Consider the following 67,126-nt stretch of genomic DNA (forward strand, 5'->3'; position numbering starts at 1 on the left):
ACATATATTGTAAAGAAACGATTGCTTTTATCATATACTATCGTCAATGTGCAAAATCATTTACTAATAACAGTAATGCTAGTAGTAGCGATGAGGTGGCGTAATTAGGTAATATTAAAGATTCTGCGTCTACCGGTGAATTTGAGCGTGTATAAATTGGCTACACTCGACGGTTAAATTCAGGTCGAGATTCAACGTAGGTTTGCTGCCAAACCCTATTGATTCGAGCCATTGTAATAGGTAAACCTTCAGATGGCACTGTCTAACCTAGGTCTACGTGCTTTAATTGACTACATTGCGTATTTCTTGTGAGCCCGTCCTCTCCACACGTACGTATTTCATTAAAGTTCAGTTCTTCAAAGAACCTCAGTTCAGTTATCAATGTCACCGACAACCTAGGCGAAAGTCGAAACTGATTAACGGTCGTATTAACCCCACATAACGGGCTCGATTCTCGCCACACGTCGCCTAGATACATTATGCGACTTGCGTAAGCATCAAGGATACATACATTTTAAGAGACGTAAAGTCCTACTTATGCTCCACTTACGTTTTCATAAATCTGTCGTGCCTGCCAAATTGATGCATCTACCTAAACAGAAGTTTATCTTTCATTTGATTACTACTACTGTCATTTTATTTGGCCTGACGCCAGTTCCATAATATCGATTCGACGTTCTCTCGGCCGCAATTCTACCTTTAGGAACGAAATGTTTTGACCTATTGCTTCGTACCCGGCCGACACAGCACAAGGGTAATACCCAAACATATGCGACGTACATTTACATTGAGACCGAATAATTATGCAGCTTTGTGATATCTTTAGATGGATTCTTCAGGGTGCCGGGAAAGAATGAAAGCGTTATCAGTCTATTTTTATGTTTACTTTTAGTGATATATCTAGTCTATGGGACTACTTTCTTGCCTAAATATGTTCGTGCAATATTAGGCAGAATTAGGCCATAACGCGTACTCCGATTCTACATGGTATTTAATGCTAGGAAGGCCGGGCTATAGGGAACGTTGGGATTTTAGCTTTTCTGAATCGTTAAAATCATTACTCTACTGCCCATCAAATGTGGTCAGTCTTTATAACATTATTCGGTCTGTCTGGATAACAGTTAAATAGGATGGCTTTCCCGATAATTGCCACACATACTGCGCACATATAGTAAATATATATTTGACTTAAAGCTGGAAGGCCTGATATGCACGTGGTAAATAAATAAAATACAAAACAGGGAAGGAAGTTCGAACATTGAACAAAGCTGAATGGTTTTCAGCAGAAATTTCGCATGGATATTTTGTCCTATTTCTACCATAGTTCAGAATCCAGGGAGGAATAAGTCCTAACTGTAAAATATGTTTTACTTATTTACAAGGTTCTTAATGGGGGCGATTCAAATGAGTTTTGCTTTATCAGTTCAAAGATGCGTTCGACCAAAATTCAAATGAGAACCAAGAATAATTAATGATAACTCTGGCTACTTGAAAGTAGCTCAACGATTGTTTTTGCATATGCTGCCGTCATTACATCGAAATATATTTCCGGTTGTTTTTGGCGTTGCGTCCTTGCACCTATTACAGACGAACAGCAATGCTTGAATGGCGTTAACTCAAGTTACCTGACCGTACTCAAGTTGTACTTAGTGGGAGGCATGGTTAGCCGTAATGGCGTGACCAGAGTGAGTGCTGCAATAGTACTGAACTAAATTTTCTAACATCTCTTCGGTACACCATGTGTAAGTTTTGGCCGTATAATTGTAGTTTTTGGATCCCATTATTGGAATTAAAACTAACCCATTAAGGAGGTTCTGCAGACAGCGGAACAGATGATAGTCTGATAGTACAAGATCCGGGCTATACAGCCGGTACTTCAGAATTTTCTATGCAAATTCCCTTAATTATCGGATGGCATGTTTTTTTCTGTTTACTAGCTTCACTTGATTTGTTTTCAATAGCTTGTTGTGATTTTGTTAGTCGTTGATAGCAGAGATCCAAACCAATCGTCGCATTAGGCCACCAAAAACAGCATCACCCATCACTTCTATCAGGATCACCGGCGTCAGTCCAAGCTTTGCCAGAGGCCCTGGAGCACACATTTTTTTGCACATATGTGATCTACTTTCCATCATCTGTGATCAATACCTTTAGACACTGGTCAGCTTGGTTGGCTTTTGTAGGCTATCGGAGGCAGAAGTACGAGCAGGTAAATACTCTTGCATCAATTAATGTGCTTCTTTTTGTAGCCATTTTTTTTTAAATGGTCTAAAAGCTGTAAAAAGGTGGTGGATATTTAGTCAAACGATAGTGTTTAGTCAACTTTTTCCGCAACTTGCCAACCACTACAAGAGACATCTTTCACATGAAAACTCCCAGAAAGAAAGCGACAGAGACATCTTTAGACTGTTTATTTTTTCGGTGACGCAACTTGGCCATAACGTCCCAAATTTTTTTTCCAAAAATTTTTTATACTGATCTAAGTAGCATTTTGCCTTTGTCATAGTAAACTCTAAAGCGTAACAAGTTTTTGTAGAAACCTGACTTGTCTGCGAGGCGTTTTACTTAGTCTGAATATTCTTTTTAGTATTCTAATACGCTAGCTCGTCTAGTACTATCAGATCTCAGCTTTAAACGACATTGATGTCGATCCGGGGATATTAACCTGGGACACGTTACTTCAATCTAACTAGCAAAATCTTTCCTACAACCCAATAGATTGAGTCATCAAACGGTTATTTGCGCTGGTACATGGTTGACTGGGTTTATTTTCCTACATAAAAAGCTTATTTAGCGGCTTGCGAATGCACACACGCCATCTGCGGAAGAAAATTATGCTTTGCATGAAGGACTACGAACACATACGTGCAATTGTGGCCATAGATGTACCGTCTCACGGATAAGCAATGATTCATGCTTAAGAAAAAAGGAACCAATAAAACTAGTATGTATTTTGTTTTCCCAGGCGGGACCGCGGCTAATCGTTACACGGTGCTGCAGTCAGCCTCTAGAATAAATACAATGAATGTTTTATGTAATAAGGCGTGCTCTTACACAAAAACTTTTGCGATAGCTGCCGCACAGTCTACACTGTCCGATGATCTTCTTGTTTCAGTACCTCAGACTAGGCCTCAAACAGTTCTATGTGTCCTTGAATAATCTTGCTATGAACTACGTTGCCTATTCATCTCGTATGCGTGATTTTACTCGTTTTTAAACATATACAAAAAAAAAATAGTTCAGCGTGGAAGGTCAACTTCAATGCCTAAATATTTAGCGTCGGTAGTTAGGTCTTATTCCATAATCAAATATCATGATTTTAATTAGGAAATAAGTTATTACCAATTCATCAGCCAATGATATTTCCTCAAGTGGTTTAAACGATGCTGTTTCAATGCTACAGACAATGAGACCAGCTATTACGCCTAAGTCGGGCACAATTTCATGGTTATAATTTATCTACGTTGTCTTGGCAGTGACTGCAACAGGTGTTTTCTCTACGGTAGAGGGACCAGTGTTCGTACTATTATTGTTATTGTTTCCTGTAGTTTTTGCCACAACGAACGTGACCTGCCATTTTCGGTCCTGCGTAATCCTAGACGCCGGTAGCCAAAAGATATTCTTTTCTCGGCCGTGTCGAACAATAAATTCGACCATCTCTTCATCCGAGCCTGAGGATCCTACCGGCGTCGTGGAGGACGGCGGAGTGGGGACATTAGAAGCTCGCAGTTCTGCCTGTCGGATAACCTACAAGTAATATACATATATATGTATATATATATATATAGTATCGGTTTTCTCCAAAAATTGTTACTTATAACAGTATGTTATTCCTTGTTGTATTCGTATGTTAGTCCTTAGTGTTTTCAGCCACTGTAACTGGATAGGCTGAATTCAGGATTACGACCGACTGTTGCAAACGTCATATTTCTTGTAAGAACAAAAAAGCAACATAAACGTATTAGTGCTTATGGACGTTAGCAAGAAAGGCCAACGTGTTCTTGATACTAGCTGGAAACGAATGATCACCGTGCTGGATTATAAAACCGCCTAAGAAGGATTATAACGTGCTGTGACCGATACGGATCGCATCTTATGTTGGCGGCACCGCTAAGAGCGAGCGGGCCATATTTCCGTTATCGGACGATGGACTATTTTTAAGACAGATGCATTTGTGGATAGACTAAGTGAACGAAATGTGAATTATCACAAATGGCTATATAATGTTTCTATTGATAGATATAATGCATCCTGCCGACAGCTTCGGATAGCTCGTAAACACTACGAGAATTTGCCATGTTATGATTTGATAATAACTGCTCAAGTTCTGCCACAAACGTGCCAACTTTCAGTGTTGACAAAAACGAACTTTAAGATACGGAAAGAAATGTCGGTAGCTCGACTAGTTGATATCTTACGAGGTCTTCGTTGTCGGCGGCTTCAAGAATGTCCCTGACTTTAATGGTTCGAACGAGAGATTTATGCCTTTGACTGGCAGCGCCACTCTGAGACGCTCCGCTTTCACTATTGCTGGGGACCATCTCAAGCGTTACTAAATCATCGGGATTGACGTCATCGCCTGGAAGCACATAGTAAGCCAAAACAAGTTTTGTAGCATAGGAACCATATTATGTGTGGAGCATTATATAATACGGTTAGTAAATAGATTTTTGCGAGAAGTCCGCTGAAATTTTAAACAGGAGACGTTTGACACAGAAGAATAATAGATGCATTCTTAAGCATCATATGCATCTTGTTGTGCAGCAAATTTGACACAATCTAAATTGCTTTTATTGGATAAAAGGATTGACATTAAATCGACCATTGGCGGTCATGTTTAAAAGAACTTTGAGCATTTCTACGCTTAGTTCTAGAAACAAAATCTTTTCTCAGGATCAGTCATTATGATTGGGCACGGTTGAAGTACGTGTTTGAAAGCTGTCCGTAGATTGAATGTAAATAATAAATATTTAACTTAATCGTCCACCAAGACACCACGCGTACGTGCTAACTTTATATCGGCTGTGCTAAATGTAAGTTACTAACGTGGCCACTATCGAATCCACATTGTTTTATTGATCTCAGTGAAACCTATTTATACATGGCGCTAAAAGCAAGCAGTTTGAAAATCAGAGATTTCGCTCTGCGAAAAATTACGAAGTTCTACGAGCGTCGTACTTATGGAAGCCTTTTCATAGCGAATGGCCACACTCACCAAGGATACCACGAACGATCTTTGCTGAGGAGCGACTCTCAGATGATCGTATCTTGCAAGATTGTTTGGATTTCGTGTCGCTGTTACGTTCACCTACTGCTGCTTCTCCAATTGATTTCGCCGCATCGAGCGTTTCCGCGGGGCCGCCACTGAGTCCAGCAGCCGCACCATCGACGGCTTCCTGGTGCTCCAGACTTTCAAGTTCGTCGGAACCCTAATACATGCAAATATTAATAGTTTTGTTTGCTAATTAAAAGGCTATATGCGTTTTTTCCGTTGATAATACTCTTTGACTTGATTTTATAACACGTTAGATGAAAGAGTACAAACTAAGTATAGCATTGTAACCGGTACGTACCATCGGCATGATAGTAATTTCTCCACTTTTGTTCCACTGAGCTCGTTTCCGACGGGCTGAACTGGTTATTGTTGGACCAAGGCCTGGAGAGGTAGCTGTCGAACCGGGCGACCTACTCAACTGATCGCGCTCCTTCGAGATATCGACTTTTTGAGGATGAGTTACATCGTCACCTATGGCACAGGACGTGCTTTCAACCTTGGCTGCCGTCCGACGCAGCTGCACCTTTAAGTTTGATTCGAGATTCTAGCAGTACGTATAAATGTGGGTTAAAGAATAAAAATTTTGCGAAATAATTGTAAAGCCTTGATTTTTGAAAGATTAACCCTTCAAGTTGGATTTGTAATAGGTGTTTTGAATTTTAGAAATCCAGCTGCTGAGATTTGGAGCTCGATACCAGATATAACCGGGATAATTTCCAAATGACAGGACTGGATTGAGTAGGCCACCGAATGTTTGAAATATTCATGTTTTTTTATCTTACAAATCCTTATCTGAGGGTTTCTTGACTCTATCTCTGTCAGCACCAACCCGGTCTAATGGCGATAACTATAAAGATAACTTAGTAAAATATGTTACTCTATATTTTTTTTTCAATTTCCTTATCGAATTCGTGAGACATTCGTGCTCACATTATGCTGACCTGTGCAAAACATTTCGAACCCAACTACAGCTAACTCAAATACAAAACCCATGACTACCTGAGGTTTGTGTTTATCGGAGTCCTTTAGAGTACCACATATTTTTTTCGAAAAAAGTTATACTGATGCATTTGTTCGCAAAATGACAAATGTCACGGCAGCAACGTCATAGGGTGTAGCAGTACCGCCCCTTGAATTAACCTCATCGATACAAATGTACCATGATATAATGTGCCCATCCTTAATTTGAATATATATGCTTTATATTGAGTGCCAATGATTTGTCACCCGAAATCGTCAGCTCACGCATGTCTTTTAGCTAGATAGGTTGTAACATTGAAGGTGAGTGCTGATGGTGCAAATTCTAGCCCCGTTGAATACGACGATAAAAACCGGTCTTGCATCCCATGCGGTTCGTAACAGCCGTATGTGAGTATGGGCATTATCGCAGTTTGGGTGTAAAAGGCAGAGGTGGATTTCTAGGGGCCCCGAACAAACACTGCTAAGGTTTGTGTCTAAAGACTAAAGGCAAAATTCATTCCACACATATACTGCAGCAGGCTTGTACAGCATTGTTAACTTAAACAAGTAAATACGAAAACTGGTAGAATAGTTTTCATTCTGTTTAACCAATAACACGCAGCTGAGTGCAACAATTCAGATACGCTGACGGGAATTACTGTAGGATCCCTTGTCATTACGCAATAATTTTTTTTTATTCTAAAAAAAAACTTAGATGGAATACACCATCCGGCTCAAGTTCTTCGTGTGACGCAAAAGTTTAGGATAAGAAGCACAGAATTTCATTCACGCAGTTCCTCCTTGCTGCATACCAGTTCGCACTGGTAGCGTGCCACCAGGCTGCACACGTCGTCACAGGGGACAGACCTAAAGCAGATGAGGCTGTAGCACTCATTTAATTCGCGCGACGTTGAAAATTAGTTTGCCGCTCGCTCTGATAGAATTTAGATGTATTTCGCTCTAGCAAATTTTTATTTGTCGGCTGGACGCAAATTTCGAATTGGATTTTCCTAATAATAGAATTTCCAGAATAAGCAATCATAAGTTACCACTGAAAACAAGTACGTGCGAGTATTTCGGAAAAGTCGAAAAAAATTAAAACGATTCCCAAATCCTTTGCTTTGCTTTGCTTCAACCCCCGTATCAATTATTCTAATAACAATGGTTTGCAAGCTTAGATGAATCCACAGACGCGCAGACTTAGCATAGTTCCTAACCAATCGCCATGCCATACAGGACAAATGGATAAGAAGTGAATGGCACTCTAGATTTATATTAGACCAACTACGTTTGCCCTAAGTACAGCTTCAGGCATTAAATGAAATTACATATTGCTTCAGAGCGTTCCTGCAAACCCCTCCTGATCCCTTGAACGAAACGATCGAACTTAATTTCGACGACTTAACGACCTTATTTGTTGGCTATATATAATCCCATATAATATCTACATAATCGTTGTACTTAACCGAGACGTTGTTAGCCTAATATAAGTCTTGAGTAGCCTGCAACGGACCACTGCAAGCGACTCGAGATGAAAACACCTTACGCTAGGTAAGCTGTTGGATAATATGCGATGGCGAAGACCAACGAAAGGGTATTCGTCACCAATCTCTCGTCTCTTTCGTCTCTATCTACAGCAACTTCCGTTGGACCACGTAGCAAAAAGGCGGAAGAGATCATCTGAGTGACGGATCATTATATTATGCGAACGAGAAAGACGATAGGCTCGCAACGGTCGAGGCCGTAGCTAGCAGAGTGTCATGTACATATGAAGTGTGTGGAAACATTTATTCTAACTAAAGTAAAGGTCTTACATGAGGTTCGTGTTCAGTACTTGATGTTTTTTCATTATTTCCCTGTTCCCTGTTAACAGTCCGTTCGATGTCGGCTGGAATCGCGACAAAAATCGACAACAATAACAACACGTATAAAATTAGGTGGGATATTTTGTCAAAAAAGTCACTCTTCTTCAACCAGCCGTTGTACTCATAGTTCTATCTGTTACGCTCAGTGCTTCGCCTTTTCAACTGGTTAATATTGGACAGTCCTAACTTACATCTATGCCACTGAAGTTGCAACGGTAAGTTAAATCTTCATTCAAATATTTTCATACGAAATAAAATTGTTATGTGCTTTCCGAATTTCTAGCCCCAACGGTCAAAACAGCAATTGTCCAAGAAAGAGTGAATACATTAATACGACTGTGAGAATTAGACGGTGAAGGTGGTGCGAGAGCCCACAGCTGCTAGATCGGTATTGCACTTCTGCATGAATTGAACGCCAGTTGTTCTATGACCTTGCTCAATAACGCTAAGAAATTGTCTTAAAAGGTTTCTATATCTTGGTCCAGTTGCGGACAGTATATGCGAGTTCATTGGGTATATTCCTTTTGCTACGTATTCGTCTACAATAGAGATAGAATAGATCTAAATAATTTCGTAAAGCTGCCGTTTAAGTACTTTTTTTTCGGGTTTAAACTGACTCAGCGTCCGATTGCTTCACCGTATGGGTCCAAGGGCTACAGTTGTATCGAATCTGTAGACTCAGAGGTAGTCTAGAGTGACGCCTGTGCAGATCCGAGTTTTTTTGCGACATTTTTGGAAAAGATAAAAAGGCCAAAGCATCGTTACCTTAAAGGATGTTCTGATCAAGCTAGACTGTACACGGCAGTTTGTTCGTATCGCACCACCTTTTGCCACCTTGAAACAAAGGCCAATTGGGATTTTCATTTACGATAGCGAACAGAAAAACAACAGGTAAATCTCATACTAAATGGATTTGCAGAGAAGTTACAGAACTGCTAAAGGTCCGTTACAACTATGGTGAAACTATAAAGAAGTACAATGTTTATTTACTTGCATACGTTTCTAATTCTTGAAGGTTATGTACATTTAGCTGTGTTAAATAATATTCCAAACAAATTTTAGCCCTGGCTAGCACGTCTGCTTACTATTCTAGATATCGTACAGATACGGTAACTAATTTAAGAATGGAACTTATGGTCAGTTACTTACATGGTTTCGAGCGACCGAGCCCCTGAGGCTTCCACTCTACAGTGACAATTTCTTCGCGGGTCTGTTCATGGGTCTTTACACTGCTGAAGGTTTCTACTTCTTTAACGTGAACTTCTGTAATTCGTTCTTTGCACTCTTCTGTTTGAGTTGACGTAACAATCTTAGCTTTGGACATCGTCGGGCTTTGCCGAGAGTCCCTCGCCGCTTTAGCAGAGCTGACGCCTTTTACTGTCCCAGAGACAGCTGTTTCGGTGACCATTTTGCCATTAAGCACCGACACAGTTTTATCATCAACAATATGTTTTTCGTCCGCGGAGGCACGGCAGGTTTTACTATCGCTTTCTTGATCTGCCTTGCTTCGTTCTTCTGGATCAACGTTCTTGTCCCCAGACACCATATACGGAAACATGGCTGATGACCTCGGCGATTCACGGGATGATCTGGTTATAACCTGACGACGGCGCGGGGACTTTGATGATCTAGGTGGCGATTTACCTGCTGTGACACCATGTGCTAATCTCACTGTAGAAGTTTTGGGTGTGGCATAAGCATCAAACAACAGTACAGCGGGTGCATCAGGTCTAAAGCGTGCCAGGTTTTGACGGAAAAAGGTGGGTCGCACTCGTGGGTACCGAGGCAGTAAAAAGACAGCGATATCTATAAGGAAACCGCGAGTTTTTCGTCGGCCATGGAAGTCGAACATGGATTTCAAACTTAGTATGCAGCAGAACGTTTGTATGATTCTTGGTCAATTTATTATTGGATAGTGACGCGACATCCGTACAACAGGCCACGCAACATACAGTTTCAAGATAACTCAACCCATGTCATCATCTTAATTACTAGAATCATTCCAACCAGATGCAGATCATATGTATATAATCCATGATATTCGATCCGGAAAGGTAACGATTTCACGTTATCTCCGTCAGATCCTCAGATGAAATCGACTAATGTTCAACATAGCGTATTCGTTGATGTTTTACATCTAATCTCTATGTGAATATTAATAAATCAACAGCCTACATCGAGTTATTGTAGTTTTTATTATATAAACTTCCTGTGTAATGTTTGTTGTTACATAGTGAAAACATCCGGAGTCAGTGAGAATAATAATTGTTATTCTGTATTACTTTTTTATATAGTATAGTTTTTAGTTAGATCCTGAGCCAATAGGATATGCCACGCACAGCGGAAGATCATGCAGTTAGTTGGCTTCACGTTATCACTTTATTTTTATATGAGTACATATACAGCCTGTTCTAATATGGGCAGATTTGATTCGTGTAATAAATGTAACATTCGGCTTTCTGCTTATTTCACACCGAAACGCCCACTTTAGGCACGAAGACATGTATTCCAATTTTACCCAGTTCGCTGGCTACTTATCAGTTGGTGACCGAAAGATTCCCGCCGTTCCCCGTACGTGAAGCATCATTTACTTCGAACGACGTTTGTTTACAACTGATATATACGTATAGCAACGTGTATAGATAGCTCTTTGACCGAGCCCGGCAAGGGCCTTAGGTACTACGAAAAACAATCCCCCTACAAGGACCTCTACGTAAACAGCCAGCTTATTAGGAGAACACTCTTTTGCCCAAAATCCCACTTAAATATAATCTACCACAGACCATACAAGTTCCAAATCTAACATCTATAAAGGATTTTATCAATAATTTTGCAGATTAATCAATTGGCATTACGCGACTTTGTGGGGGAAAAAACTGCCCATCCCAGAAAAGTGGAGGCACATCTGAAAAATAAATCGAAATATTTCATATTTCATCAATTGCGAATGATAAAAAATAATTGATTTAGCACTAAATTACAAAAAAAAAAAGTAAAAAGTCACATATTTTTTCAAAAACTATGCAATGATCAAATTTTTGGCCCATTTGGTACAACTTTGATACACAATTTTTCAATACAAGTCTTTCACAGATTCTTAACGGTTTTCAATCGTAATCGTAAAAAGCGACCAGTATTTTCAAATTGATAGCATGATCTATAAGGAAAAAGAAACTGAACTCTTCAGAAGAACGTATTCATGCAACTGGCTATATCTTGCGGGCAGCTCTTCTCAAAAAAAAATCAATCTCTGGCGATTTGCTTCAAATCAAAATTAAATCTAATCACTCCAAGAGATCGATTTGGGTTCGCCAAATAAACCCACAAACAGATACATAGACTTTGTAATGTAGCCCAGAAGCCCGATGGGCTTCGTTCCGCACCGTGAAATAAATTTCATGTGGGCTAAGCTGGACTGGCCGTTCTGCTGGAGATTCAGCGAAATTGAATCGTTGATAGAACAGCCAGCCTAATGCAAACTGTTCTAATATAAATGGATTTTGGTTTGTGGGACATTTGCCATAACAAAACCTGTTGCAGACCGACATCATTCATTTCCAAATCTGCTGAAATCCTGTAGTACCCTTTGCGTTCTCCCATTACATTAAATCTTTCCCCCTAGCAATAGTTACCCCCGCAGTGACTTTTCTCTACGTATCCCGCTCTTACGTTGCGATGTTTTAACAGCCCCATTGCCACCGTGCAGTTACGTTATTAGTCTGCTTTAATTTTAGACACGGGTTATATTCAACGTAGTAGAAAGCAGTACCCGACAATTTACCTACACTTTTACAGTTATTCTGTTTGAGTTCTCGTGAGGCTGTGTTGGATGACCTCTCTGTACCCGTTGCAGGTTTCCAGTTAGAACATCATGTTCTATCATCCTATTGCGGCAGTAATTAGTTAGTCTGCTGTAGTGATAGATGCCGCCTTCCTATTGGAATATTCCAAAAACCTCGCTAGTCTATAATTTAAAAGATCGATTCAAATCCGCTAACACACTCCACGTATCCTGCTACCTGAAGAAATATTTTATGATCTGCTTTTGACAATAATAAATAGAAAAACGCACAAATCTTACACTCAACTTATGCGCATTACGGTTCACGAGCTTAATATGAGACTTTATATAAGGTAAACCCCCCTAATCCCCTAATAACAGTTATATCCTTTTTCCCATAGGAGTCATAACTTTCATCTTGTGCGCCGCCTGCGTGTTATATATTGTTCGCATTCACCTTGTGGTCGTTGGCTAGGATCAATAATGATGCGAGCGTGTCGTACATCTTTAATGCTATTCTGTGGTACAGAATCTATGGATAGTCCAAGAAGTATACCCTGTAAGAATTTAGCATAGCTAGAACAGTCCGGATGACTTTTTTAAGCGGCTTGGAATGGTGTTTTGTAGATCTACCAACCCAAATGAACAGTACACACTTCATGGGTTGGTCACCGATCAACCTTCAGGAAACTTTAGGACGGAGCGCAGCTGTAGCACAGTTTCCTTGCACGTATTCAATTGAAGCACAAAGTGGACACAGCCACCTGTGTAGCGTAGCAGCCTTACCAGTATTGCGTCTCGTTCACGATCGCCCGGAACATGTAGATAATGTTCCGGGCTATCGTGAACTACACGTCTAACCCTAGCGTATGTCGTATTTAGTGGAACCTCATAGCATAATAGGTGTCTAAGAAAGTGACTCGTGCAGAAAGGTAAGAATGTGTCGGCTTCGGCCCATATTAAGGCTAGCTCATCCCAGTGCAAAACAACACTAACCCTAAAAATATTAGCCTAATCCATCTACGTTGAGCGGCCTTTTTGAATCGTACAAATCCGCTACCCCAGAGTATTAGTTGTTAGCAGAAGTAAACAAACGGATTCCATTATAATCAAAGAGGGAAATACGCAAGTTTTATATAAACTTGTTATCTCTCTCTTTATCTGGGAAACTCTACATTGTACTACACAAAACCAAGAATTGCCAAGTTAGTAGTTTGTCAAATCTTCAAGCTAAAAAAAAAACTTACTCGCGGGTGGTTAAATAAATAATGCCAGTTCGACACCTTGAAGTTTTCAAGCCTTGCTGCAGAATTAGATCGAAGGGCAGCTTGTAGTCCAGCGTACTCAAAAGTTAACCAAATCAACTTTGATACAGGACGGTTGTTTGTGGCCGTAATATCGAACTGTATCCGACAGATTTAGAGATTAAGTAATATTTTAGCTACGCGCCGCTAGGAAGCGCAACTGGCTGGTAAATACCCCTGTCTAGAAATTTGTTGGTGAAAATTGATCAAAGTAAAGTCCAGAGGAAATGAGTTCAAAAGAAAAAACACCTTGTAGTTTCAAACATTACCACTCAGCAAACAAGTTTGTTCCTCCAAAGGCCACAGCGGTGCGGAAGTATATTGAAGATTGGTGAAGACATCAGACAAAAAGGCGCGAAAACAAAAGCGCAGTAAAAGAGCAGGTGTAAACATTTCAACAATGGAGCCTGGAGTATTGAAGACCAGTGAGGAGGTAAACATACACATAGGAACTCAACAGATAAGAATGCATTGCAGTAATCGAAAAGGCTTTTCACAAAAGCAGAACTTGAAATCTAAGGGCTCTATCGGCCAAAAGTGGAATTTCACATATAACATGTTACGGAGGCGTAACCCGAATATTAAAATTACGGAGACTGGGTAGAAAATGGGTTCTCTGTATATTGACTGCAGGCCAGTTGAAAATTGATGAGGTGTATTCCACGTGCAATTTAGGAAGCTTCACTCAACAAAAACCTACGCGGACCACACGGTTGCCCGGTTGCACGGACGAGGTATGATTAAATAGCTATTGCCAGACAGAGAAGAACCAGATAAATGCATGGTGTCGTTCTGTAGAAAAATTGTGTTCGGTGACAGTGTCGGGTAGGCTCAAGCATAACGTAATAGTAGTATATGCAACGGACGTAATGACGTAACGTCTACTAATATGAGACACTAGTCAAAAATAAATCGAGTCCGTTATATCGAGTTCTTCAAGGGACTCATGAATATTTAGGTAGGACAATTAAAAGCGGGCAATCTGATTACTTGGTGATAATGGTATGACTTTATCGCGACCTTTTGAATTTAACAGACCGGTTCACGTGCACAAAACCTGCTTAGAGTCACAATGCGCTTCTGGCATTTCAAAACCCCTTCTCTGTCGAGAAGCCACTAAGAGGACTTCAAAAAGGCAACTTTCACAACCTACCGATAATAGAGCCCTTTCCGTGATTGTTTGAAACTGCATTCTCTCCTATTACAGCTAATAGGACATCGTCTAATAGGTGAAGCTTGTATTTGACTCTTCGCAAGGAACCATCGGCCTAACCAAACATGATCCGTTCGATTGGCCAGGTCCGAAGCTTCTTGTCTTATCAATGGGGCCAGTTGATTCTGCTTGCCCATGTGACGGAATTATAGTATCAGGCTAACCCAAATATCAGCTTGCATGTACATAAAACACTATGTTTCTGTGTCGTCAATATATGTTTTAGTCGATATAACTAAAGTTTCGACGAGTACGCGCTATCGCAGGTAATTGAAGCGTAGAGCGTTATAGCTTATCTTATTTCTAAGCTTGAACGAATTACGTCCAACGTTTTCTTACCTTTCGAGTTATAAAGTTGCCTATGTAAAATTTTACTGATGGCTTACGATAGCCAAAGAGACAAATTATACAGACAAAATAATTAGACATACCATTAGAATCAGCTCCGGCAGGGTCGGACTCATTTGAAGATGAAACTTCCTGTTTGGGCGCTTTCAACGCAGCACTGTAAGCAATTGTAGGTAAATTGCAGTAAGAACTTTTGTAAGAACCGACCCAACTAACTATTTAGTGCCGGGCTAAAGGGTAAACACTGTTCAATCAAACCGCGTGGCAGTGGGAGATAGTTTTGAATCATTCCATCCAAAAGGCATAGAAGTGTTTTCGATTAGTAAGTAACAAGAGGCCGACTGTGACGATACCGTTTTATCTCATAATAACTCACATAACAATTACTGTTTACTGGATATCGTCAGTTCTTCACACTGATACAAAACTATCCACTAGTCAAACAGATGCGTCGTCACCCTAGCTACATATTAAAATCGAACAAGAAGACGAGCGTCGCGCAAATGGCATTTGTTAGTGGTTACTCTTTCGTAAATATTTCAATGTTAACAACGCGACACGGGAATGGATACAAAAAAAAAAAAAAAAAAAAAAAAAGTGTTGTTCGTTAGAGATGTAAACATGATTGAATGAACTGGAACACAAGTCTGTCTTCTACCAAGAGAATCTGAACAAATGTACATTGATTAGTTTCGGGTGTTTGTTCTAATGCTAATAGTCGAGACAGTGTCGATCAAGCGGAGCTGAGATTATAAAGGGTCTCGTACCCCGAAGGTGGAAGATTTTTACCCCCGGCGACATTTTCCATTCCACTTGGAAAGGACGTTGCTCCAATTGAGTCTTTGACGTGTTGTCCTTTAAAGAAAAAGATTACATACATGTTCAAGGGTTAATACCGCATAGACAGAATTTGAAAGGAGATGTGTTTTTATACCAGTTTCGATTCTATACAAGATATGCAAGCTTTGGTTCTAACCTGGTGCTGCAGACAATGTCTTACTTCGGAGCGGCTGTATCGTGGGTTGTTTATGTTCATCTGCAATCTTTTTGCTGCTATAGCTTTGCTTTCCTCCGTTCTTTTTTAGGTACGAAAACGGTCGCCGGTCCCGTTCCTCGCTTCGCGCTTTCGGTGTGTCGCTACCTCGATTTGGTCCGGTAGCAGTGGCAAACTGGGGTTCACCTTCACCCGGACTTCGTTTCCGACTAAGGCTTCGGGCTTTACGTGAGGGCAACTCTGCTCGACGTTTTCGTGTACTTTTATCCTTGCTAACTTCTTTGCCGTCCTTGACAGCGGTGTCAAAAGTCTCCGTTTCCCCGCCTAATAGTCAAAGCAAATAAGTTGGTATTTGTGGTGTGATAACCTGAACATCACACTGCCAACTACTAGTCATTCTTGCACTGTATATTACAATATAACAAACTAATTGGCAAGAAAGACCCCTATAAGGTTTGCCCTTAGCACAGTCGTTTTTCAGAGTGGCATGTAAATTTAAATGCACCTTTTTCCGACAGCTTAGTTGTAGTCGAAGTCTGCTGCAGCCTTCCTGACATTTTGTCGACGAGCGTGATCTTTTGTGATCTTACTGGTTGATCTGCTAAGCCGAAAGTTACCCCTCTGTCACTTAGAGGGACAGCACTTTCCTATTTCAGAAGAAAAAAATACATCAGAATATCGTTCACCGGTAGTTTCCAGTTACCTTGCTACCAAAGCTGTATAGGACGTACAACTCGAAATATTTATTTAGTTAGCTATCTTGCCATATTTGTGTATTGGATAGCAAGTTACCTACAGTAAGAGCCTCACAATCGTCTGAAGGCCTCAGTTTTAAGGGCGTGTTGACATTTTATCAATGTAAATCTCGTGATTTTTTTTAGGAACACTAGGGTAAATATTTGAACTAAATGGAAACCAAATACTCGTATCTGAGAACTTATCAGGTTCGAAGGAAGTTTTTTTTACAAAAATGGTTTTTAAAGATCTACCATTCAAACATTAAGCATAAGAAATATTTATACAAACAAGTAAACAATGAAGTAGAAGCAGCCAAGGCGCTGTCGATTCATTAAGAAACAGCGTGGTAACTCACTTTAGTTACAACATCTTTTTTGGGAGTCGAGACGTCTTTAAAGGAGCTCGACACCCCTGTCTGGTGTTCACTGTTGCTAATATCACGCTCTTGTTCGCGCATACTTTGCTGAACTCGGTCTTTGTCTTCGGCACCTTCGATACTAGATTCGGCAGTACCGTGTTTCCCCACCGATGGCGATCGATGCCTTTAATTATTATATGCTCAATTACTATATGTATTTTGTATTGTATAAGAATTCCCGCGCAATGTCTCACGTTGTTAGAGTAAGCCAGGCTTGTTCTGTGATAATGCATGCAAAAGTGAAGTTAGCACAGCAAGCCTGCGCTAAGCCTTTCTCTCAACTCGATATATATATATTGAGCTTTTTCAACAAATTTCCGACATGTCAAATGTGGTTTGAAATGTGTCACCTTGGAAGTGTCGGCTTCGTGGGCGGCCGCAGGCCTATAGCACGTCTCGTACGCGAAGGCATAGGTCCTTCTTCAAAAAGTCGTTCCTCTCCACCTCCACCGAGTTGTATCCCCGCTTGACCCTCTTCCCGGTTTCCAATTCTGGGTAACACTCGTTTTTGAGCGCCAGTGGTACTGAGCCCCTTAGCACCACTCACGGCCTCACGTTCGCCCGGCAATTTTACAGGAGTGTCGTCCAATATGCGTCTTTCGGCTGGTTTCATACTGTTAACGTTCGCCTTTCGGCCGATTGCCTGCTTGCTTGGGGATGGAGTCCTTTGACTCGCCACACCCACTGGTCGTGACAGCGCCGTTGACGTCGACGGCGGCGGCGGCGGCGGTGGAAGCGTAACTGTTTGAAAGGATGAAGGGCCACTTGAGCCTGCGGTTGTTACGTGACCAAATGACGGGTCAAGTGGAGAGGCGGTTGAAGAGGGAGCCGATGACCCGCCAGCCGTCTCCGGATCAGCCGCTGTTGCTACATCTCGCAGTTGTCCATAGAGGTAACGTTCGAACTCTCGGAAGGTGTAAGAGCCAGCATAGTCACGCATACCGGGCGCCAGAACCTCCAAGCGAAAATGATCAACCATTCGCTTTACCAGAACGTTTTCATTTGTCTGCTTGGAACGGATCTGGTGCCGTTTCAATTCTTGGAGTTCGCTGAACAGCTTATGCTCGAGTCGGTACCTTTGCGAGAAAACAATCGTGGCACGCTTCTGTTGAAAGTAGTTGACTGCTGACGGCAGGTTGTCATTTGCCTGTGGGTTTTTTCGATTTTTGATAGGATTTCACTCAAAAATAAAAGTTAACAGATTTAAAACGCGCTTACCTGCGAATGCTATCGCCAACCGTCTTGACGATATCTTCGTTGACATTTTGGGTATGCCCTCGAAATCCTGCTCCGGCGAGGGAGTCGAGGTGGTGTTCGAGATGATGTGGTTGTTTTCGCTGCACCTTTCGAGGCCGGGTGAGGTCAGAATCATCGGCCATTGTACCTGGCCTAACATGCAAGCCGAAGCAGAAAGCGAAGCACTGGAGGAAATCTGTGTATATGTTATTTCGAGGTAGATGACTGCTGTAGCAATGTACGCCTCATAAGCTTATATTACTGTAGAATACAGCCATCGAAAAAATCTGCGAAGTCTAATATTATAGGAAAAAAAACGGGTTCTCATCGATAATATAATAAATAATTTTAATAAGGTAAGAAAACGTATATGGTCTGCTCACGATAACAGTTTTAGTAGTGTATGCTATAATTCATGAATAATTAATATTTCACTACATTATAATGAAAAATCATACCTGTGATATTGGGGTAACTGTTCACCTACGGCGGCCATAGCGTTCGCATATTTTCGTTGTATTTCCGAGCTTTGATTGCTTTCGGGCATAGCACTATGTGGACTTCCAAGATTCGTTTCGGTCCGCTGAAATTGATAGAAATTAATGTTTGTAATACAATGTAATTATTAATTGTATTAGTGTAAGAAAATTTGGTAGTCCCATACATTTCAGGTAACTGAATTCGAGGAAACGTAAATTGTTTTTAATACGACGTACTTTCTCGTAGATTTCATTAAACGTATGATATGGTGTTAGAAGTTGCAAGAATAATATAGAAGTATGTATTATTAGTAGAATGAAGTAATAACGGAATATTGCTTCAACTACGCTTTTTCGTCCAAACAGTCTGCGCTAGCACTCACAATCAGCTGTCTCTCGATGTCGGCTACCATGTCGCTGGTAATATCACCTCTGGTGATGTCAGGCATTGGTTGCTCTCCTAATGAAACAGGTGTACCCGCGTCCAGCTCGACGCCCAGATCAACTGAACTTGAACTGCGACTTTCAGCATCTGCGTCTCCTGTCGCAGCAGCGGCATCATCCGAAGGACGACTATTTTCCTGTAGATTTCGGTCGGACCTTGATCGGGGATCAGATTCTTCCCGTTCGTTAGCGTGTTCACTTGGAGGAGTGCTATAGGCTGCTATCTTAATCGGACTAGTGGATCGATCAAACTTTATGGTCTTTCTCGATACTGGACGCGAGCTGCCGACGTGGGCATCAACACATTCTACCGGCGTGCCCACGGCCGTTGACGTACTGCAGAATCATAGTAATAATCAATGAAGCACACTGTACAAGTTTGCATCGATGGGTTGCGACAAACTGTACCATATAATAACTGTATCTTCCCATTAATTTTTGATGTGTGCTGCAAAACGGCTCACCCAATAGACGCCCGAATCCGCATCGAAACTCCGATGGACTATAGACGATTGATGAACGATGCCGATAGTTTGGAATATTTTAAGTTGTGTGTATCGGGCAATGAATGTTGGCAGCACTAAGTGTAGCGCGTGCTATCTGCTTTAAGTGCACGTCACATAATATATGCATATAACAAAATTTCTTAACTATACCAATATGGTCGGCGGAAGATTGCTAGCGGAAGAATGATGATTTCGACAATTTGTATATATTCACTGCGTACCTTTTTAAAGCCAAAAATTGAACCTGATACGAACAAAGTCGATGTTTGTTATAACTAACCTGATTGGTTTCGGCCTGTCGGAGGTAGAAGCACCACTCACGGTATCATTAATAGCATCCATAGTTAGGTCGGTCATTGCTTCTCCGTCAGTCATGTCCGCATGTCTCTCAAGGGGTGAGATAACAATGGGACTACAAGGCGTGTCCTCAGTTGGGGGTGGTGGTATTGTTTGGACGCCCTGTGATTCGTGTGCGAGAGTGGCCATGGGGGAGGAGGCCGTATCCTCGGTGTCAAGGACGGCAGCATCATCCGCGCCGCCGACAGCTACGTCCTATGAAACGGAAACGCAGAACAAAATATTCAATACACATCATACCCATGTATTACACCTGTTTTGACGACATTTTTGGTGTAAGAAGTCATTTAGGAGCCTATAGGTCAAGGTGTAATAACATCCATAATAATGACTACGGACATAATTATCAAAAGTGTCATGGTGGAAGATGAGCCTGATTCGCTTACTCGAGCCTTCGCCTTTCGCTCTAGTACGTCACCTTTTCAAATGGAGCGTCCAACCAAGCTACCTAAACTCGATTTTTGTATCGTTGCGTAACCTAACATTAGGTTCCACCAGCACAAATTTGTGTATGGATCAGCATAATGTATGAACATTACACTGCAATAAACCCGTACATTTATCAAATCTATTTCTAAATCACGGAACATTTCTAAAGAAGTAAAAGAAAGACTATTTCGAAACCTATAAGGAAAATTCCGGCTTTCTACGCCATGTTACTTCTTATAATATACGTATGTAACATTTCTGCGACGGAATGCGGTAGCTCAGAAAAAATACTGATATGGGTAGATACGATTACAATTCAAAGAAGTTTACCATTCGCGCGTTTTTCATTTAACATGTTTTCCTCACTAGGTTAATTGATTTCCGTTTGATATCCATTAACGTAGCAGAAAATATACGGAAATAATTGTACTAACGAGCGGTAAAACTTACGAAAACAATAAAGGCTTAACATAGTTTGTGCGCGGTAGGTTGTTGCATATATTGTATTGTTGTAGCTTTACTAAGTTTTACACATGGCTACCGTTCGAACGATATAGCTAGGATTACTAAGTAGGCACTTGAGAAAGTGCTATGACGCCTTTTCTACCCGTAAAATTTCCTAACAAAAACAAAAGTCTGACCTCATACTCTATCACTATTCGATAATCTCTTACCGACGTCGCGATAGTTTCAATTTGCGTATTGAGCCATGCAATAGGGCTTGTACTTGAATCTCTCAATTCTACGAAGGGCATCGCCGAAACAGCAGTGTCAGAAACTGTTTCGCCGATGAGGAAATAATCAACGCCGGGCAGCAACTCAGCATCCATGACTTTTCGAGCAAAGGCAGGCTCCTGCAAAGGGAACAAGGCCGAAGTAACGAACCACGCTCATAAAGACTGTACCTACATGAGTAATTTGGAAGATCTGTATTTGTCTTCGATCGATCTGAGCGCTTTCCGTTAAAAATCATCTTCTAACTGTTAGGATGTAATATAGTAATAAATATTTCTATGTTGAAATATTTGTAATGAATGTCTATGAAAATATACTGAATAACGTATTGTCTATAAAGTCTCGTTTAGTCTCTAGTTTAGGCTTTTCCTGCACCCAGTGAATTGTATCTCATATAGGTGTAGAGATTGAATTGTTCCTTGTGCCAATGCCGAAAGAGCCGTAGCTCAGATAGACGATTTTGGTGTGTAAACTGTGCCACTTACTGAGTAAATATTGATTCGGCATTAAAACTTACTTATTCATTTTATTATATAATATACATTGAAAATAATCAATTAAATGAAGTAACTACGGCGAGAAGCGAGTACGACGGGTTGTGGTTACATAATCCTGCAGAGAACAAACTTAAATTGTCTAGTTTTATAGGTAACCCCCGTTCAATTATGCGTATGTACATAATAGTATGTATCTGAAAATAAAAGGTTAAGAAAACATTTCTATAAATATTTATCTTAAAAACGTCGAACTTGAGCTAAAACGTTGGAGCGCTATTGAAATTACAAGCAAAGTCTGCTGTCCCCTAAGGAAACTTTTCCGGACCTAAATTTTTGCCTCACAATATATACATGCTATTGTTTAGACCTATATAGATATATATATATATATATATATATATATATATATAAACAAGAGGACGTTACGCGCAGGCGGCTTTCGGAACCGCTAAGCTTTGCTTAATATCTGATAGGGTCCTTTTTTCGGGTGTCTCAGCTGGCAGATGTTTCCGTGATAGCGTAGTGGGTGACGCATTTGCGTGGTAGTATTAGGGGTGCGTTGTGGTATAGGTCCGAATACGATATAGACACACTTTTTTGCGCTGGGAGCAAGTAATCTGTGCCGACGATCCCGAACTTTAGTTGAGCCACTCTAGCGCGCGGTATTTTAAATTCTATACAACGAACTTAGAAACTAGATTTTCTAGTTGGTATTGCCATTTAATCCAATTTCTATATTCAAATTTGGGAGGATCCAAATTCGGACAAGTTTTGGCAAACTGCTTATCTTCGCGGATACGCATTGTTCTTTATCCTAGATACCCGAAAAGAGCCATATTTTGATATAACAACTAAAAACTCATTAGAACAGTACATCGTTTCTGGAATTTCAGCGAATAGTGGTAGTTATCCATCTTTTTCGTTCCAGACGAAACCAAACGGTTATTAAAAACCTTTTTTTTCCGAAATTGACAGCCTGTTTTGTTGCCAGTTATAAAAACCTTTAAAAGCCTTTAAAAGATCTGAGCAAAATTTCCAGGAAAAGAGCCCGAAGCTTCGCAAAGGGCTTAAAAATCCACATCTGGACCTTTATATAGAATCGAACGGCCGTTTTGATAAGCAGAATATTGATTGCCAACTTGATCGTCCAGAAAAACCCTAATGGTTGGCTCTTCTTGAGATCTTCTGCACCTCTTTGTTTATGCATTTTTAGGACCCTTGGTGCCCTATCCGCTCAGAATTTAATTCGTGCGGAGCTTTGCATAGACAGTGTATTTGAGCGATGCTTAAACAAGTTCAAGCAGATCCACGGCTTATACTAGTCGGAGTTAGTTCTGAATTTAAGGGAGAATATTTTTAAAATTATTTAAGTTACGTATAATGTAGAAACGATGAATAGAGGTGATTTAATTAGATACACGTGACCTTTAGGAGTAACACCTCTAACACATACAAAACATTTCGTTCATTTAAAGACAGATTAAGAAACGACTCATTCTGATATAGATGTTCTATCATACATGTACAGGATACGGCATCTAAATTAGGATTTTTAAAAATTTTTTTTTGTTTGTACCGTATCTAAAGCAGAAAAAAAATTTAGCTAAATTTTTTTGCATACAATTACGAAAAGTGTCACTCCTCATAATCATGTATATTTAATATAACCACCATGTACCGCGATTACAACTTCAGCTCGATACTGCTCAGTAGTCTTTTAAATATTCTCTTTTTAATCCGCAAGTAACTTTCCAATGATTACCATGTACCGAGAAATATAGGTAAATTTAAACTGATGGAAATGCAGTTCGCACGCTGCTATAGAGAATTCCCTTTAGGCGTGATAACGGACTAAAAGATCTAGAAATGCAACAGTTCCATTAATGGCCATGCAAAAAGTACCAAAAAAAAAAACTAACCATTGGGGTTTATCTAAACGATAAAACTCTCTCTCTAGAAAGTGGCCATTAGTTTTTGTACAAAAAAAAATTCAGATGTTTCAACAATTGCTTTAGAACGGTTTCAGTGATCTTTAGCCCTCTGAATCTAAACTCTATCCAGTATCTTTCCGAATTTTTCATGGAAGATTTTCCCGGACTTTTTAGAACTCTCGTTACCATTAACGAAGACAGTGCATTTCAGGCAAGGATGTATATTTTTTTTTAATACTGGATGGTGTTTCTTCAGCGAGGAGAGATTGCATTGCAAAAACGACGCATGATTTTCCGCCAAGTCCGCTTTCTTGTTCTAGAAAGGACTGGCTTCTGGTATCTGTGTCTAGTATGACGAGCACGCTGCCAAAGGCTGTCCCAGTTTAGGTGCCGTACGCTCTACGTACGTGTACCATACGCCTGTTAACCTAGCTAAACAAGTTTCGTTATCTCCATTGTCTCACAAGTGCTTCAGTAATCGTCGAACCTCATCTAAGTAACATCTCTTGCTTAATTATTATCAACAGTATGAACGGAAACAGCTAGTACGTTCGCGTCTCACCTTCTGGCGCTCTAAGATCGCCCGCAATCGTAGCTTGAGTAAGTTTAAGCTGACTCGTTTGTTGATGCCTATCTCAACTTCATTGAAACTGAACGCACTTCTAAGTTCACCTTTTGCCTAAGGGAAAAATGCAACTATCGCACATGGACGGGTACACGTCGGTGGTGACCATGTTTAACACTGACACCGCACACCAAGCGTAGATTGGCGTTACACAAATATACTTACGTTTATAATAATAATAAGAAAAAATATAGTGTTAATATCAAATATAGTGAACGGTGAACTTTATCGCATTCGACATGAGTGAGAACGACGAAAAGCTGCCGTTTATACAGCTATCGTTTGTATATGTTTACACTTTGTGCTTTGCACACACACGTAATTGGATGGACAACAGTAAAGTGCGTACGAAGATAGCTTAAAAAAGGACAATGTATTAGAAGGACAAACCTGAACTGCCTCGACTGTGTCGAGTTCATCCAGCGGCTGTTGCCCCGATGTCTGCTGCTGTCCTTTAGGCGATGAAGTTGCCCGCGGTGGCGGAGGTCCACCTCCTCCACTCAGACCCTCACTAGCCTCTAACTAATAGCCAAACAGATAGGTCAAGGGCAATGAAACTGCACTAAATAGTGAAAATACTACTGAACAGTGGTTATCAGCAAACACAAAACAGTACGAAGAAGCACGCTTGTTTTTTCAGGATGTGACAGGTACATACAAAACGACGCTGATTGATTATGATAAGCTTATTCATCCAATGCATTAGAAAAGATGCATTTATAATTTTTCAATGATGTGATGCTATCCGCAATTTGAAATGATGAATGAAGACACGGTAAGGATCGCATACCATTTGAAATCTGCTTACAGCTCTAGCCTTTTTCCGAACCCACTTCATGGGCCTATGGCATAGTAAAATATCGAATGTACATCTCAAAGCACAGGCTAACTCATAATGGCTCAGCATGTGGATAGCCCGTTGAGTAGCTTTTCAACCATTTTCTCTCGTACTGTGAACAATTTTACCGTCGATTAGCATCGACATGTAAGGTGCGATGCTTTATTTAGGTTAGCATATGAAATTAGCTCAGCTACTTGAAGAAGGAAGATCAATTTTTATCTGTGAATGACCAAAATTCTGTCTTCTTTCTTAATCTCATACATCTGCCAATAGGCAACCATATTGCAGTAAACTCCCCATCCCTAGTCACGATCATATTTGGCTTTATTCGACGCTGATGAGTTCTACAAACATATTTTAATCTTGTCATTGAGACGAATTCCTATACGATGTTATCGCTTTGCTCCATACTCTGTGTACGTAACGATTGCGACAAGCTGATTCTGATATACAAGCAAGCATATCATCGAACTGTTTTTTTCAACTAAACTTCGTTGATGTCTCATTTGTGTTACTTCAAGAGATTCAACATTAACGGCAAACAATATTGATTCCCTTACACCTGTTATAGCAACGTCCACAGTTTCCGCCGTCGACATCTTCCGCGCTCGGCTGTCCGTCCTTGAAGCATCAGTTTCATCGTCAGGGTATACCTGTAGGTTGCTTCCGTCCACGGGGTCTGCACCAGACCCAATATTCGATGTCAGTAGAACATTGTTTTCGTTCTCATCTTGTACAACGTTGCTGAAAGAGAAAGGCGCCAAAATGAAAACGGTTTGGCTAAAATTACTACCAACGATGCTGAAGAAAATTACTTCTTCATTGGGATGCGGCTTCCGATTGCAATGGACATAGTGATCTTCGGACGCGGCATGTTCATATTTAGGAAATCTTTATATTCGCACGAAATGTTAGCGATCGTGATACGTTTTCAAATGCTCCAAGTGATTTTGTTTATTTTTAAGAAAACTGATATTAAAACATGGCACAGCAACCAGTTACACGTACATGGTGGATGCTATATATTTAAACGTCCTGTTAATATCAAGTTCCACATCGGACAGGTATTCCTAAGCAAAAGCGACAAGACCTGCTTCAAGGTACTAGCGAGTCCTATGTAAACAGTCTCTGAAAACCGTAACGAGTAATAACCGATTCAGCCTTCTGTGAAGTTCTTCGGCCACAGAAAAGTAAATGACCGAGGAACTCACACACGGATATAATACATACCCGATTTTCCCATGGACGCTTGTCGTTGGTTGATCAAGGCCCCATTAAGGTAAACGTGGAAAATGGAAACCAAACAAGATGCGTTACAATTGAAAAGGGTTTCAATATATTTTATATTTCATTTTGAATGCTTTTCTCTGCTGTTTACTCCTAAACAAAATCAGTATTCGTGTTGTCAATATTTATAAAAATCCGCTTCATCTGGCCAATATGGGAACAAACTGCGCAGACAAACCGGCCCTTGATCGGATTCGAAGTTGACATCCTTGATCGACGTTTGCTGGTTAAAAATGGCTGGTATTGAGGCTTCTCTATTGTGCATCGCCTTCCTTAGTTTGTATGTTAGTTATTATAGTTGCTATGATACATGGATTTTTGAACATGTCTTTAGTGAATGCAGGGCGGAGACGTATTTTTTTTATACGTTTTTTTTTAATTGTTAATCAAATGCGTAAAATCGATCTCAAGACGCATAAGCAGCAATGAACAAACGTGGTTCAGATATGGCCATGTTACCAGATTAGCGATAGTTGACAAAAAATTTATTTGTTGGAAATTAGCATTTCTAAGGCTTTTAGGTAGAGTCAGATTGGTAAGTGTGCGACCTTATGGAAATGTTCGAATGTTTGCCTCCGTCTATTGATCAGTGTTTTTCTAGACCATTTTAGCCAATTAATCTACGAGATCAAATTGATTTCAGGTCATTACAACAGCGTTGCAACAAGTTTGTCTGTATTGAATGAAATCTTGTTTTTTTTCCTAACTACCCTCAATTAGAGATATTACTCTAATCAATCTTTTCACTGATCGATTGTCAGTTTTGGCCCTGAAGAAGAGACGCATGTTTCAGAAACGCAATATAAGCAAGCTTATAGAACACTGTGCATTATGTAAGTATATTTTATAATCCAATATCGTTTCGAAGCTCGTCTTCAATAGCTTCATCCCTCAACGCCACGGGTAGCTTCGAAGACGGTAGGTTCTCAGTAAAATCTTTACTTAGGCAAATGTTTCAAGTCAGAGTCAGCAGATTCCCACAGTGGAACGTAAGTCATTGCTTTGAGTGACAACAATGCCACGGTTCCCTCTTTCTCATGTCACATATATGGCAGACCTACCGCGGCCTACCAGGTCCATGTTGTACGATCTGGGCGTAAGAAGACGCCCCTGACTCACCGAAGCGCATTTTGCTTAGCTTACGTATTTCATTCGCAAGCTCGTGCGCCATCCCCGCCCATTAGACAGAGTCTGCTTTCGTTTGAAGACCTTCTTATAACTTAGGTCTAATCTCGTATGACACGAGAGTACATCTGTTGTCTAGCAGCTATAACTTGCGCCGTTTTCCGTGAAACAACATACTCTATTAAGCCTTGGCAAATGTTCATCTTTCCACACAACATTAAGGTATTTTTCACAAACATCATTTCAAACACGCATGAAACAAGTAACAAAAACCCTGGTTTGCCAATTGTTGTCTAATTTAGTAAATAGAAATTACATTTTAGCGCTGGTGACAATCGACGCTTCGTCGTCGGGGTTACCCGGTACGGGCAGATAGTCGACTATTCCAGGACCTATTCCGCCAAGGTACACATTCGTGATGATATTTCGGCCACCGACTCCAACAGGGTCTTGGATACTCTTTGAGACGAGTACCTGTTGTGTTTGCTGCTGCTGTTGAGCCAGCTGATCCGCCTTCCGGACAAACTGTGGCGAGTTTAATAGAACCTTAAATACAAAAGAAACCGATTGAATGTTGTGAAGATATTGCACGAGACTAAAAAGCGCTGACATTGCTCATGCTTATAGAATAGGAACAGTATTTGGTAGTGCTATAATTATTTCAATACACCGAATAGTGATTTGAGCGGGTCTCAATGCTTTATTATACCATTTTGATTCTGTTTATAATATATATAACGCGTTTTATATACAACGTGAATATTTTTTTGCGGAACTTATTTGAAGCTTTGATTCAGAATCGATTTCACTGCACTGAAGTGTCATAGAATAATTAATTATCTTCAGTCGTACCTGTACGTTGGTAACGTTCGGGTTATTGTTATCCTTGGATGTGTCATAATAACCCGAGTCAGTATGCCCAGCTAGAGAAGCATCCAGGACAGATTTGCCACCTCCAGTGGTTCCCACAAAGGTGCCCCTTTCATCACTCTGCGTAGCTCCCAAACGTGGCCGATTATGAACTGCACCGCTTGCGCCGGTGCGTGGACCAAATTGACTCTCTCGCGGGACGTTTCCCGGGGGCAATGTGCTATCATGAACAGCTGAGGTATTGTCTTTGTCCCCACTATCGTCAGGATCGCTCTGGATAAAACTGCGATCAGAATAAAATTATTGAGAGTTATCACAGATCGTCTAGATAGAGGATCAAAAATTATTCGTACCTTTTAACGTCTACCAATCGTATTCATAGTATTAATAAGTGCGTACTTGCTGTTAAGTACGTAGGTAAAGGCAGACTAAACAAACGAGATGGTCCACGGAAGAAGGCGGAATCCTCTAGTCAAAAAACTTATTATTCTTCTGATATGTAAATAATCGAACAATTCACATAAACAATAATAATAATATATATATATATATAAAATGTAAACCGAACATCTAGCGTGTACTGCAAGAATAGATCGATTGGCAGCCGTTCATATTTGCTCGCGCGTCATGTACAGCCCTAGTTTGAGTCCTCTATGATCTGACAAACACAATTTTGTCTAGCCAGCTAAAATGAAATGACGCTTTCGCTGCACCCAGAGTTTTGCGCCTATTTTTACGAATAGAAAAAAAAAAGGACCGAGTGTCGGCCAAGTCTTGCCCAACGGAAGAGCCTCTTGTGGTGCTACTACTGCACGCAGATTCTCATGAATAATAAGAAAGACGTCCTCCATCCCCACTCGTAGGTCGTTGGCTCATGCTGGTGCAGATGAAGCCAGCAAGGAATCTTCGCTGAAGGCAAAACGAATAACAGTAAAAAAATAACTTTTGCTGTTTCTACCTATATATAAACGTAGTGGGCGGGCTATACAGCATGGCCAATTCGAGTAGGTTCAACCCGAAACAGCAGAGCTCTCATCATTCGTCCTGCCAAAGTCGATTTTTCCAGTATAATAACCAGCTAATTTTATTTGAAAGATGCTAATAGAGGATGACAAAACTGCTTATTATATATGTATAACTTTAGTTCGAAGCATACGGAGAGATTTAGATGTATGCTGGTATTGATTTTGTTTGCTGGGTATGTCTAAACTATACTCCATAAGAGATGTATAAAGATGCTGATTTGCTTTGACGTTTCTCATCAAGAATAGGTCCGGTATTTGAAATTCATATTACTAATAAGTCTGGCTGTGTGAGCAAATCATCCACGCGTAACTCGAACTTACTTATGTTGTAACCAGCTGTCCACATCATGAACATCGGTGATCTTGGAAAAAGGCAAGGCTCCATGAAGGACAAGATATTTGGCCACGGATGAGTTCCCCCGTGATAGGGCCGCATCAAGTGGAGTCATGAGGACACTCTGTAAACGAGATATAACAGAGTTAGAGCAGGAACTTGAAGAAATTCAAGAGAATTCTACTGCAAAGAAAATCCACTTTGTATGTTATATTCTATCTGAATATATCTTAGATCATCTTGGCTAATAAAGTGTTCAACTAGAGTAAACCTATGGTAAATAACGGAAATCGAACTCTAGTAGCTAGTAGAACTGGTAAAGCAAAATACGCAGCTTCCATCGCTCCACGTAATTTCCTAACAAATTAGAGCGTTTAAAAGTCAGGTCTATAGGCTACCGACTGAGACAATCCGTGACTTCTCCGAGTACTGAAACGACTAGTTTTGTAACCAACTTACTCCACGTAACTTTATAGTAGTAGTAGTAGTAGTAACTTAATAGAATAAAATTCTTTGGAAATTGCTAAAATAACATCATCAGCATCTAGCATAAGAGCAAGATTTGTACGTTTTCAGTAACAGCTAAATACGGAGTTAAGACAAAAGGCACGGCCAACATTTACTTCATAATATGCAGAATTCTTACGAAAACAATCTAGCATTACTCCCACTATACAATCTCGGACAGCTACCTACCTAGGATTTCGGAACATCTTGATCCTGACTCGAAAAATCATCGAACGCTATTCTAGTGCAGGTTCAGGAACTCAGGCGACAGGTTCAATATTATTAACGTTACACTAATTGCGTCTTTGCAATAGTTTCGTTCACGTAAACTCCGCATTGTTTTCAGTGTTGCCAGCTTGTGGTAAAATATTCATAATCATGGTAGTAGTAGGAGGATTTAGTATACCTTATTAGTCCTCATAACAGGATTCACGGTGGCGCGGAAGTCCATGAGGACTTTGCACATCTCGATGGAGTCGCCAAGCGCAGCGATATGTAACGCCGTCTTGCCACTAGAATTGGCCGCATTGACAGATGACGCTTGATGGTCGAGCATCCAATGGACTAATTCGCGACGACCTGCAAAAAATTAGAGTGCACGAGTCACTACGAGGTTACATATCTTAGTTCAACGCGCGTCTATACGTGCACCGAAATGTGTTGTGATCCTGTAGCCCGCTGACTGAATCCTGTTTGAGCCTCTGAGAATGTTTTGGATTATGCGATGCTTCTGCAAACTATTACTGCTTGACTATTAGCTTATGTACTCAAAACAGAAAATATTTACAGCTGAATGCAGTTCTGGGTGGGTGGGGTGGGGGGGAGGGGGTACAGTTCTTCGACATGACATACAGGATACCAACTTCTTTACTATATGTTATTCACTTAATATCTACTATTCTATGCTAGTGCAAATACGTATATATGAGAGCCGACGATGTATTATAAATGAGGTTCAAATTTTCAGTTTGGGCTAAATGGGCAGGAACGCGATTGTACTTAGTCTCTAAACTAACTTGTGTGACTATAGGGGTGGATTAGAGTGAAGTTGACGGTGAGTAAAAGTTTCTCGGTCACCCGAAGCCTTAACGAGATTCAGCTCCTGTAATCGACCAGGGTCTCAGAGCGTGCACTGTTCCCCGCCACGTAGGCGTATATTGAATATCTACCGTTGTGCGTGCTTCACCACCGACATGCACTTTTTAACTCACCAGTCTGCTGCGCTAATGCACGTTACCAGAACTAGAATCGCTTAAATCGCTATGTAAATTTGTATTCAAGTAAGAACTTGACTGGTCCACGAAGACTAATTGTGAATAAGATCAGCTCGGCGAAAACTATTTTTTTATGGAAACCGGGTAGCTCTCCCAGGAAGGATCGACTGAGGATTTTGAGTTGGCGGCCAGCCTTCCCCTGCGTTAGGACGTAACCTTATAAATATATGTATAGAGTTAGAGGGGAAAAAGGGCTGGCGCCTGGGGCAGGGCGAAATCAGACATATGGAGAAATGTTTCTTCGCCAGTGAACTCGTTACGCAAGCCCAACTATGGCTGGATAGCGTAAACAACGATAGCAGCACGATGGCCGCTGGTTATTGAAAGCAGCTTTGTGGGTCGTCGCGAAATTTCTTTTTCTCTTTGGCTGTCAATAATTTCTGTTATATCTATTAGCTACCCAAAAGAAAGGTTCGCGTACCGAAATAATTTGTATGGTTGCCACAATAAAATAAAAACTTGAACGTTTATCTCTGATGCTACTGTCCTTGTCAAGCACTACCTTAGACGGCTGCTGGACCTTGCCAGCAAAACACAAACCGTGTGCTTACGCCTGGTTTCAAACCTAGGTACAGGAATACGTAACGCTTCGAGGTATTCGTGAAGTTGCGCAAACCTCAACAAATGTATACATGTATATATAACGTCAGTTCGCACATCAGTGAAACAGAACTTTTCAATGACAAGCGTAGTTACATTTTGCTATACATCTATATAGGAATACTTGCAAACTTTCATAAATTGTGCATTTTTTTTTTCTTTATCTTCAATACGACATTTCGTCACAGTTTGTTGAATCAGCTTAACATTTTCATCTGTACCTGAATAAACAGCGTCATGCAATGGCAGATCGCCCTTCGCATTGCGTATCCATAAGTTGGCGCCATTATGGAAGAGTATCTTGAGCGTTTCGAGTTGTCCCTTCGATGCACCGCAGTGTGATGCTCTACGAGGTAAATAAATGAAGGTTAGAGCAGACGAAGAGGGTGAAGTAAAGCTAAATAGCGTTAGTAAATCGATGCAGCAAATATAGTCGACAGTAGCAATAAAAATCAAACAACTATTGTTCGTTGAAAATTTTATATCTACGCACGCTTTTAAAATACATTGCCTTTCTAACAAATACTTGTTACTTGGCTCTAGAAGTGGAGTTGAATTCCATAGTACAAATCAAACTGATCTTTTGAATGAGCTTAAAAGATTCTAATTCACTAATTATTGTACAGTATACAGCGTTGTGGTGAAGTATCGATATCTGTTCAAGTTCAACCAGGGATGCTATCAGGGCTATGAAGCATGAGTACCTGAATACGCAGCTTCATTACAGAGAGGGCTGTTTTTAATACCATTATACGATAATTTATTCCACTTTGATTTCTTTGAAGTACAAAAAATCCAACAAACTGAATACAAGCCGTATACGATAGACGACAAACGAACTCAGAGGACAGAGCTATTAAACTTCAGCTTAAATGTAACAGAAACGCGAATTCTCGACACTTTTCCTCGCTCGTTTTGAATTGTTGGTAAAACCTATCTCCGATAATAATGGTCTTTGGATATTAAAAATAATAGCCGTAATTATTCTTTAAGCAAACCAACTCAGCATGGGTTGCTGCATCCCCATCCTTATATATACATAAAGTAATATTTTTTGAAAAATCTTACGTTCTGCCTTTCTTGTCTTGCAGATTAGGCTGTGCGCCGTGTTTGAGAAGAAGGGCTGCGCAATCAGCATGTCCTAAACTAACGGCGTAGAAGAGTGGAGAACAACCGTTCAGGTCTGGAACATCAACAGCTGCTGAACAGAGGGCCAACAGCGTCTCGCAGCATTCGGCCTGACCGCGGCTCGCCGCACAATGGAGAGCTGCAAATGAGGAAGCGTGACAATTCCAGCTTATGACGACAACTATCACGATAAGCACAACAGGGCATATAAGGCTCTAAAGAATCTAAGACAACTATTATAAGAGAAGGAGTTTAAGGCGCGCTTAGCTCCAAATGCTTTGGCTGCTGACATTCGTCTTACATAAAATGTGCATCTTTTGGTTTTTTGTTTTTTTTTTTCTAGAATTCATAAAAACAGTGTCTTATTTTCAGCAGGAAATTTCACTCTACAATAGGCTGTCTTGCGGTCTGTCTGCATTATATAACACGGCGATTTATTAATTTACTCTTATGTGTATTACTCGACGAGCCCACTGGGCCCAGAATCGCTGCGCGTGACATTTAAGTTTCTTTGTGATTCGCGTTTACGGCGTAACTCGTGGCTCTGGGCCTATATTTTTAAACTTCAAGCGCAATAAAGTTAGATTCGAATCACCGTGCCAGAACTTAGTCATGTATGAAATCCTCTTCAACTGTCAACCTAATCAGTTGAAACGCTATCGTCGTTGATGAAACCAACCGTGTCTAGTGAATTGTTTACTAGTTACGGAAGGGGTAAACGTATTCGACACACCGCGAACTTAACAGCTCAGAAAGTTCACTCCGATGTCCTGGGGCAGTGTCTTCACAGGAACAAAACAGGATAGACCCGCAGGAACTACCTTGATGCATAAAGTCCGCCGATGCGGTTTTATTGTGAGAAGTCTAATACGCACAACTGACTACCGCCTAGCGCGACGTCCAACTGCATATACATATCAGTGTTTCATTGCGGCAATAAGATAAACAGGATCGCGCGTGGGTGACGCTTTAAGGGATCGACTATTTAAGACTATTTATTTCTTAAATGATTTTTACACGCTGATCAACGAGACGATTAGACCATACGCAATTCCGACCCTAAATATCTAACTCTTAAAGAAAGCGTATTGCTAAAGCACGTCTGTAAAAGTAGCCTGAGACGCCCGATACTATTTTCATCTATACGTGTTTACCGAATGTAAATATGACTAATAGATCGTCTTCTTGTCCTAATTACTAACCAGTAAGGCCGTCCTTGTCGGCCGAATGCACATCGGCGCCGGCATTGATTAGCTCTAGAATCGCGTCTGCTGAGGCGCTGGCACAATACGTCTTCGACGGAAGCGTCTCACCTGACGCAGCCCAGAGCAGGGGGCCACGACCGTCGGCGTCTTCAGCGGATACACTCACTCCTGCCACAGGACAAAGCGAATGTGTGCGCGCATCCAGACGAACAGTAAAGAAGAGTAAACGTAGAGAAACGTTAGGTGGGATTTAACTAATCCAGGCCACAGCTAAACTAGATCTGGAACATCTTCCCGAGCTCTGTCATTTGTTTCTAATGAGCAGGTAGCAAAGTATCAATGCGTTAAGCGACCTGCCATAGTTGGGATGCTAAATAAAGATATCTGTGCCATAGGATAAGTGCTAGAAATTAACGGGATATAATTACATGAAAGGGTCGGTTCATGTTGTGTTCTCGTCATCGCGCACACATGTGCGTTATCTCTATGAGAAGTTAGATTGGAAAAAGCACAGATATATTTCCAGTCCAATCAGTGAGCGCGTCATAGGTCTGGCGACTGCCAAAATCACGAGGCGGAAACCTGAACTTCGCGTTCGTATTTCTGGCCGGCATTTTTGTCATCATCGATAATATATACGTACTAATTATGTTCATGCTTTTACTATAGCAGGCCCTCGTAATATTGAAATTACATTTATACCTCATAGTGACTAAATCACACTCATAGTTGTTTGTTCGTTCGAAAAATCGCCATTAGAAATTGTATGTATTTATTGACAAAGGTAACTGACTGGGTTTCCAATGGATGATGTATGATTGCTTTTGGTGGAAGCTTCTATAATTTAGACACCAGATTTACATTATAGCCTGTGGTATCCTGATACAATTTCTTCGCTCCCTCAGATGCCGGATGCTCACTTACCAAGCGAGATAAGCTTACGTAAGACGTGTAGAGATGCGCGGACATCGTTTGCCATTTCGGAGTTTGGCGCGCACATTTGAGCCGCGTAATGAATCGGATGTGCACCATTGACGTCCGCTGTAGATGGATCAGCACCCAGTTCGACGAGCATATTCAACAATTCCAGCTCACCGCACACTGAGCACGTAAATGACGCAGGTTAGGATAGGGCAAAACACGCAACCATCGGTTACCGTTCATGGGTAATCAGGTCGCAAGGTACACTATTGAAATATTGAAAAATAATGTTAAGCACACTGTTCTAAGTAATGCTGTTGATTACGTACCCGTCGCCCAGTGAATACACGTATGCCGCTCATTGTCGACGCAGTTGATATCAGCTCCTTAATGAATCACAATGATATATTATAGATTTTATGAAGCCGAGTCCATTGGAACGATCCAATCGGCTATAACATGTTATGTAACATACTGTAAGCTATGTAACATACTGTCTTCAATTGCTTTGCGTTAGGGATTTACAAATAAGTGTTAGCTACGTAAGTATTGGGCACGTAAGTTGTGTAACGTATTGTACTTATAGAATAAATCTGTATACGATGAGGCGGTGATTTTGAATCGTAGCTAGATAAGATAAACGAGACAATTTTTCGCTTGATAACTTCTCCTACTATTTTGCTCTAGTTGTTAAGTTATTAACAATTTGTACAAAGTTAATGTTTCAAATGCTTGGCATTGCGGCTTATTTCTTTCAGCGAAAAGTTCCACCTGACATATAACTCAGTCTACTGAACAGAGACGTTGCTACTTCGGCATCATAGCGATTGAGCATGGCTACGTACATTTTAAGTTAATGTCTATTAGCAGTGTACAGCCATATATAGAAGTTTGAAACCGACCGACCTGCTGTTACGGTAAAGTAACTGCAACGGTGCGTGGGGAATTAGGCTAGAGTTGCTGCCAAACGCTCTAAGATACTTTTTCGAGGTCTATTTTTAGCGAAAAAAAAAAAGACCAGCGGCCCGCTTCAGCGTAGGTTCATATTTCTAGCATTTGCTCCTTCGGTTCAGCCCAAACAAGCCTTAGAGTTCTTTTGCGGTGGAGAACCCAGTGTCCTACACCGGTGATCCCAACGTTAGATCAAGCGGCGTATTGGGGATACGATGAATGTGCGTACTTGACGTGACGACAATAGGATCAATGCACGAAAAAGCTGCCTTTGGGCAGCGTACAAGTAATTAAAACTTATCGTTTATCAGTAGAGATGACAACTATATCTATTCCGCTGTAGAACTCGCTCACTTTTGCAAACCGCTCTTTGAAAATTGATTCTATTCTGTTCATTCAATTGGGCTTCCGGAGAGGACCAAAAAGGTAAAAGCCCGTGTACTATTTGGTGTGCGAGTAGTTATGATTTGCTATGATTGGTATCGAGAGTCAGCTTAGGATAGGTAGCGTTTCATTTGGCCGAGACGGCGGACTTTTTCGTAGTGACCAAAAACTCGGGGGGGAGCGAAGGATGATAATAGCAGGCAACAAACCCCGAGAATCATAATTCGAAAGTAGAACACAGAAAAATAGGGTCAGCTACACCTTTTTTTGTACTGCTTTGGTTCTTTTAGGTTCGGTTACATCTCAGTGATGCTGGTTAACTGTTACTCTCGTGCTGCACAATAGTGCTCTCATGTAGTACATATCGAATAATAACGTCTAGTTGAAAAACAGTGTTGTAGTTACAGCCTAGTTTTGACAATCCTTTGAACTCGGAAAAAACACTTACATAGCTAACACTTACTAGATAAATATCAGTCATATTGCTTAGACCTCAGGGTATGTGATAGTGATCGATTATACGCCGTATAGAAAGACAGGGAAAGCTGTTCTTTTACATGAGTGCCTGCTAAATGTCAACGGCGTTATGCTAACGACTTCTAACTTGAATGAAATTGAAGGATGCCAGGAAAAAATATGCGATGCCCCTGTATCATCCTCTGGTCGCAAGCCACAGTAAACAAGCGTTGTGGTTTGCTTCCCTGCTAACCTTTGTCAATAAGGTACATCGTGATCGTTCTGTTCCCACTGATTACGGCGAAGTGCAGGGCCGTATAACCGTCTTCATCCTGAACATTCAGTAACCCTAACATAAGAAGGAACAACACAACATTAATTAGAATTAAGTTGTAATTACATCTCTATTCTGTACGATCTATAGTTTACGAGGTTTCCTCTGTCAAGTGCACAGTCGTAATGAAGAACAAACAGCATATAGATCACAGAACGACAGGATCTAAATAATTTGTCAGGTGGGGAAAGCTTAGTTCCGCTTCGATCCCCTACTTCTGATCCATGCACTGAGCGAACAACGTATTATAGGTCGAACAGTTTTCAATAGTTCGTATACACGTATTCCAGTATTGAAGTCCTACATAGTTCATTTATCTCGAACTCTCTGTAAAACACGTGGCGTTATTACTAACTCAGGTGACATCTTTACGCAGGTGTAGAGGAACTGCCCATAGCGTCTCGCATACTGCGATATATAGGGGTCTGTGTTCGTGTGGACGCCAGCAGCAATTGCCATAGACATCACACGAAACGGAAAAAAATTAATTTTCAATTCACGAAACATTCGGTTTCAGATTTGACCTTACAGAAGATTTTGTTCATTTATAAGGCTAACAATCGAAGGAAGCAGCGAAAAAGTAGTAAATAATTTTTGGAGAAAAATAACCATGGAGATTTGGTAGTAACAATCAAGAGGGCCTGGGTGAACAGGGAAAAAAAAACATACGAATAGATAGGAACATCACTTCGCTCGAACGATTTGAGAAATTCTACTTTACTGCCACACGTGTCAGATTCGTATTATGGGCGCAGATGCGTAGGTAAGCTTGATTGGAAAATTTCGACGGCGTACACATGGGAACTGTCTAAGGGTAGTCAGATCTGGTTTGAATACATTTGTTTATGCGATACCTTGATGTCAGGGGGTGCTGTCTACTTCGTGTGTGAACAAATTCAACGTGTGCGGAAATCAAACGTAATGTACGATTCGAGTGGGACCGTGTTTTTTTCTTTACTTTGAGCAAATGAAGGTTATTTGTGGTTAGGCGCATTGAGGAGACCTGTCATTAGCTAGCTTATGCGAAAATTACAATGTACCACTGACGCAAAACGATCTACCACTTTTTCATAGCCTTATTATAACGAAAACGTTTAAAACGCTCAACAAGTAGTGGAACCGTAACACGCAACTATATTTTAGTCAGAATTAGCTGAAATTCATTCGCACGGAGGCTTTCAGGGTTAGCTCTCAATAGGTCAAAAAAAACTGCTGCGGTAGGTAACTACATGATTGAAATTACGGATATTGGATACAAAGAAGTGCCCATCTCGACATACGTCAAGACACGACACAGACGTAAAGCTGAGCGGCCTTGGAGGCTTCTCCCATCTCAGAGAGCAATCCTTGTGTCGCCAAGGGATACCGAATTTAATTAATGACAATTTCAAACTTACAATTCCAGCAATTTTTCTTTACCTGGATCATAATGTAGAAGAAGCTCTGCGCACGCAGTGGTAAGATTTTCGGCACAATAATGAAGCGCCGTTTTGCCTGTCCTATCTCGTACGGATGCTGCTTCCGACTAGAAATTGACACATAAACATAATGTCATTAGTTAGACAACTGGATAGTGAACTTTGTAAACGACTTCAATCAGCGCTCACTTTTGTAATAGCGGTAAATGTCAGTTCCTTTTGGTCGAGATGAGAATTCCTCATGAAGTTTCATAGATTTTCTTCGTAACTGTAAATTAACAAAATTGGCCTAGTTAATTATGCCACTAGATTATTATGCTCATTCAACACGGCGATATGAGACGGTCGTAGGGGGCAAACAATTAACCAACTATCTCTCGCCATAGTAATAACTGTCTGCTGATCTTCAAATTTTCCCCGTGCTTCGAAACAAATGTTTGCTAAAGATCAGCTAAAATACGTAGTTTTTTGACACATTGACGAAGTGAAATCCCGTCCCATAGCTTTAAAAATCACGACGCAAAAATGACTAGGTTGTCCCTTATATTTAGTAGAGGCTCTTGGATACGTCGCTATATTATAAGGATACCATTGAGGACGTCTTAGACCTTTTTCTTATCAGGAAACAAAAAAAAAAAACAAAATAATCTCTTTGATGGAGTTTAGATTTCCCGAACGTGTTACACCTGACCACTTCTAACTTACAATAGAAGATTAAAAGTGTAATAGCGTCAATATATACCAGGATCAGGCTAAGGTGTACGCTGAGATACGGCAGAGAATGAAAAATACTTACAGTAACATTACGCCAGTCCTGCTTGCTTTTCTACGTTAGCGCCTGATGCTTTGAGATTAGCAGACAATACAGAGGCACTGTTTACTGCTGAGCGAACTGCCGGGACAGCTTAAATTAATTAAATTGACCGGCTTTGATAACGTGACTCGAATTGTGTACTGTAGAACCCTGGGACTCTGATAAACTTGGGTCTGCGAGTGGGCGCAGATGTAGCTGAAATTACTATGACATCGGCTGTACGGAATGTTTGAAGGGTCACAATTTTACAGATTAAATATGGTACTCCAGTATCAGCGGTAGATGTTCAATACTTCAATTGGAATATTCTCTAATACCTCAGTGTGAAATGTTCCACATGTAAATCATCCCATGAGAGCAACTGAGTAAACGGAGCACGCCCGATGCCCTTTGAGGATGTGCGCGGGAATTAGTTTAAAATGTGGGCCACGGATATTAGGTACAAAGATCGGTGTTGGTGAGGATAATTCGATATATTTGGCATATTTACCAAATAGAAACAAGTGTATGACCATCAGCTGCTGTAGCGTATAACTTAGCCTTAATTGGTTTGCCTTCTCATCTACAATATTCTCGTAGCTATAACCCTGGCACAACGTCTCCATGAATATCCTGTTTCAACTTCGTTACTTTACGCGATATTACCATAATGTGTCGGCGTAGTCATGAACGTTTTACGCAGCCTTCCATCTATCCTCTACGAGAGGAACGTCAGCGGCGCCGCTGTCGTGTTTGTTGAGCGGCAGTGTCACAAGGTCATTTCTCTTTAGTCGTCAGTAACGCCAAGTTTGCCGAGAGCAAGCCAAAGTAAACCTTGTGATCGACCTCCCAGTCGCCTTCGCCCGCCCCTTGCCTTAGGAAACTGCTAGTGATTTCGCAGCAGCGCAAAAAATGGGAGAAACTGACAAGCGTTGTCTTTCGTTACCTGCAGTTGCGACACCCGAGTATATGTTATCTGAGTTGTAAAAGACGCAAGGAACTGCTCTGGCGATCACACTTCCGAAACAGGCGACATGCTAGATCTTATTATAAGGCTCCGCGGACATTAAGGCGTCCTAACAGACATGAATGAAGAAATCGAGAGTGCGTTTTTCTTACGGCTCCTTTCCAGCAGCAACGATGGCGATTAGTCACAGAGTAAGCTGGTCGGATACCTGTTTGCTCCTGGAATAACAAAATCTAGCTGAGTCGGACAACTCCTGCTCATTTATCAGGTCGAGTATAGAACACCGTAAGATGCTGGGCGTTGACCGTTTGCTGCATCTGGCTGTTGGTTGAAGGAGGGAGCAGGCACGGAACGCCGTGGACGACAGTAAACGACGCAATCGTTGCATGTGAGACTAGGTCGTACTGTCGATTAAGGACGCTACAGCTCACGAAACACAAATTCTTCGCAGCTATAGAAATTACAAACACATACTAGTTGTAAGCAAGCTAGCAACTACAGTACTGAGAGGTAGTTTGTGAGACTCTTTACGAAGAAGAGCAGCGTGGAAAACGATGGAACGGTTCGAACGATCTTGACTGAACACGTCCCAGATGCCGCTTCATAGGGATGAATCATTAGGGGTTTAGCCATGAATACTGTCCCCTTGGTGCCGTTTATCTTGGTTGGCAATTAATTCAAGTTGCAAATAAATGCCAAAAAAAACTTGCGCGGACATTTTTTTGACAGGCTTTATACATTTTGGCCACCAACGATAGCCTTGCGCTAAGATTGTTGCCTATTAACTTCGAATCTGTAAACAGCCGAAAGATTCTTGAGAGCACGTCGCACATAGCGCCGCTAGTTGAATTACCTAAATATGAGCCAGGCTAGATGATAAAAACACTGCGCACACGTTTGTGTGCGGGTAAAGATAAAAACTGATTTGATTAGTTATTCACAGTTGGAGCCTTTTTTAGTCTAATTAGCTACCTAAAGAAGGTTACAATGCAGGATATGTTAAGGCATATTTTGGTAGAATTGTACTAGAGTCTTTGGTACTAAAAAAGTCACTTCTTTTTAAAATAAAACCAAAAATTTAGCTAAGGCAGAGACTTGTTCAGTATTTGAGCGAGGCTCTGCTATTCCGTACCAGTCACGATTTTTCCCCTTCGTTAGCTCCATTATTAAAAAATTGTTCGTCAATTTAGGAAAAGCGTACTTGCAAAGGATTGGTGGTATTTCCGAACGCAGGTACCGGCTTTTACCCGTGTGGCCATTTCGCCCCATCGGCTCAACAGACTAACTTACAGGCATTCTTTTTTTGCAAGGCTTCGGAAATGGCTGCTGAAGCCTACTACGAAGCTTGCAACTCAATAAACTTAAGTTTTACCCTACTTTCCCAAGGTTCTCGGTCGGTATATACTGCTATGGAATTGAGTCGCTTTCATATGTTTGCATATATATGATACTTGAACACTACGTAAATATGCGTTAGCAAATCGTCGCCATCGATAAACCGTGAAATTCAAACTATCGAGAAGGCATAGCACACAGTTTTGGACACTTATTATTGTCACCAGGGGGCAATGACTGACTCATCGCAAAATTCGCTCCTTGAAACAGCAGTTTTTGGCAATACAATGATCCCATGTTCAGAGCATCCTACTCGCACTTCACACACCCATAGAAGGAAAAAACATCTAAGTACAATACAAGACTTCAAGTTCTCGAACAGCACGAAGAACAATACGTTGTTTAGAAATGAGATCACCCCCGGAGGGAATGCCCTTATAGAGACACTGAAAACGTCCACGATTTTTCCGAAGAAAAATCTGTGCAACTGACATTCGGCCAAAAGGTAAAGCCTCTTTGAAAAAAAAACGTGTAGAATTGTACCGCTAGCAATAAGGCAATGCAAATCCTTAAAACATATTTTTGTACCTATGTAAATATATGTAATATACCAATATTAAAATATACTCCCGTTATGGAAAATTGGCTAGAAAATGCTAAGTACGTATTTGCCAGAAGATTCGTATTTTTGCCAACGCAAAACAGTTATTGGTAAGAACAGGCGACCTAGTTAATCGTCTTGCATTAAAAAAAAAAATTAAAATAATCTTTTTATTTATTTAAATAAAAGTCGCTTCGAGAGTTCCTCAATGAAGCAAACATTTGCGCAACCTCTTTGTTTTAGACAACTGGAGACCATTAAAAGTGCATGAGTAAATACAGAAGTGGATAAAAATAAAGATACATACTTTGGCAAGCCATCTGTCGAAAGTAATAGCCTGTGTCGTTGTTTTTCTTGTAGTTAGGTGATAGTTGAGCGCCTCGCATACCCTAAAAGACTTGGTGAAAGTGTGGCCACCTATATCTCTATATAAGACTAGAACTATAAGTGACTTAGGGTGTGTGTGTGTGTGTCTGAAGAACCTTGAATGAATGTGCATGATCCATGTTTCTACAAACAGGCTTTAGTGCCCGTACAATCGGCGTAGTTGAATCGACCATAATGAGGACTTGCTATATTGATTGTTTTCTTTTCTTCATTGAATCCAAAAAGGACATGTGGCAAGGTGAACGCGTTATCACGGATACGGCCATATCGTTTTTTGGATAGTTCGAGGCTAATGCCTTGCTCATAGGCGCCTTACAGTCAGGCTTCCACCGAAAGGTACGGAGATGCTGTATGGGGCTTCGCTTGTTCTACTAACGCTCTCTATATAGCCTCGTATTAACTGGCGACAGCACAGATTTTCGCTTCGAGCCTAAGGAGACTGGCATTTAAAGCGTGTAAGGTGCATTAGAGTTTCTCCTTAAAGAGCTTCTGAGCTTACATATCCCTGTGCAGATATAACGTTGACGTTGTTTTTGTTAGCGTAGCTTCTCGTCTGAAGAGTTATATGCAAACGATTAATTAATTAGGCCTGACTATTCAATATAATTTGAATGGCCGAAGTTCTTCAAAACACGATCTATAAGGAACATTCTTCACTGAAGAAAAATGAACGTCTGGAGATGAACAGTGTTCGCTTTACATCGAGCATTGTTACGCAGAACTACCCTTCATTGTCTTCGTTGGCCAAGAGTTACGTTAGATAATGTGTAACGCTGTCCCGACGGCTCTGCCTAGAGAGCTCTGTATGACACTTGTGAAAATTCACACAATTTTTCTTCAACTATTATATGCGTGTGTCATTTTGTTTAGAGCTTATGAGATTAGTTAGAGTTTTACTAGGAACGTGGCTCCTGATCAAAATTTGGCGTTTCCTTTCACCATATTTGCTCGTTATTATGGTATTATTAGTCAAATTCCATACATATCAAGGTAAGTCATCCGTAGCCGTTTTTCTTTTTTCCTAAAAAGCCAGAAAAATTTCACTGAACGCTCCCTGCTTTTATGTCTTGATTATAATTACTAAATAGTGATTTCTGCCGTTAGCCGTTAGCTTCTAGAAAGAGATACGTATTAGTATTATTGCGCAGTCTTCGTAAATCTTTACGAGCTACTGTATCTTACCCTATGTGAATCAATGTACAAAAGATACTCCCCCTGTCTATTACTATGCGATCTGGCGACTGACATAATCAACTCACGGGTGAAATATCTTGAAGCTGTAAGTGGTAAAGAAAGATACGTTTGTATAATGTTATATATTCGTACGTGTATTTGGGTTCGAACCTTGCGTTGTAAGATGGCCTTTACCTCCAGCTCATTAGCATTTTGGCATGAAATCATGAGCGGGGTTACTCCGGAGTTTACCGAGCTAACGGAGGTCCCACCGCCAAGTCGTGCACTGCGATCCTGAAAAATCAATAAAAATGCTTCGTTATTTGCTAGCGTTCTTATATGGAAAGGTTTCCACGATATATATATATATCCGATAGGCCGTCAGCGTTTCCTAGGCTATAATTCTAATCAGCCCTTATTCTTAGCTTACGCACTATCACTGTGTAATAAGTATTACAAGCTCCTTACGAATACATTGCTAGAAAAAGCGGACGCTACTACCAAATAGTTGTCGTCAATATGTATCTTGCAGACTTCAGATGCCCTTTTATTGATTATTAAATTTTATTGAATGTTATTTTAAGTATAGCTGATTAGATTTAAAAATGAATAAATAATAAAAATTCGACGACGTTTTAAAAGAGGTAAAGCAAACTATGAGGTAGCTACCTCAAGTGACCAGTCCGCAGTAGCATGTCCTTGCGAAACTTTGTAGAACCATCATCACCGTAGAAACGGCTAATTGTAAAAATTGTTCATGAAACATTTATATGTTCCAGCTAGCTTCTACCCAAACTAGCTTTTTTTTTTCTTTGTTCAAAAACAGGACGAAATTTACATTTGTACTTTATTAAGCCGTCGTCGATATTTCAGAAGCAAATATTATCTCGTTCAAAGGTGTCAATGGGGTGTACTCAATAGTGCGGCTCCGTGTCTGTAAACAGGACTGCCATACCTTATAATAAAAACAATTTTTTTTTGAAAGAAGAAGAAGTTTCAGTCAGAATGTCGTGTAAGAAAAACTGCTATCGAAACTAATAGCAAAATATGGATTTCCTTTAGCCCAGTAATTCCAAATATATTTTCATTGGCAGAAGTAACTTTTTTCACACATAGGTCGCGTAGTATACCTATGACAGAAGATATTAGAAAAGTGCATCGGGTGTTCACTTTTGCTTGGGTTCAACCTGCTCCTTGCACCGTGTCTAACTATAATTCATTACCACAACAAGTACCCACCCGATTCAGTAACTTAAAACAAAAAAAAAAGAAAGAAACTAAAAAACTTTGGCTAATGATCATCATTATTAACTATGTAGGTAGATCTAGAAGCTAGATAGTCTATAGTCGACGGTTATCGTTGTCCAAGTAAAAGCTTCTGGAAACCTAAATGTCAACGCATATGATATATGCGTAGCCTAAACCAAAGCGTATGGAGGGCCTGGCTGCTATCAGCGATTCACTCCGGTGTCAAATCCGCAATACAACTTCTGCAGCGCGTACTACAATAACTTTTACAAGAAAAAAAAAGGCTCAGCTAAATGGCATAGTGTATAGAGTATTCTGAAAACTAGACAAGCCTACAAGATATGGGTGCATCGATCTGAGCAAACGACTTTGACAAATGAAGCTATTCGAATGATGTATTTTGTGGTGTGGCCTTTATTTCACCCATGGGATAAACGCCAAATTTTGCTGGATGGCATTTTATCTAGTTAACTTATTTATTTGTAACCATACATTGAAGACTGACCCTTACGGCCCCGACCGAAATGCGTAATTAAATAAAGCTCGCTTCGTATTGGCATTATTTTTTCGGTAGATAGTTTACTTAAATAGACGAAGTATATTTGTACATGACAATCCCTGTTGATACATATTCAGCATCGTCAGGTGCAGCATGCGTGATGTCTTAGCCGAAGTCACACACGAAGTTATGAAGTCGACAGTTAAACAACAAATTTAACTTCAGCCTGTTTTTTGTGGGGTCTCCAGGAGCGTTTAGGGTATGCGAAAGACATTTAGAGCCGTCGTCGCTTTGTAGAGAGAGCGTATCAATGTAATGTATATGTTCGTACTGATTTTTGATGGATACTCACGTGTTATAGAAGTCTAAATTTCGCTTATCTTGATATGGCAAATCCTACATATAGAATGTTCTTTGCAATATGTATCGGTAAAGTGTCACATCATCATCCATCTGCAACAAGCTATTTTGTGGTGTTCACCAACCATACTTTGTTTATAGTCCGCCCACGTCTCCTGCCAATAGTTTGAGATGTCTGTCCTCAGAGGACTATCCGCCTTCCGCCAAGCCCTGATACGATATTCTCATATTCGTATTACAACGTCTGCACTACTAGGGTTAGGCTTTAAGAGGTTATATTATTCATAAGCCTAGTGGATCATCGCGTGTATGTAACAGCAGGCTATTTAATGTTATGGAATTCACTGAACCATCGCATCGGTAACCGGGTGCCAAACGCTTTCCTTTGTTTAATACTGTCAAATTTTATTTAGCTCTATTTTATAGCAACCTATCTGACATATATGCTGCTGCTGTACAGTAAGTGTTCATTTTATCTGAATTCTATCATTTTTTGAAGCCGTTTCTTCCGTATCACGGTATTTGTGAAAACCTAAAGTGTCACTGTAGCATCGGCGCGGCCTTGTCCAATTGTTAGGGCGTCCATGCATGAATTATTATTATTCTACAATATAATTTCAAAAATTGAAGACATTTAGCGCCGGAAGGATGCGATATAACACAGTGGGCGACGTGTCTACCTGCTAAATTTATAGGATATACAGTGGCTTAGGTTCAAATGAGGACGCAGAGACTCTTCGTTGTTTTGTGCTCCGAGTGAGCCGTCCGAAATAGCGCTTAATGAGTGAGTGCCGGAGCTGTCTAATGCTAAAAAAGGTCGCATATGAGCGCAAATATGGGGCAACGCGCCCAGATCGCCGTGCCTCTCAGCTTGCAAAAGCCGGAGTTTTCGGCTCAAGTTCCATCGCTGTCATATTCCGTTCGTAATGCTATTAACAGTAAATTTGGCTCTATGTGCCCGCCACAACAATGGTGAGTTATTGAGCTCTGACTGAGCTTGCTGGATTTCGTAGCTGCGAGATACCCACACAGAGGCCATTTCCTCGTCATAGACTTAACAAACTAAGGATAGCCATATTTTTAGTATGATACAATGTGATGATATTTTATTAACAGAGTAAAAGCTAAATTTTGTCGTGTTTTCTACCGTTGATCGGAATCCTAGAACATATTGACCAACTTGTTTCGTATTGCGAGCTCCTTGAGAAATATTAGTCTGGGCAGATTGAATATTTCGTAATTACAACTGACTGATCGAGGTTTCATAAGTGAATGCAGTTAGAGATGTGCAGAAAACCTATGGACTAGAGGGGGCAGTACATATTCGGAACTCCAATGTAATCTACCGTCAGCGAGATCAAACAGAGCTCAGGAAGATGTACTTCATTTTCTCGTACGGAGGAAATCGTATCGTTGCGTACATCATAAACAGGTGCCGCAATCGCATCCACAGTGGTAACCCCATACAGATATACGAATAAATCCATGCCTTTGGCCGACTGCTATGATATTTAAGCTGAATTCTACGACGAGCCAGCGCTAAAATATGTCCTAAAGTCCTATCAACACGTTATAGACTCACGTCGAAGATCCGCTCTTTGCTACACGTGTACTACATACAGCGCACGTAACGTCGAACGAGTATATAAATAGAAACCAACGCAGCTCTGCGGTCGAAGGTCATTCCCAGTTCGTTCTTCTATTTGTTAATGTGCTATTCCGTAGCGTGCTTCTTAAATAAAAAAAAAATAATAATAAATCGTGTCTAGCTCACACATTTCCGTGTTTCACATAAGAAAATTTGCAAAATTTACCGTTTTAGTAATCCTTCGTACAACGGATCTGCTATTCTATCCGAGTCAAATTTTTCTCTTTTCCTATATTTATTATAAACTACACCATCAATATGTTCATGCGGCGAACAAGCAATGACACCAAGCTATGTGTACGAAAGTTTGGCGAAACGAGCTTTTAAGGGGAGTTCCACGGGGTACTCCCGTGGAACAAATGACAATTGACTCTGCGGATAATTAACACATAAATATCTGCCAGGCAACAGGCAGCGTTGTCCACAATGGTGGGAAATGGCGTCAGTTGGCCTGCGAGTAAGATGCGCTGTTCTACAAGAGTCTGTTCACAGGGTCTGCCACACCTATAAATCCAATACAATCTTTAGTATTATAATTGTCCTTTGGTATAAAGCGTTATGAAAAACACAGCATCTGACAGATACGCACTGACGGTTATCGGCAGCTGAAGCTTGTCAAAAGCTGCATTTTATGTCGAAAATTTATCGGGTAGTAAAATAAAGCGCGTAGAGTAATCTGGTAATTACGTTTTAAAAAGGTGCCTTCTCACATCGAACCAGTCGTTGGTTAGTCTTTAATATGCAATATCGTTTTATGTAGTATTTTCTAAAATGCCCTGTTCTGACAGGGCAAAAACTGACAAAAACATCGTATCATAACATGCGGCCAGGTCGAATATCACAGGAAGCTAGATTTAGAAAAAAATTATATATATATATATATATATATATATATATATATAATTTAATGAAACCAAACTAATACCTACCTGACTAAAATATACTCATTTGTATTCAGATACGTGCCCAGACGTTTGATCTAAACGTCAGCCGTGGATCTAACTTTTGGCCCATGAGTTAGCCGCTGTTTTTCTAGGTCACTAGCGGGGTCACTAGCGGTTGCTCGTCCTAGTTTTTAGGGTCAATTGCCTTGGGGCGGGTCTTCAGAGACGTTTCGGCCACTACAATTTTTGTTATGTGGATATTTTTGCCCCCAGAAACATCCTGTCGCTTGTCCGTGCACCACATCATAGCTATGGCTGCAGTTTGGTGCCGATGTCCCAAATATTTGTACGTACCCCCGCTTTGGTGGGCCACTTATCCGCAAGCATCTCATTGTTCTTTTGTCCGCTTCATTACGTTAACTAGTCGCCTAGTGCTCACTTTTAATATAGCAAGGGGGTGAATAGCCCCTGTCATTATTATCACTAAGAGAGGGGCTATTCACCCTTTTGATATATCAAAGGCAAGCAGCAAGAATAATAATAATAGTTGGAAGTATAGAATAATAGAAGAAGTAAAGAAAAATGTTATTCAGGAACTGCAGTTGCAAACTAAGGAAGATTATGATCTCATTTTAGATAAGTATTATTTACGATGACGGAAAACTGAAAGGTTTGCTAATTGTTTCTGCCGATAGGTCGAGGTCGAGCTACAGACTACTGACTACGATGGAGCTGTCTTAACCTAGCCGTTACCGTAGAACTGCGTTAGAAGAAAAATTATTCCGAAGCTAAGAAGATCGGGCGTGAAATTTGAGCCACGTTCAAAAACGTACCTTTACGTACTCGGAGTAATCAGGAGACACTCGTCTCACTCAGACAGATCGAACTTCACTAACGTAGGCATATGAAAATTTGCATTTTTTCAAAATCACCTATTTACCCTTCGTTCTAACTGTTAGTGTCTGAGATTGTATAGCAGTTCAGCGTAACTGCTCGTTCGAAATTGAGATTCGGCAAATCGCTTCGATTCTGTTAAATTCAAAATGCTACTTATTTCTACTGTTCAAAAGAAAGAAAGAAAAAGACAAAATGAAAAGTACCCATTTCGCGAAAAAAAAGAAAACCCTTTTTGTGGCCAGAGGAGTCGTTTCGATTGCAACAACCCTTTACACTTGTCACGGTGCCACGATCGAATTTGCTGCGTATAATCACCACACGTAGAAAAACCATTTTCTGCTTCCTTTTCTTTTCTAAAAGAAAAAAACACCAATATGGGAAGAGAGGGCTGTATGTTTGGCCCCTACCCTTGCCACCGTAACTTTGTAGGGGGAGTGAATTTGGTGCAGACCGTTTGATCTAGGCTAGTTGGCTCGTATGTTACTAGGAACACTATTTTCGCTAGAATACGCAAGCAAGAACATGCTTTTACGTACATTAATTAACCTTGCAATCGAGTAACATTTTATGCTATCTTTACGAGTTCAATAATGTTTGTTGTTGTGTAATAAGTGTTACTTATCATTGTTTATAATACAGTAGTTAAGACCAGGCGTATGCTCACAAAAAAAAAAATATATATATAAACTAAATTTGGATTGATTTCCGTAGCGAGCGCGCGTTAATCCGGTATTTTCGGTACCGGACTTTTCGTAGAACGAATAAACACACTCGTTGTGACGGAGAGCAGCGCATGGCTTTCGCAGTTCGATCAAACATGAGTTATCGTTCAGTCGCGCTAAAAAACCTCACCTAAGACGAAAATTTGGTTTGAGAGTAATACTTTTTTTTTTCTTTGAATCGGCAGTCTACGTTGTTGTCGGTTTTCACGCGGCTTTTGAAACGTTTAAGGAGGATTTCCATGGGCTAGAAATCTTAAATACGGCTATAAAAATCTGGATTTTTTTTTGCACAGAGGGTAATAATTTCGTTTCGAATAGAAAAATATCGATTGCCCGTTGAAGTAAATTTTTAAGATTAGTCCCTAGGGCTATATTTAAAATAAGTTCTTTTCTAGATGCAGTATTAGAAACAAGATAACAGAAACTGTCCCAGTTTAGATCGATACGGGTAACTTACTTAATTATCTTAAATCTTATAATTATCCTTTTGAAGCAGCTATGCGCCTTGGAAAGAATGGAAAAAAAAACTTCACTATTTTAAATTTTCGTTGCTATACCATTTACAGATTGTTCTGATGGCAACATGGCTGACTGCTATGCCGTATCAGACGCCAGTGGTACTATGATACCAGCGTATGTAGAACAGCGGCGGAATAGACCCCCTGGTTTGACGTCAACGCGTTTAAGCTTTATGTGATGATGCTTTTTGCACGCGCGGTTAAACGTCAAGGAAATTGAAAAGGCGATTATTTACATGCTCTATTACTAGATACTAATCAATAACCCCATAGAGGATCAACAAAAATAATGCTAAACTAGCCGGCATAACTTTCAGAGTCGATAGAAGCTACAGCCTTTGGTTACATCGATCTACCGGCTTCTTACCGGTGAAAGTGGCTGAGCCTTGATCAACACGGAGTCTCGGCTCGAATTGTGACCATTACAGTAAGTAAATAAATAAATAGACAAAAAAAAATGATGTAACCATGTTTCAGCAATATTATTTACGGAATAATTCAATGGTTGTTGGAAACTCCATAACGGGCAACATGGTGGCTACGGTTGATGGACCTTTGATTTTGGTCATTTTAAGAACGAAGCTTCAACGATGCGAGAAAGGTTTGAATTTAATGGGGACTGACGGAGCTCACAAACGCTGGCTTAAATCCCACGGTTCTGAACTGATATTTGCTCTCCGTATAGGAGATCTACATACGAAACATTAGCTCGAATTCTCTGCTATATGTGTTGGGCTGACTATATGTTTTTGGTAGTACACGAGCATTTATCACTAGTGGGTAGCAGTCGGACTTGCTATTTAAGGTAAACCAGCCAGACAGGACACTGGCCAAATTAAGCTCGTGTCTCTGCCAGTGCTTTGCCGTGCTTCCCATCAAAACTGTGGCCTACCGAAAATCACAGCTGAATCAAGGAAGACACAATTGGGCGAACGGCAGCGGGCCAATAGCCAAGTAATAACTAAAAGATCCGATTTTCCGTCGGCGGCTATCGCCAATCATCCGCACAGTATCGTTTCGAAGCAAATACGACACGTAGAAAGCGCTGAGGCATTGGTCTAATCGTCATCTGAACGTTTCCTTTTGTGCAATGTCGGATGGGTAGGTCTTTAATATGATCTTTTTTTGGTCCAAAGAACACGAAGCAACTTTTGGAATATGCCAGTTCGACAATAACGTTACTCTTTGTGGCGGACTTTCAGCGTCTCGTATATGCATATCTAATTATAATGGTATGCTGGTGGGCACCTTTATCTGACTCGGATAGAAAAAAATTTCCGCTCCGTCACTTAACAATGAACAGATCGTGCTTGAAGTAGTAGATGATTCAAGATAGACACAAGCGCTAGGCAGGTCCGTGATTATGGCATATATACTTATTGATCTAATACGATCGTTTTAGAATCTCAGAAATAACGTGCATTTGTGAGAGAACTAACTATCCGTAGTTGAACACGAATTAGAAAAATCTGCGGATTGATATAGGTGAACAGCCAATTGCACAACCCGAAACGGACCGTCAGCCAAAGTCCATTAAAAAGGAGCGCTTTTTGGCTCACCATTGATCATCGCCAATCTTGTTGAAAAAGCTTCATCCTTTGGACATATTTGACTTTTCCCTAAGAGTCGAGAAAAAGCTTCATGACATTTCGCAATGCCTGGCCTTTTTTCGGGTACTCAGTAGGTGACTCATCAATTTTCATTTAAATCTTCGCTGTTTTACTAAACCATAACGTGAACGAAGTAAGGGAATCGCTGACCACTTGTTGTGCTATATTGCAATCCTTATCTAGTAGCAACTTCATTATTTTATTCTGTTTGCGTCGGTGACGACGCCATTTCTATACGAACTTTGTAACAGATATACATAACAATAATTTTCGTAGGCGACGACTTCCTGCTCTGAACATCTTCAGACCATTATGATAATGTTCTATACTTGCATTGCAACACAATAGAATAGTTGTAAACACCGCTCAGAACCATTGCCCTATTCATCAAGTAGGTACAACTTCAGTTTGCACCACACTTGCTCCCCTTGGCCCTCCCCCTCTCCCTCTCTCTCTCTCTGAGGTTTGCGGCGCACTTATTAACGCTCCTGGTAGTGCGACTGCTAGCGTTACTTCGAATTGGTAGATACGCCAGAGACCGGCCTATACGAATGCCCTTGCATAGGAGCGCCTGTGTGTGTGCATGTGCTCTTATGTGTTCATCGTACATCGTATACACGAAGGTTTTCTGGTTTCATGTTGTTTCGCGTGACCGAGGATAGCTTGGCCCTGATGGCCGGTTAGGCCCTGATGGCCGGTTAGGCCCTCGAGCGGTATGGGGCGCGCACCTTCTTCTTTGACAGAGACGCCGCGTCTAACCAGTGGGACCGACCATGAGATATCCCAGGTGATTACAGGATTCTGATTACGACAACTTCTCGTGTCATTTAGCAAACGAACAGCAATGAGCATCGGTAAGCCAGCGGCGGTGCACGCCATTGTCCCACTGGTAGTGGAACAGGCACAGAGGGAAGGAAACAGAGGCACAGGTCGTTGTTATTAGAAAAACAGCGATGGAGCGGATGACCCCAGTAATCCCGGCTTTTTATATTACATATTGAAAGCTTTCACAATTAGTAATATCGTTTATAATAAACGCAGATGCTTTGTAGAGGAAGACGAGCTTGTTAAGAGAATCTTCTTATACGTAACGATTTTAAATACGAATTTAGTACACGTAGGTCAATCATATTATCGCTAGAGTAATTATTGCTGGAAGAAGCTCGTTTGAAATCGAGCAGGTAGCTCGGTAGCGTTCGCATAATTTTAAATAAACACCAACTGTTCTATGAGGAAACACCTGTATGGTTTATCCAATAGGATTAAAAAGCTGTTCGTTCTTTCAATACGAAGCCTTGCCCGACTGGAATGAAAGATCCAAATAAACGGTTGGTACGAAAACTATAGGATTTGATAAGCGAAGCTATTGCTTGTAGATTCAGTGCATGCGGGACCTACTTTTCTGGCCTATTTATACCCTCATACCAAGTGTCTGTGTATTGCTTGAAACTTTTTGTTAAGTTATTCGCAATTGATCGGTAAGTTTAATCGAATTACCCCCCCCCCGAAAAAAGAGTTCGCTTGAATCTAGCAAATCACTTTGATGACGGTCAGCTGTGGTTAGATATCCTGCGCTCTGCATAGTTATAATCTGTATTTTTCAAGTAAACAGCATACAGCGTCTCGAACGGTGCATTTAGGACGTTGCCCTTAAACATAATTTAAACCGAAAATGGCCCGAAAGTCCACGAACAGGAACAGGCCGTCGGAGTAGGAGGCGAATAAAATTTTGGGTGACGCATTTTCCGAAGTGCGAGTAATATTTTAAATTGGCCCTATTTGGATACGATTTGTACAAGTTTTTGCCCGGAAGATTATGTAACAGATACTTTCCTACCACCAGCTTGTATAGTACTAATTGTGTCATCCTGGATTCGCTGACTGCTGTGTACCTAATACGCTGCGGTTTACAGGAAGTTTCCTAAAATGCTGCTTTTATTAAATAGGCTAATATCCAGTCGATGTTTTTGAGGTTAGGCAATGAAGGTTATAATTATTATATGTAATAATTAAGCAAAATGTAACTATGATGTCTGAACCTGTTCAGACTGGTGCATTACATCATATAATAAAGTTGTTAATTTTTATTAGTGGTAATAAAAATGAAAAACTAATATATTTCAATGCAGTCGTGTACAGCGTCGATCAGCTAGCATGTCTGGTGTTATAGTTAAGATACAGGAGTTACAGATGCGCGTGCCACCGGTCAAACTGTCGGCCGTTGTTTGCGATATCACACACGTCTTACCTACGTACGTTCCTGTCTGAAATCCAGAAAATGTTTCAAACAAAATGGTGACAAGTCGCCGTATTGTGCAGGCCCGAAGCTTTTCAATGTGGCTCCAATTTGGAGATCAGGTTAGTTTGCTGAAGTGCTCCACGATGGTGTAATATTATAGAATGTTTTTTTCCGGTGGTAGCTGAAATGTTTGAAACTATTTCGCTAAGTGTATAGTAAGGGCCGCACTCGTTGAATTGCCTTTTGGGAATTCAATTTTCGCCATTTTATGAGACCATCTCGTACAGCGGGTGTAGGTCCGCGAAAGCAAAATTATGGACCTTAACGTACTAGTCAGGATCGGAGCCATGGTCCCGTTGGTTTGGAATCTGTTATTTAGCCATTTCCTGCGCGAGGTTAGCATTTCAGGGAACCGATGGTAGTTCCGTAGGCGTGTGTCAGATCAGAAAAACTGGAAGGTTTCAATTATGTGCTTTCACTGTAACAATTAGCAATTAAAATTGTGTCGTTTGCGGATAATTACGTGCTGTTTAATAAATCGCATGGAATTTATGTGTATAGATAACGGGGGTCGAGCCAATGAATCGTATATGTGCTTCCCAATATCTCTTTGATTCGAAAGGTGACTGACCTTTCGTATCATGGGGGAGCCTCTTCACGACCTGACAGATCGCGTACACGAGGCCGGACATCAGGTCGATAAAGTGTAGAGGTTATATTTATTCCTTCAGATGATGCGAGTATGTGTACACGACAATAATGATCGTATGAAGTTTGTGTAGCTTCATTAAGATCTTACATATATTGATTGAGCACATAGTTTCACTTAAAAGGTTACATACCTAAGCACTGAATATCACACAATTATAAGTCGCCGAAGTTGGCGTCTTATGCCGGGACGTACTTAGCTTCGAAAAGAAGATATTGTTTACGATGCTATGCGTATGATGATCCGTTTCAGCTAATCATCTGAAGGTTTCGGAAAGAGCGGTCCAACCTCAACAGCTGGGTTCTTTGTTTTATACGTCTATTTATACTCAAGCTATTAAGCGTTACCTCAGACGAGCTTTGCTGCTTACTTTATCAGGGCTTTGCTTCAACAGAAATAAGGAAGCAACACGGTAACAATGTACTATAGTAATCAATTTATAAGACGAACTTTCAGTCAACAATGGCCGTATGGTTAACGTTATGATGGTAGCGTATTAAGAAATACGCGTCAATCACCCAAATCATTCCCAAACGATCATCAGTTAGATAGATACATTGTTTAATTTTAAGAGCTGCTATAGCGAACATTTAAACATGATCATTCAATAATGTTACTAATATTAGTTTTTGTTTTTCTTCACCTATTTCACTGGGATTCAATACAAACGGTGAACGACTGGACAAACAGGATTTCATCTGTGGAAGCGAGCAGCATTGACCTCAATGACAAATAGTTTTTCTTTGTAAATATGTTATAAGACCTTATATATGGACCTTAATAGACCATCGGGCACTGGTAAGTTCAAGTAAGTCGTACAACAGGCATTGTTATATCTGAATTAACATATTTTGGTAAACCGGGCAAAAACGTACTGAATTTTAGCGTAGTGCTTTCTAGGCGAGCTTCATACGAGTGTTAGTAGTAAATATCTTCGATGGCAACTTTTAGCCGAATTTTCATTTTCCTAAAATATATTCCAAGGAAAATTCTAAGAAATTATCACTATTATCATTATTATGTAAATTATTAGTAAAGTATTACGCCACTAATACCAATCTATGGTTCTGGGTCTATACATGTTTCTCTATCAAAAATACAAAGACTCTGGCAGCAGTTCGTACTGGTCGTCATGGGCCCGGCTGAATTTTAACGAACATGTTGGCTTTGTCTAGTTCGAAAAAAATAACAGCGGAAGCGATTATGAAACGTGATTTTTTTGTTAATAAGGCGGATGTATTGTATGCGCACGGCTGCTTGAGGAGCCTGCTTTCTAACTGCCACCCCCACAAGCCTTGCTGCACGTGCCGGTTTAATACTTAACTCTGTATTCTTCTATACGTGTACATGCAATATATGACTTTTTGAAGCCTCAGGTTCGTTGTTTAACCAGGTCACTGTCATGCAAAACACATCCCGCTTACGATTGATGTATCGATGCCTTTCTCGTAAAAAAACTGTCCTTTTTTTGCTGGCAAACTGGGTTTTGGAGTTTTTTTCTTTTGAAAAAGAAAGTCGGGACTTCGAACCAACGTGCGTGTCCACAGTGAAAGCGTGGCCGTACTTTGTAAGTAGTTGCTGGAGGGTGTGAACGGCGTTGACATTTCAGATAGAATTGATTTTGACGCAACTTTTGCTTCTACACAACACCCAAAGAACTGCGGCAACGAGGAGACACCCGTGCAATCAGATAGGCGGTATTTGACCGGTTCATTTGAAAAGTGTAAGTGCCTGTTTTAAGGCTTAATGATAACACCATTACAAACATTCTTCAATGGGAACTGCGTACGTACGTACGTACGTACGTACGTACGTAACTATCGACGAAGCAGCTCTCTTAGGAAAAAATCTTTGAAAAAATAAGTATACCAGAAACTTCCAAGCTAATTACGTCTTCCGACCTGATGACCGAACTCGACTCGACGAAGAAGTACGGAAAAGCTACGATTTATGGTTTCTGTATATATAATCATAAATCGCTCTTAGTAGGATACGCACGTCACTGTCTCGCAGGTCAAACTGCCAAGAATCTTAATTCTTCCGATTCAGCTACAAATGCAATTGAGCTGTCTTTGTCTTTGCCTTCTATTAAGTATATGACATTGTAGATCATATTATAATTATTTTCTAATATATGTAACATAGCCAATTTTGGGTTTATATATATATATATATATATATAATAACATGCATTTCTATTACTGACAAAAACAGAATGAGCAACGCCCTAAGAGCGAAGTGAACACGTTAACCTACTCGTCGATTAACTAACGACAGGATAAATGTCGGCCACATACAGGCCGTGATGCCTGAGACGAATCAAAGCGGCAATGATCGTAACTGATGGTCTCAAAGTTAGAAGAGTTGGTCTGCCTTCGAGCAGATCTAGGGAGCCGAGACTCAAAGGGTGTCCTAGGGAAATCTAGGTCGAAGCCGAGACGATTGAGCGATCTCACAAGGGCATCGAGCTGAAAGAAACTTTGTACTGACAATACCAGCTCGATATCGGTTCCCGCCGAGGACATCAACCGGTCTTTCTTATAAACAAGAAGAGCAACGCACGAATTTGAAGGATAGGTCTTGCTATGCTTGTGGTAATGCAAGACGTTGCCAAACGTTAAGGCTCTCTCTAATGAAAAGCACAGACAGCAGACAAAAAGTAAATTGCTTTTTCTTTCTTTTGGTTCACTTTACCACAACAAAAAAAACAAACTTCAAGAACGTACGTGTTCACGGCGAATTACGGTGCCGGGTCGATCTTGAACCACAAGTAGGCAGTAGACTTACGAACCGTCCAGCGTACCCCGAGTAATCGCGATTGGCTCGATGAGCCGATTGGCCTAACAGCTAGCGGCGCTCAGCGCTACAAATCTGCAGGCTCTGGGGCAGCTGCACTAAATATCATCGCTACCGAGGTAGGAACAGTAAATACTTTTTTAAATACACTTTATATGTGCCATAAATGAAAAGCTACATTTTGTGCAGAGCAAGAGCTGCTGATAATGGTTAAACGATGTCGGTTGAAAAGTCACAGATTGTACAGACTCGCGGAACAATGCTTACCAGGCACAGAGATAAAAAAAAAAAACCAGCATATCCTGAAGACGAACCTGGCGAAAAAAAGCTGAGCTTCTGGAAGCTGCGACACTAAACTAGTACTACTGTCTGTTCGGCCATGTGAATAAGGCTGCGAAAAGACAGAACCGGGAAGGCCTAGAGGTCACGAATGAAAAGAATCAATGTCTAGCGTGTGTAGACATCAAGCGACCTCTACAAGAGCAGGAAAATTAATGCACAGAGACCAGTTTTAGTAGCGTACGCAGATTTATACAGTTTTGTATTTTATTAGAGCTGACTCACGGATATGCCAAGCAATTCGTGTTTCATCGACAAATATACTCGCTTTCGAAAGATACACTACTTCAAACACTAGCATGGAGTAGGCACAAATTTTGAACACCATTTGAAACAGCTCAAAACCACTACGGTCCGCTGATAGTTTCCACTTTGCAAATGATGCCGTTCGAGAGCTAGTAGGTGGAACTGGAACAGAGAGGTTCCGTCGGCTGCATTTTGTCCAACTCAAAATGGATGTGCGGGACGCCTAGACCATCGAAACATATCTAAGAGAAGGCGGTAGCTTTCGGAAGGGGGCAAAAAAGCCTTCTGAATTTGCGGCGAAACGATTATATCTGCAGTAGATCGACATCAAAACGGCGTTTCCCCATGAAGATCGCAAAGGGCAAACCTGCCTAGAACAGGCCGAACGTTAAAAGGATGGGTCAGATAGTATGCTAGGTGAGTATGTTTTTACCGACAAGTGCAAGCACTACTTACGCTATTCTATTCCGCGAGGATAGCGCCGGGGCTTGGTCTAATTTGGAAAAGGTCGCCAGTTCCAATATGGTTAGACACGTCCAAATTAATGCGATTTTGTACTTACAAGATCGTTAATAAAAAAAACTACATTATAATTATTATCAAAAGCTGAAAAGGTGCTTGGTAGTTGCGCTCTGGCTGAAAGCGGCTGTATATTCTATCGACAAAGGAGAAAAGTCCCGGTGGGTGAACAGTCTACACTAAATACCATTATCCAGCATGAAAAGGATTTCAGGATCACGAGTGGTGACTCGCAATACTGTTTGGGAATGCCAATACAAACATTTTCTTAGCAGATTTGTTTAAAAAAAGTCGTCGTGTTTCGATGATACGCTCAAGGCGCTAATGGCGGAGAACGTTAAACCGGTTAGGGAAGACGGCGGTGATCCTTGCTTGGCGTCGTGTTTGGGATTAATTTCCGTTTGGCGATTGGCTATAGACTTTCTTAATTCATCGGCATGGGCTCTGTGGCTGTATATTGTTTAATTTGCAAAGCTGACTGATGACCTTCTGAGGTCATGCCGGAATAAGAGCGATTGTTGATTGAGTCTCGCGACTCACAAGACGACATGTCTTCGATCTGGATAATCCTGTGCATAGAGGTGAGATCACGTCGAGCGATCAGTGACGTCGGTTCTATCCTGACTTGGCTAACGTAAATGTAACCGATCACTGACGTCGCTGTCGTGGCGGTCGTTCAGTTCATGATCACCTGAACTTTTGCTTTCGGCTCAGGTAGACGCGTACTGTTTTGAAAAGATACAAACGACGAGAGGGGCGAGATGCCGCATCTGATTGAAGCTTAATTGCTAGTCGCCGCAATCAGAAGATATGCTCGGTGTTATGGTGTATTATGACGAGCGTTGGGATGTCAGGTCGGCGGGTCGCGGTGCGGAAGGCCCAGCAGCAGGCTTCTAATATTCGGGAAGAGTAACTGGATAGGATTCGGATACGGTTTTTTTTTTATCATCTTATATTATAGTTGTGTTTGTATGTAGAGGGAGAGAAACGGGACAGGAATGAGAACACATTGCTTCGGTGTCACAGCATCTAGTTTACACAGTAATTTGTGGAAACGGTTCAGTTAGGTAGATGTATGCCAAAAAATAAAAACGTATAAACCAATTTTCTATTCCCTGGGTAAAATTACTTTAGTATTTGCTCTCTCAACAATGTAACACTGATAGCACAGTTGAAACGCGCAGGCGCGAAACGCGAGACAGAAATATCGGATTTACGAAATAGACGTTTTTTTCAAAAACAACTCGCAATAAATGTTTTCTTACGTGCTAACAAATGCCCTTTTACTCTTGCAAAAAGTGGGTACCCGATTTGTGGCCACGGAGAAAAAGGAAGTCACCCATGTTCCTCAAATTCCTGATTCAGGAGGAACCCGAATTATAAAATGTCGACTGTATCACATAAACACCAAGTTGCCGTGCCATTCGCGTTGATGCTCGGCTATTAATCAGATCTTCGCAGGCGTAGACAAGCTTGAGCACTGACTTGAATTAGCACCTTTAGCTGCCATCTTTTTTGTCGTTCCGTTGTCAAGCGACTCTAGCTACGGATATAACATCAGCTCATTGACTGAGTTCATATTGCGTTACTTCAACATTGCTTTCTGTGCGTAACGTAGTTTCATCTCATATTGGAGAAAACGCTAAACGGAAAACATTGTCCATATACCTACATAAGATACGTACCATCTCATACGTCTGGTTCGGTTATTGCGGCACGATGACGTGGCGTGCTAACACCCTGCTGTCTGTTCCCGAAGGTACTGCGACGTATTTGCTTTTCGAAGTGACAAGGCTGTTACTATATTACCATGGGTTCAGTGTCCACTAGGAGTGACCCCCAGTGACCGATAGCGTCAACTCACAATACCCGACCGCATAATCGGCAGTATATTTCCAATAAAATCACAACTCTATTACTGCGTATAAAATCCACCGTTGGTTACGAACTACTCAATGTTGCTAAGCGCCCAAGTGTAGCATTGTAAAGAAACCAAGTTACCCCTACGCTGGGTCCTCATAGCTACCACTTCACAGAAGTTCAATTGCTGCTGCTGCACTATTTTTTCAGCATTACAGTCACCGTTTTGCTGGATGTGCTTTTACAAATACGCATGCCTTTAAAATGTTATCCGATTAGCCAACTAACACGAAATCGTTGATATTATTGATAGTTTTTGTTGGTTTCTGCGTCTTTTCTATTGATAACGACTGCTTGACCAACCAGTAAAATCCGCAACAGCGATCCACGTGTTCAGAGCGAAGCACACCTCTGCTCAACAGAATAGCGCTGCTTGTCGAAGCTCTTGGTTCTGTGTTTGTCGCGCAGCGACCGTTTGGAACAGACATCATGTTCGTGTTGTCCACAGTTTGAGCGTTGGCCAGTGAGGTCCAGCGCCAGCTGAAACGCAGGCTAGACCACGGTTTGCCAGCTCCAATAATAGGTCTCTATTGGCGGTGCGTACGACGGATGTGGCACAGCTAGCCGACACGCGTTGCTATGGCTACCGGGGCAATCATCCAGCGTGACTCCCCTGGGGCTCGCTGCACACGGATCCCCCTTTATTCTAATCCTATACGATAAATTGCTCTGGGGTCCTTTTCTGTGAAGCGCGGGCACAGGGGTGCAGCGATTCCGGAAGGGGCGATACTGCCAAAACAAACATATTCAATAATTGCATTGCGTCTTGGTGAAAAACGCTTGCTCCCTGAAAATTCGTCAGTGGTTTTTTTGTGATATATACGTGCTTTGATAGGCACATGATGCCGCAAAAGCTCTGCTAGTAGTAAGCGTCATTACAAAGTAGGGTTACAAGGAAAGTTTTTTTCGTTTTTCGTTAATTCATCATTAATGCGTCTCGAAAATATACACACATCCAACGGATAAGAATCTTCATTGTCACTTAAGGCTTGGAACCTATAAAAGAGTTAGGTAGAGGCGACCGGACCACCTGAGCGTACCGTGCCATCATTTCTAAGCACACTAAAGAGAGATTATCGCTAAATTTTTTTAATCTAATCTTTGATCAGTTTCTAACGTTAGATCGACCGATTTAGCCCCTGTGGTGAAGCAAAAGATAAAACAAAAAAGAAAACCTAATTTGATGAAGGTCGTGCCTTGGTCTGGCTGCACCCTAGAGTGTGCTTCGCCCGCTGCTTGTACTAAGAGATTATTCCTTTGGATCAAGCTGATCTGTTGCCTGTTTCCCGCTAGACCTAATGCAACTCAAGCTTAACTTTATAATAGATACTCTGTCAAGCGTTACCTTTTCAAGACGAATAACTAGATCCGTACCTCAGTGATACGCTTAGCTAGAGGCGGTGACGAGACATGGAAGGATTGTCTACAGTTAGAGATTTGGCTATCGACCCTAAAACAGCCTATAACGGTAAGAACGAGGTCTCTCACAGCGTTAACGTATCATATACGGTCGAAATGCACTGCAACCAGGCCGTTTACTCTAATCATAAACACCAAACTCGATAAGGCGTCACGTACGTCGTGCCCGGGGCACCCTCTCCAGTCCAGGCCGGTGCACCATGGAACATCTATCGTTACAAAGGGGGTTGCGCAGAAACAACCCCAGCGATGACCCAGTTTTGAGAGGCCACGCGGTCCTACTTAAGGCCGTACGAGGCTGCGAATACGAACCTGTTTGTTTGCCACGTCGTGGGTGCTAGCAGGTACATTGGGTAAATTTTGTCTATCTATGGCGAAGGGAATCATCTGCAAAGTGCGTCTGCGCCCATTTTATGGACGAGGTACAACACCTGGTAAGGCGCTGGCTAGACCTATTTATTCTGGCGCGATCAGACGCTTAGCTTCGTACGTCATTTACCACGATGTTATTATGAAAGCAAGATTTACCTAAATCGGATGTTGAAAGGATAGCAATGACAATTGCCGGATAGCCACCTTTTCATATGCCATATTATGTTGGTCTTCGGACGAGTCGACTTTGGTTAACAGCAAGGCGTAGAACGGAGCATATCGTCCGCCATCGACGGAATTCACAGATCGCCGAGGGGTTCTTTTTACAAATCGTAAGCTGGATTCAAAAAACGAAAACTTTATTTTTTTCTTTGAACTTCGAAATGGTTGTGTTTTTTGAGTTAATATTTGCGACGAATTTTGTTCCTAGGTAAACGCTTGCGTACTTGCGGCCCAACCAGTCAACACTGCAACATAAAGCTTACTTAGTGTTGTGTTGAAATTTATAGTTGATCGTTTACTTGAGCTCAAGAAGTAAAATCTGATAGTATTGTTCCATACCTAGGATTGTCAGCTGTAACTACTAAATGATGCCGACCGAAAAAGGACGTCTGAGAAAAACTTTCAACTTGTGCAATTTTACATATAATTGTTGATTATAACGCCTGTCAACTTCCTGCAAATATGATAGGAGATCAATGATGGACCCTGTTGTTGCTCATCATTGATTGTTTGACGTTAAATGAATTCGGTCTGTTGTTACAGTAAAGAAATGTATACGTTATAGACGATTTACGTAAAGCTCAACGAGGTTCTATTAGACGAATTCAGAGATGATCATTTTACCCGCAAACGTAAGTCTATTTAAATTATTCCACGCCCGAATACCGTCGAGCTATCTGCTATAGCGATGGCTCAGGATCGCCGCTACGTTGAATTCGAACAAATAAAATGGCAAAGGTCGTAAATCGGCCCTGGAGAGCTGTTTAGTTAAGACCCACTTATAGCGATGCGCGATGTCCATCAGCATCGGTTTATCGGGCTGTTCCGCGTCATGAATATGGCACAGGTCGACTATGCGCTAAGAAAGGATAATCCTTCAATACAGCAAACGAATCGACAGCTTCAAGCCGCCTTCTGCTCGTTATTTAGTTGTGACTACATAAAATTTACTCGAAAATGAAGCAAAAAATACACCTTGTTTTAGCGGCGGGTTTCTTATTATGTGCTCTTATTCTTGTTGTCGTTGTTATACTCTTATTCAAATTACGCGCCATTAAAATGTTTTTCAGGATGCTAGTTTGTGATTTCTCTAATTGAATAAATATTTTCCTTAAAAATGGTGGTGCGTATGTTAAGTGACGCAAACGGAAAAAAAATTAGGTAAAAGTCTTGTTCTGTAAGATATTAATTTTCCGTTGGTATGTATATAACAATTAATTCCGATTCATTTGTTGCTGAGACATTCAAATAGATGGAAGAGATGTCTAGAATGTTTGACGTCTAGAATGTAGACGTTTGAAGACTACTCGAAACCGTTCTACTGGGTGAGGCCACTTTGGACATTCAGGAGTTCATAGACCGAATTCTTATGTTCTCACTATAGCTTTATGCGCTAGTAAAATTGTTTTTCTTTTATATACAGCTGAAACATAAACTTAACCCGTAAGTTTATAAGTGAAAAACTACTTACTATTGTTAATGGATAGATTTCCCGTTTAGAAAATCTGAACAGACTGATGCCATATTGACACCCAAATTTTCCGGCTTCTGGAATACAAAACCTTCTATTATTGGAAGTGTGAGGTTGATCTTTGCCTTTTCGTCGACACGGAGGACCTGCCATAATGCCACGCAGCGCTTCCTCGTCTCACGCTTTCCTGATGTAGCCTGAAAAGCGTCTCATCTACTTCCCTTTTTATTTACATGTATCAATGTTATTTTAACGCAATAACACCAAACGAATCACTTTATTTAATCATACAGCCTGTGTTCGCATTGATCGTGTTTGTGCCTAACTGTACCTTGGCCATTTTCAATCCGCTTATCGTACCTTTCGATTACCGTTAACGGCCAACAATGCGTTAACATACAAATAACATCATACAATATAAATTGTTGAATTTAGAATTAGATCAGACAGTTAGTGTGTTTGTAAGTAAAAAAGAATTTGCTCAAGGCATCCGCAATCGGGTTCAGGTAAGGCTTCAGTTGAACTATTTGGAAAGAACTTTTCCAGGAGAGTGTCAAAGGCTGCCTGCAGGAACTCTACCTAACTTGTTACACAGTCGTAGAAAAGTCTTGACTGACCTAACGTTCGCGATGGCACGGTGGCCTGGACGGCTTTAGCTCTGGCTGAGAAAGATTAGGGATCCCTGGCCAACGCTATTCAGTACAATGTATAGCGTTGGCCAGGGCCAATTGTACTTAAGTAAAGACACATACACGAACGTAAAAAGCAATCCTCCTAGCGACGGATGAACTTCCTTTAGATACGAAGTATCCATTATTACGGTGCAAGGCTATCAGAAGCAAACATGCACTAGTACTCGCACTGATATTGTCCCTCATTCCCATATCGGGTCGTAATTCTCCAGAATATTCAATTATTCTTAATTACTCACTGATGACAATACATCGTATGTAAACGTTTCTTCAGAACTTAGTTGAATCGAGGGCCATTTAAGTAACCTGATAAGTCCTACCAGATCGGAAAACACACGATGCGGATAAGCGTCGATCATCGTTCAATATATGAATTTTAGAAATCCTTGGCTTGCGTCACTAGGTTTCAGCACGCGCTATTGTACCCAGCGCCATATCGAATGAACGCTTAGTCTGGCCTTGAATAATCTACATGTGTTAACGTCCTGTTTACGTACACAATTGCTTCCATTGTCACGAGTAGTTATTACTCCGGGTCTTAAATACGGCCTTAAGGGTGCTATTGTGGCATGTACATCTTTACTACCTGGCCTAAGCAAGACTCCTTGCTATGCGCATATATCGCTTAAAATCGACTTTGTCAGATTATAGCTAAAGTGGTCCTTAATGAATCCAAGGATGTTTATTTATCACATTTCGTAATTATTCCTTGTTACGCGAATCGCGACATTACTCTGTTTAGACTGGTCCCGGTAGAATAACACAAATATATGGCCCGCTAAAATTTGAATACGAGGGATTATCTTGCTTTATTTGTATATATATATATATATATATATGTTAGTAGCTACAAACCAGATTGATCAGAAATCAGGTGAAACGCAATAATCAACTAAGCACTCTACAGTTATAGATATACCCTATACTAGCCGCTATTAAATGAATTTTTAATTCCTAAATGCGACTTAACATAAGCGTAGATTGCTTCATAACGTATTGGAGGCGTATACATTGATTCCATGTAAAACTCTGTTTACCTCTGTATAATTACCGTTATTATTAATGTCAAATCAGATTATTTAGTACAGAGCGATTCTGCCTTAAAAAAAACCCTTAAAATATCTGACTGCAGAAATTGAGGACGGAGTAATATACTGATCCTACAGTACTTCCACACAGCACACGCCACCTTGTGCCTTCGATTACTGAAAACTTCCAATCTTTCTGGTGCTTAAGAACAATTATAAAAAGACAACACAACAAAACTACAAGAGCGTTGATTGCTCCTTAGGAACAGATGTGATCTTCTGCAAAATATGTGATACATTACGGACGACAGGACCACGTGTAGGCTCCTTAGAACATTTTCCTCAGACCTCGGATGACATTAAAATTGATGCTCGTTGAGTGTATATATACATGTCTATATATACATTATAAATTATATATGTATTTTCGCTATTATGCTTTTTCTTAACTAAAGTAGCAGCTTGGTTGAATTCTATGGGTGCCTAAACGAGATGGACGTGTTGCGAATAGGCTTACCTGCTTTAGCAGCGCGCATTGTATGACGAAAATGGAAGATTACCCCAATATATTATTATTAGCGAGAAAAGAAAAAATTAATGGTACTTAACGTGCCTCAGTACGTAAGCAGAACCTTCAGGACTAATTTGGTGGCAAATAAGACGCTTGATATAATGTGAAACTTCATAATTATTTTGTAATTATCTCGGCATCCTCTA

The 67,126-nt window shown here is 40.8% G+C and overlaps 3 protein-coding genes across 3 annotated transcripts; all 3 read right to left on the reverse strand.

Annotated features, from left to right (window-relative positions):
- Window positions 1-3,286: 3,286 nt before the first annotated feature.
- On the reverse strand, window positions 3,287-17,567 carry LOC111272280 (uncharacterized). Its single transcript, XM_022853636.2, has 12 exons — window positions 17,247-17,567; window positions 16,834-17,020; window positions 16,246-16,387; window positions 15,723-16,064; window positions 15,514-15,601; window positions 14,830-14,903; window positions 9,250-9,906; window positions 8,050-8,123; window positions 5,574-5,798; window positions 5,216-5,429; window positions 4,419-4,579; window positions 3,287-3,747 (listed from the first exon to the last, which is right to left on the reverse strand). Exons 1-12 carry the CDS (start codon window positions 17,507-17,509, stop codon window positions 3,460-3,462), a joined length of 2,715 nt encoding a protein of 904 aa, XP_022709371.2. The 5' UTR covers window positions 17,510-17,567; the 3' UTR covers window positions 3,287-3,459.
- LOC147751880 (uncharacterized) lies at window positions 17,514-18,275 on the reverse strand. Its single transcript, XM_086973223.1, has 3 exons — window positions 18,115-18,275; window positions 17,802-17,972; window positions 17,514-17,667 (listed from the first exon to the last, which is right to left on the reverse strand). Exons 1-3 carry the CDS (start codon window positions 18,273-18,275, stop codon window positions 17,514-17,516), a joined length of 486 nt encoding a protein of 161 aa, XP_086829349.1.
- Window positions 18,276-25,143: 6,868 nt separating this feature from the next.
- On the reverse strand, window positions 25,144-44,345 carry LOC111272279 (uncharacterized; the record flags this gene model as incomplete). The annotated part of the gene is made up of 13 exons (XM_022853635.2): window positions 25,144-25,720; window positions 27,705-27,934; window positions 28,241-28,541; window positions 29,605-29,741; window positions 30,531-30,703; window positions 32,220-32,344; window positions 33,067-33,265; window positions 34,329-34,499; window positions 35,256-35,432; window positions 35,582-35,638; window positions 37,297-37,392; window positions 38,797-38,902; window positions 44,223-44,345. Coding segments are annotated over 13 exons (2,247 nt in total), but the record flags the coding sequence as incomplete, so codon positions are not given.
- Window positions 44,346-67,126: the final 22,781 nt, after the last annotated feature.

The sequence above is a fragment of the Varroa jacobsoni genome, unplaced genomic scaffold, assembly GCF_002532875.2.
Source record: "Varroa jacobsoni isolate VJ856 unplaced genomic scaffold, vjacob_1.0 contig01937, whole genome shotgun sequence".
Taxonomy (NCBI): Eukaryota; Metazoa; Arthropoda; class Arachnida; order Mesostigmata; family Varroidae; genus Varroa; species Varroa jacobsoni.

What these genes read in the sequence shown, in the direction of transcription:
- LOC147751880 (XM_086973223.1), bottom strand. Translation starts at nt 18,275, where the DNA reads ATGGCCGATGATTCTGACCTCACCCGGCCTCGAAAGGTGCAGCGAAAA. An exon ending in GTTGGCGATAGCATTCGCAG is followed by an intron (nt 17,973 to 18,114) that starts GTAAGCGCGTTT and finishes TTTCTCGCAAAG; the next exon opens with GTACCGACTCGAGCATAAGC. An exon ending in GGCTCTTACACCTTCCGAGA is followed by an intron (nt 17,668 to 17,801) that starts GTTCGAACGTTA and finishes TAACAACCGCAG; the next exon opens with GCTCAAGTGGCCCTTCATCC.
- LOC111272280 (XM_022853636.2), bottom strand. Translation starts at nt 17,509, where the DNA reads ATGAAACCAGCCGAAAGACGCATATTGGACGACACTCCTGTAAAATTG. An exon ending in GCTCGGTCGCTCGAAACCAT is followed by an intron (nt 8,124 to 9,249) that starts GTAAGTAACTGA and finishes TCGCGATTCCAG; the next exon opens with CCGACATCGAACGGACTGTT. An exon ending in CCGCCGACAACGAAGACCTC is followed by an intron (nt 3,748 to 4,418) that starts GTAAGATATCAA and finishes TATTACTTGTAG; the next exon opens with GTTATCCGACAGGCAGAACT.